We start from the raw sequence: 72,089 nt of genomic DNA, 5'->3' as shown, positions 1-72,089 counted from the left end.
CATTCACCATTATCATTTCATGCACAATTTAACATCAATCATGTAATTTGCAACTTCAAATGACCAAACAGAACTATCTCAATCAAATCCATATCAAAACAATTCAATTAATTCCACAAACATTCACACCTAAACAGGACACATTCAGTGTATAGCATGTCAATTTTCAGCTCAATTGGACAAAAGGAAGTAGGTCAATGAAAATAAAGAAGTCCAGACACATTTATACAAGCCAATTCAAGGCATCAACATAAGCATCCACTTCAATAAATCATAAAACAGTGACAACAATTAAGAAATGAATGGGATCAAAACCATGATGTCCTACAATGTGTCTAGAATGCACATATCAAATTTCATCTTCATCCAGTACAATATGAGAATTTCACAAACAAAATGCCAACATGTGTCACACAATGTCACAAAATAAGCACACAGAGAAGAAAATTATCAATCAATTAGAAAATGACATCAAAAATTCCAGCAAAAATCACATGTTATCTTGACATATCAATGATCATTCATGCAAAAAATTGGAGCAATTAAACATCTCTAGGCCAGGAAAATAAAATCATGAAGTTGACCTAGCTTGGTGTGACACAAATTGTCACACCTCTATTCAAAAAAACATATCTAATCAACCAAGTATCCAAAAATCACAAACTCTACATGAAAATCACCACCAACATGTCCAGAACAAGCACAAAAATTTTCATTCATTTCTTTAAAGGCATCATTATTTCATGAAGGTTTTGGTAAGACATGTACAAAATGCATACATTGAAATAAACCCTAGGCCAATTATTTTTCCATACGTGCAAAAAATCCACTAAAATAACCATTAAATTCTACACATCACCATGAGAATAATGCAAAAATTTTCACTCAATTTGGATGAATTTTGAAGTCTCTATGAATCTTTAAAGTCATGTAATCAAAATGAAACAAAACAAAAGAAAAAGAAATGAAATAAATATTTAATTAAATGAAGCAGTGGCAATGTTGTAAATTTTAAAGCGTCGGCCAAAACGGCGTCGTTTGGAAAAGACTGCATGGCGCGCGCTGATTGGCTCACTCTGGCGCCAAACACATTTTGAAACCAGGCAATGCATTTTGAAGATCAAACACGCGATTCATCACGTTCTTGAGCCAATAATTTCCAGAAAATGCAGAAAATCAAGAACAATGAAACTCAACCAAAATCAACAAGTGTATAGTCATTAGAACCGTCCTTCCATGTAGATTCAAGATATGTAACTCATTTTCCCTAATTCCTAACACAGCCGCGGGATCGAGCATTTTAAGATTGGAACACAAAACTTCAAATCGATATATCTTTCTCCACAGTGAACCAAATCATAAACTACAACTTGCATCATGTTCTACATTGAATGATCTTTCTAAACCCTAGCATAGTTTAAGCAATGATGAGATTCAAATTTATGTACCTTGGAGATGGCAGCAATGGATCTTGATGCTTTTTGCTCCAATTATCCAAAACAGATGATGATGAAGTTTGAGGAAGATGATTGGAGAAAGATCATTGGCTCGAGGTTGCTCCAAATGTGAGAATTCTCAAAATGCTATTGTTGAGCTCATGATGAACAGTCCACGAATCTGAAGCTTCTTCCACTAATTCACCAAAACAGTTGTAGAGCAATGTATGTGGAGCACGAATCAAGAAGAATCAGCAAAAATGATTGAGAATTGGTGAAGATTGATGAGAAAAAGTGATGAAGATTTTGAGAGAAATTGGGAGAAAATGGAGGGAAAGTTGGTTAGGATTCTTGAGAATTGTGATTATTTTTTCAATTCAGTTACAATTAGTAACTTATACTCCACCTTAATCCAATGCACTAATCTCAATTAGCAAAATTCAAGTAATTAGCATAATGTGAAACTTAAGTGAAAGTCCAAAAATGCCCTTGCCAAATATTGCACCATGACAGCTCATGACAGCTCAAACAACTCCTAATTTGCATTTGGAGAGTGTTGCAAAAATCCTCATTTCAAAATTCCATGTATTTCTCAAATTGGACCATTTTGCCCTTGGATTTTAATTGTTGCACTTGAAAATTGACCTTTTGTATTGACCATTTTTGATGAATTTTGATTATGCACCATGAAAGTACATGTGAAATGGAGTTTGCTCATAAAAAGATCATCCATTTTGGACATTCCATGTGAAAGTTATGTCACTTTGATTATAGGCATTTTTGGAAAATGAATGGACCATAACTTGCCAACCATGCATGGGAATTTCAAGTTCTTGGACTTTTTGGAAAGGTGAGAGCAAGATCTACAACTTTTATGTTGAACAAATTTTCATTTGAAGCTTTTTTGGACACGTAATTTTGTGGTGAAAAACTTTCCATTTTTGGAAACTTCCATTACAAGTCCTTTCCATTTTTGGCAATTTTTGTCCTGACTTTATTTTCTTCATTCTTGAGCTTTTACATGTCAAATGAATCTTGTTTCAACATGAATGGAGTGTATCCAACTCTCTCCCACCTCCAAATCCATAAAATCAAGCACAGTTGACTTTTCAACTGATAGATGAATCTGGCAATGCACTGATCCAGTTGAGCCCCAATCCTCTGATGAAATGGCTCAATGGTGAAACCCTGGCCTCAATAAGCTTAATATAATCACATGATGATCCCCATATCCATTATAGACCCCATCTCCTTGCCATGCCCTGATTGGCCCAATGCAGATGATTAGGGTTGACCAGTGGTCAAAACCCTAATCCCAAAGTATCTGATCAAACTCTTGAACTTCTTGGATGATAACAAGACCATGATGATAATGATGTATCACTTCAACCAAGATGTAGCCCAATCTCCTTGAGAATCAAGAAACCCTAATTTGGACCACCACCCTCAGACAGTTAATGATCCAGTCCAATGAAACCCTAGCTTGCATCATGAACTCTTCATCTTCTGACCAAGACTTAGGAGGATGATTGGCACAATGTAACCACATGATATGCAATATGCAATGACTAATGACCTAAAAATGCAATGCAAATATGTTATGCTAGTCCCAAGAGAGGAGGGCAAATTTTGAGGTGTTACAGCTGCCCCTATTCAATCCACTGTGAACCTGTCGATATGAACAGCCTCGGCTTTCAGATGACCAGGGTGAAGAGTGATTGAATACCAAGAACAGACGAACAATTTGCACTCTGATGAGAAAATAATTAACCATGCCTGTCAGAATCGGCGAAGAAGCAATCTTGAAAGAAAAATCCGTCTGGAACGGAGAAAGTCGGTCTGATCACCGAAACAGAAACGTCGACCTGGATACCAAAATAAATGGTAATACAGGGATAATCATGGCCTGAACACCACATCCACTGGGGATTTTTATTATCTCTTTTTTATGCTTTTCTTGAACCCCGAGATTTCTGATAATCGCTCTATTTTCATTTTCTTGAACCCCAAAATTTTCTTTCGCGCCAATGATCCCCGATCACTGCATTTGAACCCCGTTCTCCTATTTGCCAAAATAATGAACCCCATTCTCCGGTTTGAACCCCAGTCGCCTGACGATAACTTGCGATCGCCATTGTGAACCCCGATCTCCAGAAAATGTCGCAACATTTCCCTTTCTCCATTTGGACCCCGCTCTCCAGAAAATGCCTCAACATTTCCCTTTCTCCGTTTGAACCCCAATCTCCAGAAAATGTCTCAACATTTCCTTTTCTCCATTTGGACCCCATTCTCCCATCTCTCGTGATAATTCCGCTGGCAACGTCGGAAATAACACCAAACCACTCTGAGGGCGACATATCAGAGGGTACACCTTCACAAAAGGAAGGTAGCATGTGCATCTCTTCTTCAGAAGACACCCATAACGACTTCCACTGGCCTCAGCCAAAGTCTAAGGTGACACATGAACAGAAGACAATCCTACGGACCTCATCCTGGATATAATCTTCAACTCCAATCTCTATTTGGACCCCGATCTCCAGAAAATGTCTCAACATTTCCCTTTCTCCGTTTAGACCCCGATCTCCAGAAAATGTCTCAACATTTCCCTTTCTCCGTTTGAACCCCAAAATCGCGCTGATCGCGTAATATCCTTTGATTTCATTTCCATCTCCGTCCGACGGAAAAAAGTTTCATCCAGTATCGCACTACTGGAAAACATTGCTAATCTGACATACAGATGCTAAACTCCTCAGAATAACCCCTTCAACCAGACACTAACTAATGACTGGGAAGAAACTCGACGTTTACTGGACATCGAACAATGATGTTTACCTGACACCAAAGAAAGCTCGACCAGACACTTACTGATGACTGGGAGGAAACACGACGTTTACCGGACATCAAACAATGATGTTTACAGGCATCAAACAATGATGTTGACAGGACATCGAACAATGATGTTGACAGGCATCAAACAATGATGTTGACAGGCATCAAACAATGATGTTGACAGGCATCAAACAAGGATGTTGACAGGACATCAAACGATGATGTTGACAGGACATCAAACAATGATCGACCAGACATTAAACAATGACTGGGAAATAACTCGACGTTTACTGGACATCGAATGATGATGTTTACTGACACCAAAGAAAGCTCGACCAGACACTTACTGATGATTGGGAAATACTGTTGCTCCAAACTCACAATGCTGAACTCCTCGGAGTATCGTCTTCACTATCCGGCAAAACCAAATCTCAAGCGGTAACCACGGCTCGAGTCGCGCTGATCGCGTAACATTTCTATCTCTGTCCGACGGAAAAGTTTCCTCCAGCATCGCACTACTGGGGAATATTGCTGATCTGACGTCATGATGTTAAACCCATCAGAGTAGCATCTTCCAACTTCTGTCGAAACCATCTCTCAAATAATAACCACAGCTTGAGACTAGCCTATGCTTGCAATGATGCATGACTTTTTCTGCGTAATGCTCCATAATTATGGAAATGCTACGCGATTTATTTTTCTATGCAATATGCTATGCTTACTCTACATGATGAATGCATAAAAAGTATCCCCCTCAAGGGACTCTTCTGGGGAGCACGAGGCACTCTGCCGAAAGGAACTCGACAATACTCCGATTCCACCCTGTTGGGGAATAGCACTGCTGCTGCTGGAAAAGGTAACCCTTGCTGGGGAAGAACTTCCTTTGCACCCAATCCGCCTGGGAAATTGCTGGGGAAGACCCACCACTGCACTCCGTGGGGATACAACTGTCTTTGACTCACTGAGGATATACATCCCAACTCTGCTTGAGAAACCCTCACAGATACCTAGCGACTTCACTGGGGAAATGCTCACAGATAGCTCCACTGGGAAACAGCAACCTCCAGACCTGGCAATTGGAGAAGCATCGATCTGACACCTGCTGGGAATAACCATCCTAACCCTGCTAGGGAAACGAATGCTACTCCGCTGGGGACGACCCATCCAATCCATACGTAGGATACACTGCTGGAGATATATTTCATTGAAACCCGCTCCACTCGGGGATAGCAACCTTCGGGCCTGGCTGCTGAGGAAACACCATTTTCAACCTGCCGGGGATAACCATCCTGACTCGGCTATGGGAACCACAGATCTGGAATCTGCTGGGGATTTGGTCCTCATGATTCTGCTTGGGGATATAGCTGGGGAAATGAGAAAAGTTGGTACAGAACACCCGTCGACTCATCGAACCATGGTATCCACCTCCCAATCTCGTATCGGCTTTCCACTTTTGAGAACTCCCAGACTCGTCTGGACCTTTTCTGCTCCATCATCTTGAATTCCTAATCGCTTCGCGCTCGACGGAGAGCGAACTCCTGGGACTTATACAGAAATTTCAATTTTCCGACTTTGAAGAGTCTTCTTGATTAATTTCCAGGATCGTCGTACGTCTCTCGTCGTCTCTTCACCGTTCCTTCAACTCGCTTGCCCCTGATTGGACTCTGCGGGGAATTTCTACAGACTTTCCAGTCTTCCGACTTTGAAGAGTCTTCTTGATTATCATTCAAGGATCGACGTACGTCTCAACGTCTCTTCACCGCTTCTCTACCCATTCCTTCGTCCCTGATTGGACTCCAGGGGGATTTGCTTTTGTCAACAACTTCCACATCACAACCTGCAAGTGAGTGAAAATACCTAACAGCACCTGCAAAACGGACCGTCAGATAAAACCGTGCCCCAGGCGTGTCAAGATTTCAACACTTGGGTCACTCACCCTTCCGAATAAGATTTCAAGCTTTCAATCTTATAAACATGCATTGGAAGGGACCTGTATGTCTTAAAATGCAAGATTCTTTATCAAAAATATCTGGATGTTTTTGCAATCAAAGCGGTAATGAAAAACAAAAACAAAATTATTTGACTGAATATGCATTTTATTGATTGAAAAATGTGTGGCTCAAATTGAGCAATACAAAGGAAGCAATTCCTGAAAAGAGGTAATTGCACACAAAAGGAAAAATCTATCCTAATGGCAATGCGAAACCCGTGATCTCATCGAGTTCCAACTCGGTTACACCCCCTATGTCCTTAGACTCTCCGTGCTTTCTGCCTTCTGAACAAGACGATTCTGACTGATCCCTACCGGGTATTATCCACGATGCTTTAACCAAAGCGCAAACGATCATGCCAGACGCAGTTGTTCGTTTCAATCCCTCTTTTGCCTGGACCGCCCTTTCGGGTTTTCAGTCCACCGGGATACCCATTTTTGCCCAAGCCGCCTTTTCAGGTTTTCGACTTGCCGGGTGTATATTTTTTCATTTTATCCCTAATTTTTGCCCGAACCTTTTCATTCTGTTTTTGGTTCGCCGGGATGCCCATTTTTGCCTGGACTATTTTATTCTTTTCGTCCAGCGGGTCAATTTTTATACGAAGTATTTTTTTAACTGCGTCCGCATCTGCAAGGGATGGAAAATCCTCGCCATCCATGGTCGTTAGCAACAAGGCTCTGCCAGAGAAAACCTTCTTGACCACGAATGGACCTTCATAATTGGGTGTCCATTTGCCCCTTCGATCATTTTGAGGAGGAAGGATCCTTTTCAGCACCATATCACCCACGTGATATACCCGAGGTCCCACCTTTCTGTCAAAAGCACGCTTCATCCTTTGCTGGTACAACTGCCCCTGACAGATGGCTGCCAGCCTCTTCTTTTCAATCAGGCTCAACTCTTCGTACCGGGTTCTTACCCATTCCGCCTCTTGCAATTTCACGTCCATCAGGACTCTCAAAGAGGGAATCTGAACCTCAACAGGTAATACTGCTTCCATTCCATACACCAATGAGAAAGGAGTTGCCCCAGTAGATGTACGCACCGAAGTTCGATACCCAGGATACAAACTTCGTACTCAGCCACCATCGTTGGTGCATTCAACTGTCATCCTGGCCACAAAAGGAACATGGGATCCCTTTGGCTTAACCAAAGCACTAACTCGTCCACATTAACCCCATCAGACATCAGAACCCGTTCGGATTCAGGGTCCAGGCCCCTCCTCCGGGATCGGTTACTCTCAATCTTTCGATTAGAGCACCTCGAGATGTCCTCATCAGGGAACTCAAACCTCCTCGGTTGATAATCCTCAATGGGTTGCGGAGCGATGTAATCAGACAATACACCCTTTTATTGCTTTCTGAGAGTATCACAAATCAGTCAACATTCTTTTGCACTCTCGCAACCTGTCCGGCCGATGCTGGATTCTCAAACCCATACTTGATCGGATCCATCTTGAAATCCACAAAGTGGTATGAACCAGCATATACTGTCTCAGTCGGCGAGCAGCCTATGCCAAAGTACATCAAGTTTCCCGAGCAGTGAATGTATTATTTCACAGTCGGTAAACTTTTTGCTTAGGTAAATTGCATGCTCTTTTCGACAAGACTAGTCATGCTGCCCCAATACACCTCGTAGACCCCTCGAAGGTCGTCAAGTACAGAATTAACAATCGCTCCTTCTACAGGAGGTATCAGAATCAGAGGTTCCTGCAACTTATTCTTTTATTTTCAATGCCCCTTCGCAATCATTATTTCACCTGACCGTTTGATCTTTCCTTTCAACATCTTGAACATGGGTTCACACGTGGTTGTTAGATAAGATGTGAACCATGACATGTAGTTCCATCTGCCTAAGAGACCACGAACCTCTTTCTTTATTCTCGGTTCATGCGTTTTTTTTCTTTTTTTTTTAAAGCAGGATCAACCTTGATTCCTCTCTTACAATGAACCCCAGCAGCTTACCGGCTCGCACTCTGATAGTGCACTTATCTGCATTCAACCTCAGTTTGAATTGTCTCGACTGGTCAAACGACTTGGCCAGATCTACCAGATGCCCCTCTTCTGGTTTGGGACTTCGCTATCATGTCATCAACATAGCATTGGATTCCACGATGAATCATATCATGAAACAAAGTCACCATGGCTCTCTGATACAGGCACTGGCGTTCTGCTTCTCCAGAGGACAGTCTTCTCTCCATGGTAGCTCGCGCGCAACGACACCGATATTCGATCCTGGCGTATCCTGACACGACCAGGCGAAGATATCCACATGCTCTTTCCACAGGGCTACGGTTCTGCTTTCAACTCGCCTCTGAAGCGGCCCCAATTTTTTTTCCTTCCTGACCTCGGCGGTGCTTGGAATAACAACCTCAACCCGCTCTTCATGCGGCTGAATCACCTTCTCCTCTTGTTTAAACAACCTGGCTAATTCCAGCAGAACACAATCTTCTTCGCCTTCTTCTTTGGCATGATAGATCGGATTGTCGAAGCCATATGAGGTGTAACCAAATTGTTGTCAATGAGATCCGGCGAATTATTTTTCGAATTCGGAACGAGACAAATCAAAAGGGGAAAAATGAAAATAAACATTGCCATTTTTATTTATTTTTAAACTGCAAAAATAAATGAAAAACAGGGAACACCGCTTTTTGACTGAAAAACATCCATTTATTAATGATGCAGAAATGTTGCAAATTATGAACATGAGGTGACCCTTACAATGAACCATTACGTGTCGGGCAACACGTATGACTTTCATGCATATAAAACTGAAAACAGAAATATTACCCTTCCAGATGAGTGACAGTGCTGATCTTTTTAGGCCTTCCAGCTTCCTGGTACGCACGATTTTATCCACGACTCCAGCTCGCGGTCGCTGTCAATCTCTTCACCCACTGTATAGGCGTGATCTGAATCTAGCATTCCAGCACTGACAAAGGTGAACGACGGACGACGTCCTCTGTTCTGCTCAGACGAGTCTTGACCTGGATGATAACCAATCCCAAACATATCTGCCTTTACCACAATGCCTATGATCTGTCCCCAGCCTGGGATCCCTCCATTTCTCACCACTTCCACCGCCTGTTTGTAAGAAGAAATGGACGGCTTTTTCTCTTTCTCAACACCAACGGCATTTTTCACCTTGATGGTTTCAACTGCCAGACTGGGTGCTTTACACCTTACATCGTCCATTTCTACTTTCATCTTTCTCTGGACCGATTCCCCAATTACTACACACCCCTTTGTAGCGATGGCCGCACAACAATCATCAACACGAGGGAAAGCTCCATTTTTCGTCGGGCGTTTTGGGACCACAGACATGGGCATTCTTAACTGATCCTTCTCAGTCACCTCTATCCCTTTCTTGTCCTTCGACATCATCTCCACTTTTACAGGACCATGCCTTGTCACGGGGTTAGCACTATCATCTGTCGTCGGTGCGAAATTGATTGCCTTAGAATCCACCAAGTCTTGGACCACATGCTTATAAGCTTTGCAATCCTCAACATGATGTCTGGGTGCCCCAGCATGGAACTCACACCTGACATTCTCATCGTAACTGGCAGGCCTCTGATCAGGTTTCAATAGAGTCAACATCCTTGGCTGCACCAACCCGAGGTCCATCAACCTTTTAAACAGAGAGGCATAAGTCAAGGGCGGTTTATCGAAATGACGATCTGTCGTCCTCCTTCTCACTTGGCCCACTGCTCTTTGTGTCCTCTGTTGAGGTGGTGGTTACTGCTGTTGTGCAGATGAATCACCAACAGGAATGGTTACGGTGGCAGTATAAGGGTGGTAACGATCCTTACCGCATTCTCTTTTAGTCTGCGCACCACCTGATTCAACCTTCTTCTCAAGATGACCATTGCCAGAGGGCTTCTTTGCTACAGAGCCAGAGGGATTTGTTACTTCGGATGACGGAGCCTTTCCCTGAACTTTCTCCTTGATCATCCAGCCCTCAATCCTTTCCAATCTCTCGGCCATAGCTTTCTGCCCCAAGGCAAGCCCTTGCACAACACTGAACAAATCCCTCACCATCTCTTTCAGTTCGAGGATGTCGGCGTTGGGAGAATCCATCAGTTTGGATTTGTTGCCCCTAGCAGGATATCTGAGCAAACAAGCTATGTGCACCGGTTGACACCTACAAAACAGCAAATGGGTTAGTATGACTCACGCATGCACCATATATCCATATGAGGAAGACTCTGTCCTTTGATTCTGGCTTCATCGAGACAGATAATATTTTGACATCCACATTCTGAAATTCAAGATGTCTCTCAACCAGATTCTCAAACAATAATACTCCCCATATGGCTAGACATAGGCTTGATGCAGATGAGTGCAAAATGAGAATGATGCAGATGAATGAATGCAATGAGCCATCCTCCAAGTCATCTGATCATCAACCGTCGCTCTGAGTCACAACCCTGATTTCTGAACCGATCACAACCATCTGAGGTTTGACTAACCACAAATACAACTCAAGGGTTCCGAAATAAACGGAAGATACATCATCATCATCATCATTGAGATCCACTGAATAGATAACCCATAACCATCTCTGAATCGGCCCGGGGAATCCTGAAATAAACGGATCCCCACTGATAAATAACACGGACAGTACTCCGGCGTCTTGGCAATAAATGTCCATAAATCCGACTTATAAATAGGACTCCGATCAACGGAACCACTAGTCACCATCAAAGTCACCATCTGAACATGCATCTGACAGAATCAACCCTCCCCTCACAGGTAAATTCTAATCAGGTCATCCTAAGGCGGATAATGGTCTCGACAATCGGGCAGAGATACTCAATGGGTTTGCCCTTTCGGGTGTGCCATTGTAGCTCCCTTAAGATCGTCTAAACCAAAGATCCGGGAAATGATCGGTCACCGGAGTCAATAGTTCAAAAGAGATAACCCAACCAAAGTGGAAAACCCCACTGGAAGAGCACTTCTCAGATGAACCTCGTCCGGCTTGTGGTATGTCACGTCGCAACAATGTGCCCAACCGGAATGTAAGCGACGTGAGACCACGCTAATCCTAGGTGTATACTCGGGCCTGGGTTTTAGCCCCACTCAGAACACCCACCCCAAACAGAGGAACCACCTGCACAGAGGACGGCAACATGATAGTATGATGCATGCAAGTATTTATGCAAATATATACACTGTCAGAATAATAAATGCAATAAATAAAGCGGCACAAGCAACCTAAACTATCCTAGAACGCTAGGAAGAACTCGCTTAGGGAAGATGGACCAACACAGGTCAACATCTATGAATCCCCAGCAGAGTCGCCAGCTGTCGCATCCGCGAAAAACAACCGGCGGGCTAAAACAAAAACAAACACAGAGCCGCCACCGTGCGTTATTTATCCCAAAATATGGAAAGGAAACGCTCAGAGAAAACCTGGAAAAAGCATGGTCTCGCGACCAAAGAGAAAGGGTAAGGGAGTCGGTTACGCAAGGGGAAGGTATTAGCACCCCTCACGTCCGTCGTACTCGACGGGATCCACGTTCTAAAAGAAAGAAAAGGTTGCTAAACAAACAGACATCACACACACACGCACCGAAGACAACACAGGTGGGGTTAAGAGGAAGAGAGCTCGATAGGACATCGCATCCTATGCCTACGTATCTCGTCTGGAACGAGAATCAGAGCTGCCGTAGTTCGGCTCACGCACGCCAAACAACACACACACACACAGGCAAACCTGGAACCCGAATGCCAATCGCTGGGCTTACATCGGCTTCCGAACCAAACCAACACAATCAGGATACATACATCCAATTGCTGGGCGTACGTCCATATCCTGACACACAAGAAGATAACAAGTAAACACACACAAAAAGAAAAAAAGTGCCCGGAGAGACCTCGCACGGTCTCCTGCCTACATACCTCGTCTGGAACGAGGATCAGGGCGATGTAGTTCCCCTGAAAGGGAAAGAAATTCTAGCCAGAAACCAAGGGGAGACACACTACCAGGGAGCTGTACTCGAGCCTAGTGTTATCATGCATCATTGCCCTATGTTATGGTTTCTACCTAATTGCACAACAGCAAGCTAATCCTATCCAGGAAAAAACAAGCATGCAAGCATCAATCAAAATAAAACAAACATTTCAAACAAATATTCACAAAGCACACACTATATCCAGTCAGAAGTGAGGCTCAAACAAAGGGTTCGACTGCCGAAGCAAGTCATCTGTACAGAGGTAGTATTAGCTCTTAACCTTGCCATTGAGGGGCTAAGGTGAAGCTGATGAAAGGTGAGTGAAGATTAGACTTCACAGCTCTTATCCCTGGCCAGGGAGAGCTTCAGACAAAGGAGCGTGGGTCCAGAATGGAGGGACCCTTCTATGCTCAAGACTCTGACACAACTGTACAAAGTACAAGATCTTGGGTTTGTGTCCCAATGCATCAACACAGTGGTGTGAGCAGAGGGACGACTCAACAGAATAGCGGGGGATAGATTGCATATCCCTTGGGTTCCGCCAATTGCCTCATAGAGGTCTTCACCTGCTTGGCACAAAAGTAAACAATCACAAACATCGCCTCTTAAGGAGGACTTCAGACAGTTGCCTGGCCAAGTAACAGGCCAGGTCTTCCAGACTACATGGAGACAAGAGAGTCTACCTCAACTGGTTTATACAACCAAGCAGCAGCAAGCAAGTTCTTAAAGAACTGTAAGCGACTAAATGTACCTGAAATCAATCAAGTATCATCAGTACTCAGACAAACCAACAATAAACAGCAAATGGTTAATCAGTTAATCTGTACAAGCAACACAAGTTAATGCACATAAGTGCAAGCCATGAGCTCAAGCTCAAGCATCAAACCCTACAACACAAAGCCAATGTTAGTCAAAAACAATTCAATAAGTCAACTCAAATTGACTTGAAGCAATCTCCTTAAGCATTGTGCATTTCATCCTGAAAATCCACACCAAATGTGAGAAACTAGACCACTAGGCCAAGCCTAGGGTCCAAAGGGGATAAAAAAATCTAAACAGCAAGTGCAATTCAATCAAAATCACATTCAAACAAATAAAAAGCAATTGCAATTGGTCCCATGCTCATACCATTCACCATTATCATTTCATGCACAATTTAACATCAATCATGTAATTTGCAACTTCAAATGACCAAACAGAACTATCTCAATCAAATCCATATCAAAACAATTCAATTAATTCCACAAACATTCACACCTAAACAGGACACATTCAGTGTATAGCATGTCAATTTTCAGCTCAATTGGACAAAAGGAAGTAGGTCAATGAAAATCAAGAAGTCCAGACACATTTATACAAGCCAATTCAAGGCATCAACATAAGCATCCACTTCAATAAATCATAAAACAGTGACAACAATTAAGAAATGAATGGGATCAAAACCATGATGTCCTACAATGTGTCTAGAATGCACATATCAAATTTCATCTTCATCCAGTACAATATGAGAATTTCACAAACAAAATGCCAACATGTGTCACACAATGTCACAAAATGAGCACACAGAGTAGAAAATTATCAATCAATTAGAAAATGACATCAAAAGTTCCAGCAAAAATCACATGTTATCTTGACATATCAATGATCATTCATGCAAAAAATTGGAGCAATTAAACATCTCTAGGCCAGGAAAATAAAATCATGAAGTTGACCTAGCTTGGTGTGACACAAATTGTCACACCTCTATTCAAAAAAACATATCTAATCAACCAAGTATCCAAAAATCACAAACTCTACATGAAAATCACCACCAACATGTCCAGAACAAGCACAAAAAATTTCATCCATTTCTTTAAAGGCATCATTATTTCATGAAGGTTTTGGTAAGACATGTACAAAATGCATACATTGAAACAAACCCTAGGCCAATTATTTTTCCATACGTGCAAAAAATCCACTAAAATAACCATTAAATTCTACACATCATCATGAGAATAATGCAAAAATTTTCACTCAATTTGGATGAATTTTGAAGTCTCTATGAATCTTTAAAGTCATGTAATCAAAATGAAACAAAACAAAAGAAAAAGAAATGAAATAAATATTTAATTAAATGAAGCAGTGGCAATGTTGTAAATTTTAAAGCGTCGGCCAAAACGGCGTCGTTTGGAAAAGACTGCATGGCGCGCGCTGATTGGCTCACTCTGGCGCCAAACACATTTTGAAACCAGGCAATGCATTTTGAAGATCAAACACGCGATTCATCACGTTCTTGAGCCAATAATTTCCAGAAAATGCAGAAAATCAAGAACAATGAAACTCAACCAAAATCAACAAGTGTATAGTCATTAGAACCGTCCTTCCATGTAGATTCAAGATATGTAACTCATTTTCCCTAATTCCTAACACAGCCGCGGGATCGAGCATTTTAAGATTGGAACACAAAACTTCAAATCGATATATCTTTCTCCACAGTGAACCAAATCATAAACTACAACTTGCATCATGTTCTACATTGAATGATCTTTCTAAACCCTAGCATAGTTTAAGCAATGATGAGATTCAAATTTATGTACCTTGGAGATGGCAGCAATGGATCTTGATGCTTTTTGCTCCAATTATCCAAAACAGATGATGATGAAGTTTGAGGAAGATGATTGGAGAAAGATCCTTGGCTCGAGGTTGCTCCAAATGTGAGAATTCTCAAAATGCCATTGTTGAGCTCATGATGAACAGTCCAAGAATCTGAAGCTTCTTCCACTAATTCACCAAAACAGTTGTAGAGCAATGTATGTGGAGCACGAATCAAGAAGAATCAACAAAAATGATTGAGAATTGGTGAAGATTGATGAGAAAAAGTGATGAAGATTTTGAGAGAAATCGGGAGAAAATGGAGGGAAAGTTGGTTAGGATTCTTGAGAATTGTGATTATTTTTTCAATTCAGTTACAATTAGTAACTTATACTCCACCTTAATCCAATGCACTAATCTCAATTAGCAAAATTCAAGTAATTAGCATAATGTGAAACTTAAGTGAAAGTCCAAAAATGCCCTTGCCAAATATTGCACCATGACAGCTCATGACAGCTCAAACAACTCCTAATTTGCATTTGGAGAGTGTTGCAAAAATCCTCATTTCAAAATTCCATGTATTTCTCAAATTTGACCATTTTGCCCTTGGATTTTAATTGTTGCACTTGAAAATTGACCTTTTGTATTGACCATTTTTGATGAATTTTGATTATGCACCATGAAAGTACATGTGAAATGGAGTTTGCTCATAAAAAGATCATCCATTTTGGACATTCCATGTGAAAGTTATGCCACTTTGATTATAGGCATTTTTGGAAAATGAATGGACCATAACTTGCCAACCATGCATGAGACCATATCTATCTATCTATCTATCTATCTATCTATCTATCTATCTATCTATCTATCTATCTATCTATCTATCTATCTATCTATCTATTTATCTATCTATCTATCTATCTATCTATCTATCTATCTCCATCCATCCAGATCGATATATATATATATCTATCCATCTATATATATATCGATAATATATATATATATATATATATATATATATATATATATCGAGATATATATATATATATATATATATTATATATATATATATATATATATTATAGATATATATATTATTAGATATAGAATATATATATATAGATATATATATAATATATATATATAGATATATATATAGATATAGATATATAGATGGAGATATATATATATATATATATATTATATATATATATATATATATATATATATATATATATATATATATAGAATATTATATATTATATATATATATATATATATAGATATATATATATTAGATTATATATATATAGATGGATATATATATCCATCTATATATATATATATATATATATGATGGATAGATATATCCATCTATATATTATAGATATATATATATATATATATAATATATATATATATATAGATGGATATATATATCCATCTATATATATATATATATTATAGATGGATATATATATCATCTATATATATATATAGATATATATATATATATATATATATATATATATATATATAGATAATATATATATATATATATATATATATATATATATATATATATATATATATAGATGGATATATATATATATATATATATATATATATATATATATAGATATATATATATATATATATATATATATATATATATATATAATCTATATATATATAGAGGATATATATATAGATATATATATATATATATATATATATATATATATAGAGGATATATATATATAATATATATATATATTATATATATATATATATATATATATATCTATAATATATATATATTATATATATATAGATATATATATATATATATATATATATATATATATATAATATAATATATATATATATATATATATAACTTTCACCCCTAAAAAGTTTATTAGAGTACATTAACCATTACAAAAAAATGCAATATTATTTTTAATACTTAACGTTTATTCCTACTTCAAATTTTAACAATTATTGATAAATTTCAATTTAATTTTACTTATCATAAATATTATATTTTAATTGTTTTTCTTTTTTAACAATTAAATTATATAACATAAATTAATAATAAAATTTAAAATGATTATTTAAATAAAATAATGTAAGTAAGATCGAGTATTTTATGAAAACGTAAGTAAGAATAACATAACACTACTTTACTACTAAATAAATACATTGGTTTAAATATTGTTTCTAGTTAAATATATTTTTTAATAGTGTAATGATTCAATCTATTAATTTAGAAATAATATGTTTACAGCTATCCAAAAATAATATACGATTATTAGTATTAGTATAATTTAACTATTAGTATTATTATTGTGTGAAATAATTACTATTGAATAAAAAAGATCAGTTTTTAAATTAAAAATCATTTTAGGTAATTTTTCAAAATTAATAAATATAATTCTTTCTATATAAAAAAAGTATGTATCATTTTATAAAACGTGAAAACAATAATGCAAAAGAATTAAAAGTCACAATAGTAATAAATAGTAATAAAAGTTAACTATTATTTTAATAAATTTATTAAAAAAAACTTAAAATTTCAGTTTTTTAGAAGGGCTTATAATTTGGAATTTAAATGATCATAATTAAGAATTGTGTATATTATTTTTTATAAAGAGTTAGGGATAGTTATGATGTTGTCTGCCACCAAATATACATGTGTCTTTCCGGTAAGAAACAAATTACAAAGGTTGAGGAAGTAAAATTGAACAAAAAAAAAGATATTTAAAGACTACCAACACTCTTCGGGGTAAAGGTTGAGGAAGCAATAAAGGTAAAAATATATTTAAAGACATCTAACCAATGTCAAGACAACAAGGTTGATACAATACCAATCAAAACTTGCAGGATCATAACAACAACCAGTGATAAATGAACCCCAAACTAAAATTGATCCTGAGTTAGAAATGCTTGTTGCAAATCTTGCAGCAGCATTTGAGGCAACTCAGACTCAACCAAACATTGCATAAAATGTTACAACACCTCAACATGTACTTGTTACATCAACTCAAAGTGCACATGTTACATCAGATCATAGTGCATCTGTTACATTTTCATAGATTGCCTCTGATATAACATTTTATGCACAAGACTATATATTGTTTGCACCTGTTTCAACTATTGATGAAGTACTTGCTACACCTGTTTCTACTACTCTTAGAGTTCTAAAATCAATTGAGTTTATTAAACTATTTGATAATGACTTGAACCTATGGATGTGTTGTACATGTTGCATCTCTAATATACTATTTTTTTTGTAGAAGAAGAAGTCAATCAAAGCAAAAGTTTCAAAAAAAATGGAGTTAAGGAGAAGTGATAGGACAAAGATCCTTAAATGCAAAAAAACTCAAAGGAGAAGGAAGTGGTCCATCACAACCTATGGATGTGTAAAAATTAAGCATTTTGTTATGGTACTGTCATGATGTATTTTGTTATGGTTATGTCATGGTGTATTTTGTTGTAGTTTGATACTTTATTATGTGTGTATTTTTGTATTTTGAGATATTTGTATGCCTATTAACTTTATGTTATTTTAAGACATGAACCACCAGTGTGTTACCTACATGCATAAATGTACTATAGTATTATGCAAACAAATCACAAACATATAGGAATGACATGCAAACAAATCATTATGAAACAGGGATGAAATATAAACAAATCATTATGAAACATGGATGAAAACCTAAATGCCACAAACATAGAGGAACATACATTATTAATTTCAAAGGTTCTTATCCAATCAATATTAAACATTACATAAACAAAATTAGACAATTATCCATCTTCTAGGGACTAAAAGAAAAAACAAAATACAAACGCCATGAATATTATTCTCGCTACTATGACTGGTAAGCAAAGAACAGACACCAAGATACAATCAACAAAAGCTTAAACAAATTGGCATTCTTCCTTTAGTTTTCCAACTTCAATTTCATCTTATCTATTTTCTTAGCTTCAAGGTCTTTAATAATGCAACCTAATTCATACACTACCTCTGTACAAGTGCAACCAGTTGAATTTTTGGATTCATTTGATATGTTGCATTCTAGTTCGTCATCCCATATGAATAGCTTGCAACTTGACACACCCAAATTTTAACATTTTCATAATCGTCGTTAAGGGTTTTCAATTGAATTTTACATGAACATCCTCATTGCTCTATTGCGACCCCAAACTGAATTTTGAGACTCCGAGGAAAGCTACTGATGATGTTGCCATGGATGAATGTGCAACAACCTTAACACTAATGCAGTCTGAAGTGGAAGAATTTGCAAAATATGATTTGAAGAGATGAAGAAGATGAAGAAATTTCAAAATACATTTTTTTTAATTTAGTCCTCCCTTTTAACCCCCTCCACTAAGTATTCCACGTTTGTAATTTATTAAACAAAAGAACATATAAATTCATTTCCACGCCAACACCGTTAGACATCTCAATATTTTTTAACAGACTTCTAACATTAGGGACTAACTCAATCAAGAAAGTAAGATATAGGGACTCTGACAAAAAAAAAATTAGGAACTAAATTCAAAAACACGCTAACTTACTGAGATCAATAGGCCATTTAAATCTAAATTTAAAAATATGGACTGTGTCCATTTGTGATGATTTGAATCTTTTAAATTGGTACACTGAAATTTACGGAACAGTTTTACTAAATCGGTTAAAATGTACACCCTACCTTAATTGTAGTATATACTTACAAGCCTTTATATATAGAAAAATGAGTTAGAAAAGGGAAAGATGGAAAGTAAAAAAAATACATTATTAGGAAATGAATCAGACTATTATTGTTAGATTGTTAGATAATCACAAAAAGAAAATATATCAATTAACTAATTTTCTTACATTAAAATTATCTAACTTTTCTTTTTACAAAGAAAAAGAAAAGAAAAGAAAAACATGAGACCCAATACAGGTAATTGTTGAAAGTTGAAAATAAGGTGATACTTAGGTACCATCTTCTTCTATAACTCACCAACCCAACAACCTCAACATTTTCATTTACCTTGTTTTTTTTTCATTTAATAGTAAAAAAATAAATAAAAAATTTCAACTATTAATATAGCCATCACACAAACCCAGATCTTCGTTCATCTGTTCGTTAGATCCAACGACCCATCCCTTCCGCCTTATCCTCTTTCGGTAATTCCTAGATCTTCACTTTCTTTCATGTTTCAATTTACTCTTTTCAGTTTGCTGAATCTTAAAGCTTCTATTTTGATCTTAATTTTGAAGTCCCTTGAAGCTAATTTGAAATGTTTTTTTTTTAATAAATAAATTATACTGGGTTGAATTTCTGAGTGAGATTTTATGTTTGAGTTTATTGCATGTTTTGTAGTTGTAAGGATGAATAAGCTCTTAAATTGAAAGAATTATTTGATAATTGAGTTTGTTGGTTGGTGAAATAGATTAAGAAGAAATGGCACGCAAGAAGATCAGAGAGTATGATTCCAAGAGATTGTTGAAGGAGCATGTTATGGTTCAACTTACAACACATAAAAAATAAGCAATGAAAAGGATACTTTGCACTGATATTTCAATGTAGCGGTACAAATAAGAAAATTGAATCATAAAGCTCCTATGGAATTTAAGGTTTCAAGTATAATGAAAACGAGAAAGCTGACTAGCTCAGAGGGAGGAAAGATTCTGATTTCTCTCAACCAATTCCCCCACTCACTGTCAATCATTTCCTTATTTAACGTATCCTTCAGAATATTTTCTGTTAGGACACCTGACTCCCAATCCTCGCCTTAGCTCCTTGATGTGTGGATCATTAGCCACGTGTCCTTGCTCCACATGTGATTCTGTTACTCCAATATTCTCCTGGCCCCCTTTCATAACAATACTCCCTCCATTAAAATTAACCTTGTCCTCAAGGTTAAAGTTGGGATAGCTCGCAGCGAACTCCTACCGTCCTTCCCACGTTGCTGCCGATGCTGGAAGATCCTGCCATTTAATTAGAATTTGTTGTCTTTCTTGTCCGTGGTCACGTTCATCTATGATGTCCTCTGGAATCAGCACTGGTCCTGTTTCAGTAGTGAGGAATGGTAAGGGAAAATACTGAGTATTGTGGTCTGCTTTGCAAGGCTTCAGGTTAGCTACATGAAATACTGGATGAATTTTGGCAGTAGGTGGCAATAGAACCTTGTAAACCACAGTACCTATCTTATCAATGATAGGAAAAGGTCCAAAGTAGCGGAGACCCAGTTTTTGATTGTGATGCAGAGCCACCAAATTCTGGCTGTAGCTTGATCAGGACCATATCTCCCAATTTGAACTCCACATCTCTGCGTTTTTTATCAGCATTCTTCTTCATAACCTGTTGGGCCCGATTCAAATTCTCCCGAAGCAATTGGAGAGTAGCGTCGCGCTCTGCTAACAGCGTTTGCAATGATGGTGGACTATCAGCTGCCGTGTCGTACTTCAGTAATATAGGGGGTTCTCTGCCATACACCGCCTTGAAGGGTGTCATACCAATACTGCAGTGAAAAGAAGAATTGTACCAGTACTCCGCCCAATCCAGTAGCTTGGACCATTTGTGTGGAACTTGCCCTGCAAAACAACGTAAATATAGTTCCAGGCACTTGTTAACAGCTTCGGGTTGTCCGTCGGACTGAGGGTGATAGGCGGAGCTCATAGCCAACGTAGTCCCGCTGAGTTTGAATAGATGTTTCCAGAAAGAGCTTGTGAAAACTTTATCACGATCCGACACAAGGCTTCTCGGAAATCCGTGCAAACGCACAATATTATGCAAAAACGCTTCAGCCACTTTAAAGCTATTGAAGTCAGCCTTCAAGGGTGCAAAATGACTATATTTGGATAATCTATCCACCACGACCATGATGACAGTGAATCCGTTAGAAGACTTACCTATCAAGTCTGCACAAGTAAGTTTTCTTCATCAACTTAATTAAGTGCTTATTCGATAATTGCTTATCGTAAAAGAATTTACGCCTTTTTGGATTGACTTGTTCGAGTTTATTTACTGATTTAGTACTTGTGATAATAGAAGTTGAAATTAAGAGTAGTGTATATTATATTTTATAAAGAATTTAGAATAGTTTTGATGTTGACTACCAACACTCTTCCGGGCAAAGGTTGAGGAAGCAATGGAAGTAGTGAGCCCAATCAAATAAGGGATATTTTTTGGGCGGATCATTTTTTGGTCCAGCAAGCAAGTAGTGAGCCCAATCAAAATTTAGTAAGAGACTTTCCTAATATTGTAATCAAAACAGTTAGTTACTCTAACTGATTCAGTTTATAACTGAAACACTTATGCCATACAACTACATTATAGAGTTAACCATTTGAATCACAAAATCCTCATTGAGAATCATCATTTCACCAGTATCCGATGTTTCAACCAAATGACAACTTTCATTGAAAATGCTCCCATCGGAAATCCCCCTAACTCTTCCCCATGCTGCCAATACCGAACGACGGAAGACTATCACCATTTATGCTATTCAGTACCTTTTAGTATTGGGTATGGTAGTTGGAGTTCAATTTCAACCATCCATACACGACACAATTGAGAGCAACAACAGCTACAAGACATTTTATTCCGAGTCTGTTGCAGTTTTACACGGGTTTTTTCAGTGTTAATTTTAATTGCCGCTCTTGCAGAACCGGCGAATAACCACAAAATAGAAACTAACATAATTCTTCTGTCGATCTTGGGATTCACATACTTCTCAAATTTTCTTTCAAAAAATCAAGGTTTGATATCTTTGTTTATCTGGTTATGTGCGTTGGTTTTGGTTAGAAAAGCCCGAGAGCTATTTCATCATCGAAAGAATAATCCCACTGCAAATCCTATCTCAAACGACAACCTTGGCACTGAAGTCAACAACTCTGACACAACCAACCATAACTTCAACGTATCTCCTGAACATGTAACTGACGCAGCCGCGACCAGTTTAGAGGTTGAATCCAGCCGCTTAAACGCAGATGTGTCTGGTCGGAGCTCTTATGCATCTGCCAAAGATTGACAACTAAGCTTTTATGTATATCTTAGAATTTAACATCTTGTTCACTTGTATACTCTTTGTTTTGTGTATAATTGATCTAAAATCCTTACAAGATGATACTTTGATGTATGCCCCAATCTTCACCTCTTTGCTTTCTTTTGTGTGCTTGTTTTTGTTTGTTTCAGTTATTTTATTTTTAATCTTTCATTCTTGATATTTTTAATCTTTACGTCTATTACTATACATGTATCGCGTGATAGTAATATAAATTATAACATGTCCTGAAATTAATCTTGCTATGTTCTCTTATGATGCTTGGGTAGTCCTAACCTTTATGAAGTGTGGGCAATCCTAACCTTACAAGTTACAAGCCGGTTTTATAGTCATAATCCCTACTAGAGTAATAACCCCTACTAGACTCATAACCTTACTAATTATATATAACCCCTACTAGACTCATAACCTTACTAATTATATATAACCCCTACTAGACTCATAACCTTACTAATTATATATAACCCCTACTAGTTATATATAACCCCTACTATTATATATAAACCCTACTAGGGTCATAACCCCTACTAGTATATATAACTCCAACTAATTTTATAGAACCCGATAAGAACACTAGCCACAGGGACTACAGTCAACAAGAGGGAAGTGAAGCTACTGCAAGCCAGACCAACAAGAAGTCCAAGACACCACAAAAACCCTACTATTGTTTTAATAAATTTATTAAAAAAACTTATAATTTCAATTTTTTAGAAGGGCTTATAATTTGGAACTAAAATAATCGTAATTAAGAGTAGTGTATATTATTTTTTATAAAGAAATTAGGATAGTTATGATGTTGTCTACCACCAAAGATACATGTCTCTTTCCAGTAAGAGACAAATTACAAAGGTGAGGAAGTAAAATTGAACAAAAAAAAAAGATATTTAAAGACTACCAACAGTCTTCGGGGCAAAGGTTGAGGAAGCAATGGAGGTAAAAATATATTTAAAGACATCTAACCAATGTCAAGACAACAAGACTGATACAATACAAATAAGAACATACAGGATCATAACAACAACCAGTGATAAATGAACCCCAAAGTAAAATTGACCTGAGTTAGAAATGTTTGTTGCAAATCTTACAACAGCATTTGAGGCAACTCAGACTCAACCAAACCTTGCATAAACTGTTACAACAGCTCAACGTATACTTGATACATCAACTCAGAGTATACATGTTACATCAGCTCATAGTGCATTGGTTACATCTTCACAGACTAACTTTGATATAACATTTTATGCACAAGACTGTATATTGCTTGCACCTGTTCCAACAATTGATGAAGTACCTATTACACCTGTTTCTACTACTCTTAGAGTTGTAAAATCAATTGAGTTTATTAAACCATTTGATAATGACTTAAACCTATGGATGTGTTGTTCCTGTTGCATCTCTAATATTCTTTTTTTTTTTTGTAGAAGAAGAAGCCAATCAAACCAAAAGTTCCAAGAAAAATGGAGTTAAGGAAAAGTGATAGGACAAAGGTCCTTAAATGCAAAAATCTCAAAGGAGAAGGAAGTGGTTCATCACAACCTATGGATGTGTAGAAATTAAGCATTTTGTTATGGTCCTGTCATGATGTACTTTATTATGGTTATGTCATGGTGTATTTTGTTATAGTTTGATACTTTATTATGGTGTGTATTTTTGTATTTTGAGACATTTGTATGCCTATTAACTTTATGTTATTTTAAGACATGAACCATCATTGTGTTATCTATATTGCCTATATATACTATAGTATTATGCAAACTAATCACAAATATATGGGGATGACATCAAAACAAATCATTATGAAACAGTGATGAAATATAAACAAATCATTATGAAACATGGATGAAAACCAAAATGCCACAAACATAAAGGGACATATATTATTAATTTCAAATGTTCTTATTCAATCAATATTAAACATTACAGAAACAACATTAGACAATTATGCATCTTCTAGGGACTAAAACAGAAAACAAAATACAAACACCATGAATATCATTCTCGCTACTATGACTGGTAAGCAAAGAACAGACACCAAGATACAATCAACAAAAGCTTAAACAAATTGGCATTCTTCCTTTAGTTTTCCAACTTCAATTTCATCTTATCTTTTTTCTTAGCTTCAAGGTCTTTAATAATGCAACCTAATTCATACACTACCTCTGCACAAGTGCAACCGACTGAATTTTTGGATTCATTTCATATGTTGCATTCTAGTTCATCATCCCATATGAATCGCTTGCAACTTGACACACCCGAATTTGAACATTTCCATAATCGTCGTTTAGGATTTTTAATTGAATTTGACATAAACATCCTCATTGCTCTATTGCAACCACAAATTGGGTTTTGAGACTCCGAGTAAAGCTACTGATGATGTTGCCATGGATGAATGTGCAACAACCTTAACACTAATGCAGTCTGATGAGGAAGAATTTTCAAAATATGATTTGAAGAGATGAAGAAGATGAAGAATTTGGAAAATACATTTTTGAATTTAGTCCTCCCTTTTAACCTCCACCACTAAGGATTCCACGTTTGTAATTTATTAAACAAAAGAACATATAAATTCATTTCCACGTCAGCACCGGTAAACATCTCAATAATTTTTAACAGACTTCTAATATTAGGGACTAACTCAATCAAAAAAGTGAGATATAGGAACTCTGACAAAAAAAAAGATTTAGGAACAAGCAGGGACACCAGGTATACTTAGGTCACACTATTAAGAGGGATTTGGATTGAAATGGTTTGTAATTAGGCACAATTTATTTATGATATGACATTATGATATGATGATGTTGCTTATTCCATGTATACGACTCAGCGAGAGAAGAGTCTGGTGGTGATGGTGGTTGTTATCAATTACACTTCTTCTTGTGGGTATTAGGGTATAAAGAATGTTATGATAGGAGTAAAACTGTTAGGTAGAAAATCAGGGCAACACTGTTGTGGAAAAGATGGTGGAGTTGTATATTGGTTGGTTTATTTGGGTATGTGGGGAGAAGACTCGTAGAAACATTAGTGTGGAGAGTAAATTAGATGAAGGATCATACAAAAATTAGATGAAGTTGCATATTGGTTGATTCTAAATGGTTAGTCTTTGAACACAGTTCATTATATGACATTATGATCATGATGCTGCTTAGCCCGACTATGTGCAAAAAGATTGTGGTGGCGGTGGTTATTGATGTCAAAAAACTTCTCCTCGTGACTTTCTCAACATTGAATTGTTCTAACATTGTTATATATGATAGATTGATAGTAATATAATTTCTTTGAAAATTTCTATTGATGCAGATTGAGTATCCTGAGATTGAAGACCTTGCAAAGCCTAGGCATCGATTTATGTCCTCCTATGAGCAGGTAAACTGTTAAGGCAAAGTTGTCAAATTATTTGTTGCATGTAGGCCATCTTTTAACATTTCCGTTTTTGTGTGATAGAGGGTGCAACCATTTGATAAAAGATATCAGTATCTCTTGTTTGCAGCTGAACCATATGAAACAATTTCTTTCAAGGTAAATAATTTCTCTAGTTTATTATTTATCGTGTCTAAGTCCTCGAATACGTTTGTTGAGCTGTGGAAGTTTATTTGTTTGTACTTATTAATCTACATTTTCAGGTCCCTAGCACAGAGATTGACAAGTCCACGCCAAAGTTTTTCTCGCATTGGGACCCAGATTCCAAGATGTTTACGGTCGGTACATTTAATCCTCTTAAATATCCATGATGTAAAAGTTTGTCCATCCAAGTGTACATATGTTGTGTGATTGTGAAAGTTAATAATTCATGCATATGTATCATCCAAGCAAAACCAAAAACTTTTCAAAAGAAAAAGAATGCTCACTGTGTTCTTGAAGAACTTTTTTGTAGATAAAACATCTTTTGATGAATTTTTTTTCTTGATATCAAAATATGCTAACTAAAACGCACTTAATCTCTAGACATCATAGTTTGGCCGGTTATATCAAAATCTTTGCATTTTAATTGTTTTCCCTTGTGCAAACTAATGATTCAAGCTAGCAGTTAATTGTGGAATTCCATCCTTTCATGAATTCTCTTTGTTCCTTTTGGTTGTGACATGCATGCATTGTTGATATTTTATTTCCACTAGCAGCTACTGACTCCAGAACTGTTGCTATGTGTGCAGCTGCAGCTGTATTTTAAAATCAAACCACCAGAGGTAACCAAACCACAACCACCTGCATCTACTCCCAATGGCACCACATCACCCGGTGTTCCTCCAAGGCCAATGCCCCCAGCATCACAAGCTCCATTACCACCACCACCTCCTCCCCAAGGGCTGCCTCCTGGCGCACCTTTGGGAAATCCTCCTCGAGCCCCTCCACCTCCAATGTCAGGATCAATGCCTCCACCACCTCCTATGTCTGCAAATGGTCCCAGACCTGTACCCGGTGCAATGCCACCTCTTACACCTCCAGCTCCCCTTGGCGCTCGACCTCCATCAATGCCACCTCCGCAAGGTTTTCCAGGCCAAGAAATGCAGAGCTAGGGCATCTGTTTGCCAATTGCACATGACCTACCCAGTCCGCATGGCAGTATGCTGATTAGTATCGTGTGTTAAATAGTTGTAGTTGGACGCGCCTTATCCACTGGGTCTCAGTATATTTGTTATGTCAGATGCTAGTTTTCATAAACAATACCCCAAATTGGCAATACATTGTTTATTGCATCTCATTTTTGCAACTTACAAATTTATACATTTGATTTGCAGTATCAAGTTGTTTGGTATTTAATGTTTATGTTGACCATCTTTCACTAAATGTGGTTCTCCAATCCCAAGGTATAGATGGAAATGTTTTGGTTTGTACCGTAGCACAAGAACATCCATAGGCATCCGTGATAATTAATGTAATAACATTGTTGCTTTATCATTATTTGCTTACTTAAATATTTTGTGCATCATCTTCATCAACCAAAGTTGTTTAGAACTTCAATTGTATTAGTATGTCGATTTGAAGGAAAGGATAAAACTGTGAATCAAATATTGTCAATATGATCACAGCTCAGTTCTAGACTTCGTCTTCAAAAGATTTAAATTATAAAAGCACCAAAGTTACATGAATAGATGTTCATGTTTTTTACCTCTAACATGTGTACACATGAAAAAACATAAATTGTTACGTGTAAAAGAAAATATCCAGATAAATCACACTAGCATATAGTAAAACATTGAAAAGTAGGAATAATTTAATTTAGATTGATCCAATCTAAAAATTGTTTAAATGACAATGTACAAAAGCAAGCAATTGCTTTTATTCTTATGCATAACTCTAATACATTACACAACTCAATGCATTATGCACCATTAGGAACACAATATCATCATATGCTCATACATATATGAAAATGGTGTCTGCAAAGGTGGTACAAAGATAGCTAATTTTCTATAAAAGTTCAGAACAAAAACTGATAAGATAAGAAAACATAGAAAAAGCAGATGCTTCTTATTCGCGAGCAACAACAAGCACTTGTTTACCAACATTGCGACCACTAAAAAGGCCAACCAAAGTTGCAGGACCATTCTCAAGACCCTCAGCTATATCTTCCATATACACAATTTTCTCCTCTCTAATATGAGGGAGGACAAACTCCAAGAATTTCGGATATAGGTGAAAGAAATCAGCACTGTTAAAACCTTCCATTCGAATCCGCTTATATATGATATGTGCCAAATTCGTTACACCTTCAGGTTGAGTAAGATTATACTGTGAAATCATTCCACATGCAGGTATGCGGTCATGAACTCTCATATTCAATAGTACAGCATCAAGTGTCTTTCCTCCAACATTCTCAAAGTAAATACCAATGCCTTCAGGAAAGTACCTGATTTGTATATTGCCATACATTAGTCAATAATCACTACTCAAAGCACAACAAGTAACACCTAAAACTTTCTATTACCAAACTCCTAAATACTGAATACAAACCTTTTCAAAACTGCATTGAGGTCAGGCTCTTCCTTGTAATTGAAACCTTCATCAAATCCAAATTTGTTCTTCAACATATCCACCTGATTGTAAGACATGCATTCAATCAAATTGACTAAAAGAAACTCCTCGTAGCAAGGAATAAGTGATCGTGATTTTACATTCATTTTTGTAGATAGAAAAAATTGTTCGCATATTAGATGTTATGTTAATACTTTCTTTTTCGTCAAACTAGTTCAACTACCTAACTCGCGTATGTGATGGTGATTCATGAAATAACATAAAACTCAAACTATTACAATAGTACCTTCTCCTTACTTCCAGCACTTCCAACGACATAACAACCATGCAATTTAGCGAATTGTCCGACAAGTTGTTCAACTGCACCAGATGCAGCCGAAACAAAGACATTCTCTCCTTTCTTAGGAGTGCCTAATTCAAAGAAACCTCCATAAGCAGTTATTCCTGGCATACCTGCTCTCAGAGAAAAACACAACATATGTCAAAAAAGAACAACAGAATGACAGAAAACTACGCGACCAACATCAATATAAATTGAAATTGTTGAATACATATCGAGAATTCCGGTGTAGTAGGATAGTGGAACATCAGTGTGCTCAATTTTGAAAAGTATTTGAGTTGAAGGGACTAAACTGTTCTCTTCCCATTTAGAGAATCCCCACACTAAATCACCTTCCTTGTAATCAGGATTTCCAGATTCAAGGACTTTAGACACCCCAAAACCTGCTATTACCTGTAATTACTCAATAGATCATCACAAACTATCAAACAAGTTGATCCATGAAGATTATAATTTACACATAAAAAACCTACTTTTATGATCAAATTTGACATATACTCAAAAGGGTTATCCGCAAAAGCATTAACTTTACCGACTGAGGGGTGTAGGAAAAAGGACTAGGAGTTCCTTGTGTTTTGTTCATGAGATTCCGCATGTATGGATCACAAGACAAGTAGAGATTTTTGAGAAGAACATCGCTGGAACCTTCTGGAAGCTTGAGAGTAATGGTACTGTCAACTATGTTCATGTCTTATTCTTTAGGAAAACCAGACACATAGTCCTTCAGAATCACTTGCTTGTTCCTCACTTGTGCCATGTTTGGAATTATTTCAGTTCATTCAGTTTACAATAGAAAAGTGATGAATATGGAGGGTAAGTTAAGCATAACTAAAAAAGTGAGATCATCATGTTGAAAAGTTCAAGGAATGAATGAATGGTAGAAAGTAGTAACATGATAATATTATTAGTAATAATTCATTTCAATTTACATTTAAGTTTAATTTAGTTTGTATTTGAATTTGCATTTTGCTCTGACTAGTATATAAATCAAACGTGGTTTTAGTTTGTAATAGAATTTGATTCATAACAAAATTTCAAAAAATTTGTTAGAAACTTTTTTCTCTCTTTTATCTCTCTTCCATCTTCATCATCTTTCCCTTCTTTCTCTTGTGCACCAACAATTGGTATCAGAGCATGGTTCAGATCCACAGGAAACTCCCAGGGAAACACGAGTGAACGTGAGATGCGTGTGATTGATTTCGTTTCTTGAATTCGCGTTGAACTTACGATCGGAATCGTAATAGAATCACATTTCTTGATTCTAAGGAATTGAGAAACACAAGTGTTTGGTGAGGTCTGAGTGATTTCTTGCACAAGAATGACGATGAACGGTGGAAACAGTAGCTTAAATACGAAACTTCCAGTATTTGATGGAAAAACTGAAATTGGTGGACGATTCAGATGCGGGTGTTGTTTGGCACTCAAGATGTTCTTGATCTCGTCAATCACAGTTATGCGTGATTGTAGCGGATGTAATTGAGGCAAAAAGGAACACATATAGAGAGTTGAGGAAGAAAGATCAGAAAGCTCTGTTATACATCCATCGGTGTGTGGATGTGAATGTGTTTGAGAAGATCGTTGATTCGACAGCGACGAAGGCTGCGTGGGACACACTGGTAGCGTGCTACGACGATGATGTATTAGTGAAGAAGATGAAATTCCAGCCTCTATGTAAGAAGTATGAGAATCTCAACATTGAGAACAATGATAAGGTACCAGATTATATCTCTAGAGTAATTCTGATCACAAATGAGATGAAATCTTGTGGAAAGACTCTTTCTGAACAAGTAATAATTGAAAAGATACCGAGATCACTTACTCATCAGTTTGATTATATTATTATAGCAATTGAACATTCTAAGGATCTGAGCATCATGAGAATTGAAGAGCTGCAAAGCAGTCTAGAGGCACAAGACTTGCGTATGACAAAGAGAATCTCCGAAAGAGAAATAGAGCAGACTCCGAAGGCATCTTCTAGTAAGAAGAATCAGAAGCAATCTTGGTAGACCAAGAAGAGACATGGTGGTGGTTATCAGAAGTCAGAAGTCTCTAACTCTGATGAGAAGAAACATCAAAAGGGAAATGAGAAGTTTGACAAGAAGAAGGTTCAATGTTACTGCTGTAATAAGTTTGGTCACTTTGCTGCTGACTGTTGGTCAAACAAGGAAAGGAAATCAGAAAAAGAAAACATAGCCAGATGAGAGTCTGATGATGAACCTATGCTATTGATGACATTTGAGTATGATGGTGGATATTTGATAGACTGATGGTATATTGACATTGACTGCGAAAATGATCTAACTGTAAACAAATAATGAATGATTAATTTTGACTCTAGAAAGAGGACAAAAATCAGGCATATTGATGATAAGTATCTGAATGCTGAAGGAATGAGAAATGTCAAGGTCAAAGTGAAAAATGACAAAACTGTTCTGATCAAGAATGTTTGGAATGTTTCTGGCATGAAGAGAAATCTGATGAGTGTAGGTCAGCTAATTGAGAAATATTTCTCAATTATTAGGAAGAAGAATCTCTTGAAGTTGTATGATTCTGATCAGAAGCTGATTATGCAGTCTGAACAGGGAAGCAACAAAACATTTAAGATGAATATGGAAATAGCTGAAACTAAGTGCCTTAGTGCAGAAGATACTGAAGGTGATAGTGAGTCGTGGCACAAGAGATTAAGGCATCTGAACTTCAGAAGCTTATGACATTTGAGTTGTAAGAAGCTGGTACATGGTATTCCTAAAATTGTGAAGCCTAAGAAGTCATGTGAGATATTCATGAAGGGTAAACAACCTAGATTGTCATTTGCATCAGAAGTAGCTCAAAGAGAAACATATGCTTTGAGAGTAGTGCATTCTGATGTATGTGGACAATTTGAAGTACCTTCACTTGGAGGAAACAGGTACTTTGTGTCATTTGTAGATGATTTCAAAAGAATGTGTAACACAGATCAAGTTTAAGCATGAGGTGTTTGGTGAGTTTCAGAAGTTCAAGGTGAAGACTGAAAAACAAAGTGGTCATAAGTTGAAAATTATCAGAAATGATGTGGAGGTGAGTATAACTCTACAGAGTTCATAAGGTTCTGTGAGGAGAATGGAATTGAGCACTAGGTTACTGCTCCATACACTCCTCAGCATAATGGTCTTGATGAACGAAGAAATATAACTTTACTTGATATGACTAGGAGTATGATGAAGGAGAAAAATCTCCCTCACACCTTGTGGGGAGAAGTTGTTGCCACTGCAACATATGTGCTAAACATGTGTCTAACTAAGAAGCTGAAGGAAATTGTTCCTTTGGAGAAGTGGACTGGAAGGTGTTCGGTTCTGTTTATTATAAACATGTCCCAGATGCTAAAAGAGGAAGTTGGATGACATAAGTAGAGTCATGGTGCTTGTAGGTTGCTATAGTACATTTGCTTATAAGCTTTACTGTCATGTCACTAAAAAAGTTGAATTCAGTGAAGATGTCAATGTGAAAGAATCAGGAGCATAGGATTGGAACAAGTCTTAATTCAATTATGGTGTAGTGTCAACGCCTGAGTTAATTTATGAAGACCTTTAAGATTTTGAAGGAGAATCTTCCTCTGAAGGAAATTTTGAGTTTGAAGATGAGTCAGAGTCTGAAGTGACTCTGATGTTGAAGAAGAGTCTGACAGAGAATCTGACTCTGAAGGTGAATTTGATTAAGATCTAGATTCTGATGACGATCCAAACTCTTGTGGTAATCATGCCTCTAATGATGGTCCAACCTCTGAAGATGGTTCAGGCTCTGAAGCTAGTCCAATATCTGATATTGTTCCAGCATCTTAAAAAGATTATGAACAAGTTCAGAGACCACAAAGAATCAGACAAATACCAAGAAGATTTGCAGAGTTTGACATGTTACTGGATACTGAGGTAGACTTTGAAGGGAAAGTGATTCAGTATGCCATGTTGGTAGACTCTGAACCAATAAGTACAAAAGAATCTCTCAAGAAGAAAGTATGGATGAAGGCCATGTAAGAAGAAGTTGAGTCTATAGAAAGAAATGAGACTTGGGAGTTGATTGAGCTTCCAAAGAATAAGAAACCCATCAACGTCAGATGGGTTTGCAAGGTGAAACTAAATCCAAATGGATCAATTGGAAAACACAAAGCAAGGTTAGTAGCTAGAGGATTTCTACAGAAATCTGGACTAAATTTCTTTTAGGTGTTTTCTCATGTGGCTAGACATGAAACGACCAAATTGGTGATTGACATAACTGCTAATAGAAATTGTCCTCTGATACATCTGGATGTGAAATATGCATTTCTGAATGGTCCATTACAAGAAGTGGAATACATGTCACAACCTTCTAAATTTGTGAAAAAGAATCAGAAATGGATGGTGTACAATTTACATAAAGCCTTATATGGGCTTAAACAAGCTCATAGAGCTTGGTATATGAAAATTGATTCATTTTTTTAAGCTTCAAGGAGTCAAAAAATGTGAGATGGAGTATGGTGTTTATGTTCAACATACATCTGATAGAAATATGATAATGGTGTGTCTCTATGTTGATGATATATTGCTAACAAGGAGCTGTTTAGACGAGATAGCTAAGTTCAAGAAGGTACTCTAATAAGGGTATCTCTTACATCAGCTAAAGATTATGTACTCTAATAAGGGTATCATCTTGCATAAAGGTATCTCATCTAAACAACTCCCTGTTAGCAATATGTCAATGCACTTAAGTCACTTAATTATTTTTTGACTCATAATCAACACTAAAAAAAAGGTACTCTAACAAGGGTATCTCTTGCATCAGATAAAAGATTATGTACTCTAATAAGGGTATCTCATCTAAACAACTTCCTGTTAGTAATATATCAATGAACTTAAGTCACTTAATCTTCATCCCTTCTTGAACTTAGCTATCTCATCTAAATAATATGAGAGTACATATACTTGCAATTCATTAGCTCAAATCTCTTCAAAAGCTCAAGTTTATACTTTAGATGATGCAAATTGATACCCTTATTAGAGTACATGACCTTCCTCCCTAAAAAATATGTCATATTTCTTAGATCAATCAACAATATGTTATCTAATGGCTTAAGTGCATTGACATAAGTGCTGATTATGGGTATCTCTTGACATAAGACGATACCCTTATTAGAGTACATAATCTTCATCCCTAAAAAATAAGTCACTTAATTCTTTTTAGAGTATATAATCTTCTTCCTCCTGTGCACCAACAAATATCTCAATGCACTTAAGTCACTTAATTCTTTTTTGACTCACTAGAATTAAAATAAATCTTATGGCTTAGACTTAATTCAAATATGAGTGAGTAATTTTATATTAATTATTAATGTACTAAATATTAAATATATAAGAGATGTAACTTATTAATTGAATGACATAAAAACACAAGAAAATGAGTTTGAATTCTGTTCATACTTTAAAAAAAATCCTTATATTTTTAAAAGAAACCATAAGTCAAACATGAATGTCAAATGCTAAGATATAAGAGGGGAGAAATTGATAGAGAGAATTTATTCTAGTTTACCTCAAAACTCAGAGTTACATTAATCCTCTCACATAGAGATATTTTCACTATAATCTAACTGATTACAATATCATTTAGATATTTTTTGATTTATCTCAAATTTATCTTAGATTCTTCAAATACAAAGAAGTTACCCTAGTGGACCTCTTTGTCGTCTCAAAGAATTTGGTTAACACTTAACCATTTGAGAATATACAATCATATAAACAAATAAATTTTAGTGTGTTACAAATATCATTCAAAAGAGAATGTATGAAAATATAAATACAAATACAAATGTTTGAATCTTTCAATAGAAAGCATATACAATAAAATCGTTTACTTGTTTCTTCATTCATTATATCTTTCCTATATTTTAACTCTTTAAGAAATGAAAAATCACAGATAGTCAAGATAGTCAAGCCAACAGACTCTCCATGAGACAATTGAAGTAAAAAAAAACGCCATGTGACAATGATTTTTTCCAAATTAGCATCAAATGCAATCTCTTAAATTACATTAGAGTAACATATAAATATATTTTAAAGTTTTAAATAATTAACCAAAGAAAATTATTTCCAATTTACATTAAATACTATTCTTTCTTTTTCCCCATATGGGAAATGTATTTGAGAAAGTGATTAAATATTTTATCTAACTAAAGTGCCATAAAAATATATAACAAAATCAAGGATAACTCAGATGATAAATTTTTTTGGTTGAATAAAGATAAATGACACAAGTCGATTGAAGACATTGAGAATATTAAATCAATATAACAACAAAAAATTAAAACAATGTCTATCCTATAAGATTAAAAAAAAATTCTAGGACGAGGTGACCGATGTTACAAAAAATTAAAACATTATTAAAAAGTTTATTTAGGACGAGGTGACTGATGTGTTTCATGTAAGCTAAAACATTATACTTGTCAAAAGATATATAATATATGACACTCCTATGCTGATAGGGATGACTAGATGCTTTAGTTTTTTTTATGTGGTTTAGAGTTTATTCATAACGATGACAAATCCTATTCAATGGTATTTTTGGCTATGAAAAAAGCAAACTTTTGTGAGGTGAAAAACTCTATATTATTGCTGATATTTCGCATGTATCTGAATTATTCTTTCTCATGCTAGGGATGATGTATTTATAGAGCCTCGTGGGCCTCGAATTAGGGTTTTTCGGAAATGATAACCGTCCATTTAGTCACAGTAGTGAACCGCTGAATCCTTATTTTCTAGGAAGACACAATTTAGTATGTTGACTATGAACTCTCTCTGATCGATACACGCCTTTTTCCATATTTCCCACAATAGGGCAAGCAGGGGGAGTTTAAGGTAAGATTGCCCCCAATTGCGGGTGGTAGAATGGTTTCACCCCTTACTGGCAACCATAATTTCTTTGCCTTTGGCAGGTCTTTATAAATATATCACTACACGCCCCTTAAGCATATATGCTTGATAAAATGTGAAGTGCTTTAATTGCTCATCAGTCCCTCAAGTGAGATCTTAGGTTGGATCCTTCTTGAGGAGAATTTAAGTCCATAAGGAGAGATTATATGTTGAGTCTGTCTGATGAGATTCTAAGCCCCTCAAACAAGGCATTTAGATGAGCCTATTTGATGGAAATTTAAGTCCTTTAAGTGAGATAATACATTGACCCTATATGATGGAACACTAAGTCCCTCAGGCGAGGCGTCGAGTCTCTTGGGAAGGACTTCGGTCGAGATCCTCGGGCAAGACTTTCAAGTTAATTCTTTCGGGCCGAACTTTGGTTAAGTCCCTTAAGAGAGGCCCTAGGTTGAACCTCATTCGAGGAGATTCTAAGTCCCTCAAAAAAGGAGTTTAGACGAGCCTATGTGATGTGACTCTGAGTCCTTCAGGCAAGATTATGCATTGAGTCTGTTTGATGGGAACCAAGTCACTCAGGCAAGGAATTTAGATGAGCCTGATATTCTCTGTCCTTCAGGCGAGATGTTGGGTCTCTCAGAAAAGATTTTGGTCCAAACCCTCAGGCAAGACTCTTAGGCTAAGTCTCTTAGGCCAGACTTTGGTCTTCTTGAGGAGACTTCAAGTCCCTTAGGTGAGATTATATGTTGATCATGTCTAATGAGACTCTAAGTCTCTCAAGAGAGGTGTTTAGATGAGCTAGTTTGATAAGATTCTAAGTCCATCAAGCGAGATTATATGCTCAGCCTGTCTGATGGGGAATTAAGTCCCTGAAGTAAGGCGTTTAGATAAGCCCTGGATTCTAAGTTCTTTAGGAGAGGTGTTGAGTTTCTCGGGGAAGACTTCAGTCCAAACCCTAATGCAAGGATTTTAGGTTAAGTTTCTCGGTCCAGACTTTGGTCGAGTCCATCAAGCGAGTGTTGGAGAATAGCCATCCAAGGCGCAACGGAATTTAAAAATTTCTCCATTTAGTGATCCTTACGAATGGGCATGATCAGTGATAGAATCGTTACCTCTTGTGGCGATTCAAACCTTTGGTGCAGATCTCTGATAATGATCAAAACCTTTGATACAGATCCACGGGGCGATCACGAACGTTGAACGATGACAACGTCTCTACTCAGTCCACACGAACGGATTCCTTCAATCGCAGTGCTAGCTGTTATGAATGAAGGCTTTGAGTGAGAGAAAGAGGGAAACAAAATTCCAAGTCTCTACTTGAATTTCTGTCTGAGTGGAGTGGAGTGACAATGCTTCTACCCAAGGGGTTCTATTTATAGAACCACTTGTGTGGGCTTCAAGCCAAAAAGCCCACTTAAGTGTATTTTGCCCATATCTCATAATATGCCAAAATCACTTAAGTATTTGGTACCTTACCATATTTCGTTTCCACTTAAGTGCACCGTACCTTACGATGTTCCTTAATTATTCTATCTCTCATCAATCCGTCCTTTGTGTGTGACCCTATAGGTTTTCGCGACGTTGGCAATTATACTAAATCACACATTTAACATAATAAACAGTGAGCGGTATCTAGCAACACATCACTGCTACCCAAGTCACGAAAATGTCATGTGATCTGACAAAACCTCCTGTGATAATAATTATGTGTATAATTACCCCTTTGCCCTTATGTCTATATTGAACACAAGGTATAGACCGTGTCACCCTTGTCCAGTTCAATATTGGGCCCATAGACATTTATCCTGTTACGCAGGATTGGCAAATTCCATCTAGGACACTCATGTCCCTCAGCATGCTTCGTGGAGTACTCATTAACTGTCTTTATGGTCATCCAGTTACGGATAACGTTGGATCAGTAATAAGGCACTCAACTCTACATCTAGGATCCATAGTGGTTTCAGGTCGAAGAGTGGTATACACTATTATCACCATGATAATAACTTATGACACTTTGCATAACTTTCTATATAGTATTCTCATAGCGGGTCAATCCGGTATAAATATTACTCCTAATATTCATACCTATGTTTAAGACTTGATAACTCTTTATCCATGACCCATGAGATGTGATCATCAGTCTACAAACATAATAGTCTTAATGCTTTAATGTTATCCCACTTCACATTAAAGCTCGACTACGGATACTTTAAGAACAATGTCCTTATGTTTAATGTGTTCTCATGATTAAGTCACACTTAATACATTAAACGGACTATCTGTTCCAGGGACTTTATTAATCAACCATAATAAAGAAAATGCCTTTTATTATTAATAAATAATTTGATACAAGTACCAAAAGTATTGGCCTCTAGGGCTTACACCAACAGCGAGACCTTAGGCTGGATCCTTCTTGAGTAGAGTTCAAGTCTCTCAAGTATGATTATATGTTGAACCTGTCCCATTAGACTCTAAGTCCCTCAGGCGAGGCGTTTAAATTAGTCAATTTGATGGGACTCTAAGTTCTTCAGGCGAAACTTTTAGATATTTTTGAGATTCTAAGTCCTTCATGTAAGATGTTGAGTCTCTCAGGTAAGACTTTGGTTCAAACCCTCAAGCAAGACTTTTAGGTTAAATCTCTTAGGCCATATTTTGGTTGAGTCCCTCAGGCGAGACCTTAGGATGGATACTCCCTGAGGAGACTTCAAGTTCCTCAAGCGATATTATATGTTAAGTCTGTCTGATGAGACTCTAAGTCTCTTATGTGAGGAGTTTAGATGAACCTGTTTGATGGGACTCTAAGTCCTTTAGGAGAAATTATACGATGAGTTTATATGATAGGAAGCTAAGTCTCTTAAGCAAGGTGTTTATATGAGGTATCCCCTAGTGTGTAGCCCATTAGTATTACCCTAAAGGCGACACAGATCTTCTTGTGGAAATCCAACATGTTTTTATTGCCTTGAGAGGCGGTAAGGATCTTACTGTAGAATTCCAATGTATTGTATTTCCTTGAGAGGCGCTAAGTAAGGGTAGATAAATGGGCCCGACCTGTCGGACATAACCATTTTCCCGCACTTTTTCGCAAGACGGATCAAGTTTTTAAGCCTACACCCTTTAATGTGCCCGCCCCGCCCCATTTTTTACGGGCATTTATGGGCACAAACGTTTACATAAAATTTTGTAATTTTTAGGCCTAAAAAGTTCAAAGCCCGCGGACCCACCCCACCCTCAATTTTATGCGGGGCATTTTAGGCCCACACCACGCCGCCCCATTTTTTATGGGCTTTTGAGGGGCGAGCCTTAACGGGGATGTCATGCCCGTTTTCCATATTTAGCGGCAAGGATATTCATGTGGAAGTCCACCATATTCGTATTTCCTTAAGTGGTAGCAAGAATATTCCCGTGGAAGTCAAGCATGTATGGTAGTGGAAACTGAAACATTCTCATTGGTCATAAACATTCAAAAGTTTGTTAATAGGTGGGTGGCATGCCTCCTATGAAAATTCATAAATAAATAACTTAATTATAATAATATTTTAAAAAAATAGAGTTTCAATTCTTGGGTATGAGTCACCCATCCAATTCTTGTAGCTTATATACTCCATGGGGCAGCTTCTAGAATACACAATATGGTTCTTCCGAGTTGGGCTACAATTTTCCCTGTTGCGTAGGAAGAACCACTTGTCACAGTACCAAGTCGCCTTATGGATTTCCCTTGGAATTAATTTAGAATTATATCTTCTAAGCACTCTTTGTTTGGTGGTGAACTCCCGAATATGGGTGACACCTCTTGCTTCATCGACCAAATCAGCAATGCACATTGTCTATGTGTCGTTCACTTCATGGTCAAACTGAGAACAACATCATGAGGGCATGCCGATCTCTATTAGAAATATAACATCACCCTGTATACCATGGTGAAGGGAGTCTCCATGGTGTGGTAGGACCATAAAATTTCTTGGAGTAGTTCAACCCACAACCCTTTGGCATCGTCCAACTTCTTCTTGATCCCTTTCAAGATCACCTTGTTTGCCGAGTCTACTTTCCCATTGGCTTGGGAATGGATTAAATAGACAAACTTCATTTGTACACCCAATTCGTGGCAAAAGTCAGTGATTATGGTGCTGGGGAATAATGTGTCATTGACGGAGACGATGACGTCAAGCAGTCTGAATTTACACATGATTTTATGCCAATAGAAACGATAAACTATTTCTACTGTAATCTTGGCGAAGGCATATGCCTTTTATCCACTTTTTAAAGTAGTCGACCCCCACGATCAAGAATTTTAGCTGCCCGGGGCCAGGGGGAATCAACTTAGGATGTTCACTCCCCACTGGTTAAAAGGCCTAGGCGATATCATAGAATGAAAGAGCTCAGTTAGGGAGGGATGCAGGTTTGCATGGTCATATTTCTTGATAAACACCAAACTATCTTTTAACAAGGTGGGCCAATAATAGTCTACTATAAGCAATTTTTTGGCGAGAGCCTTGCTGCCAATGTGCTACCACATGCTCCTTGATAAAATTCAACGAGGACTAAGAAGGCTTCATGCTCCTCTAGACACTGTAGCATTAGAGATACTATTCCCATCTTATAGAGTTTTCTCACCCAAAGATTATATTTAGTGGCTTGATTCTGGACCTTCTTCACCTCCCTTTCAACTTGAGGGAGTTTGTCCCCTAGTAGATATCACTGTATGAGCGACATACAACTTAACTTGGGAGGCGACTTATAGGGTGCAAATCTCGTCCACCTCGATACTGGCTGAGGCTAGGGCCTCTTGTATTACTATCCAACTGTACCTTGATATCTTCGAGCTAGCGATTTTGGACAGAAGGTCTGCTATGAAGTTTTGCTCACTGGGCATGTGTTTTACTTTACAAGATTTAAAGCATGTTGGTAAGTTTCGTACCTTATGGAGATATTTTAGGAGTTATGGTTATTTTTCCTGGTACTCCCCGACGACATTGGCGATTAGATGGGAATAACTTTTTCCATTCAACCTAAAGGCACCCATTTTCAGGGAAAGAATTATACCAGCGATGAAAGCTTCTTATTCGGCCTGATTATTGCTAGCTTTGAATTCAAACTTTAATTCCTTTTTGATTAGCATGTCTCCTGGACCTTCTAACACTACCCCAACACCTATCCATTTCAAATTTGAGGCATTATCGAATGAAAACATCCATTATTAGGGCACCTCTTCATCTACTAGCAAGGTGAACTTCGCCAAAAAATTCTTCCTGACCTTGGGACTCGATGCTTCCCCTTGGGACATTTTATGGCCTTGAAAATAGGACAAAAGCTTCCTCGCCATGATGACGACAAACATAGATAAATTCTTAATCTTCTGATAACGTTTATGGGCGCCTTTTAATACTTTTCTTCCAAAATACATGGGATGCTCTACCTTATCTATCTCTCGGATGAGTACTAAACTCATCACCTAATCTGGGAGTGAAAGGTATAGGAGCAAATGTGACCACTCTTTTGGGTGAGTTAGGATAAGCAACGATGTGAGGAAGGCATTTACTCTTGAGATTTCCTTATCATATTCCCCTATCCAATCGAGATTGTTCATCTTTTTTTGGGCGACGAAGAACATAAAATCCTTGTTGCCCGCACAAGAGAGGAAGTGAGATAAAGCTGAAAGGCGACTCATTATATGCTGCACCTCTCTAATGTTAGTGGGGCTTCTCAAGCCAATAACGTCCGGACACTTATTTGGGTTTGCCTTAATGCCCTATTTGTTAGCTGATAAATGGTTTTCGCACTGTCTTTACTAGTTGTTTTACCTTAGTATTTTATTGTTTTTGTCCGATTGGTTTCTGAGTATCATATTTTATGCGTTTGGTAGTATATTTTCTGTTTTCAAGGTTTAATAAGTACTTGAGGTGAAAAAGGACAAAAAAAGAGCAAAGCACAGGAAAATGTCAAAAGTCAGAAAATCCTCATACAAAATCCAAAGAGCTGCTACGGCCACCTGTAGCAGCCAAGCCATAAAAGCCCATCCCTTTTGATTCTCTAGTAGAAGATTAGAGGTCTGCTATGTTAGAACAAGATTTGGTTATGCATATATACCTTGAGTTTGGATGATAACAATATTGTATTTGTGTGAGAAAATTTCCGGTACCGTAATTGTTTGTTATTGTCTAGCTCTAACAATCGGTTCTGATTCTGGATATATGATGTGCAACATCATCAGTTTCTGAACTATGTGTTCCAAATCCGCTTCTGCGCCTACTGTTAGATGTTTTGAAAGATGTTAATATTGTTGCTACAATGTTCTTTCTGCTTCTATGTTATTTCACTCATTAGAAACTTCTGAGAAGACATTATGTTGCTGTTGCAATGTTCTCTCAGTTCATGCTTCTGGATGTGACTCTGATAACCTAACTTCTGAAGAACAACAAGCTTATGAAGTTGTATTATGTAGTTTAAGGTTTTGAAGATCTCAAGACAGACGATTGAAGTTATCAAGGTTCTGACTGAGGATTCTGAAGACTCTGAAGACCTTAAGCCAGACTACTGACGCCGTCTAGGTTCTGACCCAAGGTTCTGAAGTTTCTTAATCCAAATCTCTATTTCTTTATTTCATGCTTCAATCAACTTTCATCAAACACCAATGAACTTCAAGATAAGATCAAAATGGAAACATGATCAAATAATACATGGTACAAAACGAACAACCTTTCCACTACCTGATTTCGCGGGCAAGAACAATATTATACATCACACCTCTCACTGAATTTATGGGCGAAATGATAGTAAGCAGTATCATTCCTTTCCCATCCAATAATGGAAATCCGCTCAAGGAGCTTTCCCTATTTTTTCCTCCAACGGTCACATGCTTATGATATATAAGCATGCATTGGAGACTTGAAGAAAACGTTGGTTGCACAAGTATTACAATGCATATGGTTAAAATTTCTTTCATCGTTGAATCAAGATTACAATGTAACGAGCATAGCATAATTATACTATTTTTCTTGGGACATATACCAATATCCACGATAAAAACATCCAGAATAATTAATAATGTGTATACAATTGATTTATAAAAGAAAATAAAAATCCAAATATACTTACGAATTGAAAAATTGTGATAAGTAACATTCTATTTTCTCTTGAATTAATTTATTTTATATGTATGTCTGGACACTGATTGGTCCATGTTGTTGAAGTTGAATATTGAATGAGTCTAAAAAACAATACTTTATTAAGTCTCTTTATGCACACATCTGATGCATGTGCCTAAATATTAACACAAAAGTCAAATCTTGATGCAAGTCTTGACATTAAAAGTATTTGAGAGGAATGAATATAAACTGAAGTCAGCATAAAAAATGTATTTACGTGCACCATAATTGTAGTATGGTTATATCCAGCCAATTAGTACACTGCAAAATATCCAAAATACACCTATTTCCAACTATATAAAATATTAACTTGATTCATGTTTTAATGTTATCTTGAAGGTGTCTCCTATCTCCTCTACCACCCATGACAATCTTAACATGTTATCTAGTTGAGATATTGTGGTGTCAATGTTGTGCTATGGGACTGAACATCCACCTTTCATGCTTGCACCACCAAAAACAACTTTATTAGCTTAACTGCATATACCCATTTCACATCAATTGCCTTATTCCCTTTTGAAAATTTGACTAGTGACTAAGTATCATTGTCTTATATGGATTTTATCTCATCCACCTTGACTATTTCTATGCTTTAACTGCATCAACTGGCTTTGTATATGCATAGAAGGTATAATATAATAACCCAACTTCATCATCGACCACATCATCTGATGTGATTACACATTCCTGCAGTCTTTCAGATATGTTTCTGGTTCTCTGAGGTCTGTTTATGCTAACTTGACCTTCGACGGCTTCTTGCTGAACTTCTCTAACAACTTCACTATATGGTTCATCACACATGATTTTTACTGAATCATTCTTGATGTTGTTAGTCCAATCCCACTCCTTAAACTCATCTACGATCGCATCCCTGTTGTTCACGAGTTGCTTGTGCACTGAGTCGAACAGTTTGTATCCATCATTCGAATAATATCCCACTAGGATCATCTGACTCGATTTATCATCCAACTTTCTTGTTAGTTGATCTAAAACATGCATATGTGTTATGGATCTAAACACCTTCAAGTGGCTTAAACTAGGTTTGACACCAGATCAACATTCTTTTGGTGTAACACCTTTAAGCCTCTTTATTAGGCATCTATTTAGTACGTACGTTGCAGTCGACACAGCTTCACCCCATAGCTCATTTGGGAGATGCTTTCCTTTTATCATATTTCTAACCATATTCTTAATGGTTCCGTTCTTTCTTTCAGTAGTACCCATTTGTTAAGGAGTGTATGGTGGCACCACCTCATATTCATAATTCCTTATTTTGTACATAGTGTATCAAAATCTTTCGACACATACTCTCCACCTCCATCTATCCTCAGAACCTTAATCTTGTGACCACTTTGTCTTTCCACCATTGTTTTGAACTTGGTGAAAACATCGATCACATCACTTTTCGTCTTAATTAAGTAGGTCAGCATCTTTATATTGTAATCATCAATAAATATAACAAAGTACTTATTACCTCCAAGTGAATCTACCTGGAGAGGACCACACACGTCTGAGTAGATTATGTCGAGAGTGGCTTTCGACTTGCTTCTTGCATCCTTGATGAAGTTATTCTTATGTTGCTTTTCTTGAACGCATTCTTCACATACTTCTTTTGGATATGGATTTATGGTAGGTCTGAAACCATGTTCTTTCTCTTCAGATTACTGATGTCATTAAAGTTCAAGTGACCAAGTCTATAATGCCATAATCATTCATTTATACTAACTGCAGTCGCTAGGCACTTGTGTTCCAACACATCAAGTTCAATCCTGAAAGTTCCATTCTGAGACACAAGAGCCTTCAAGATTAACTTGTTACTTTAGTCGATCACTCTCATCATTCTATCTTCAATAAATACTTTGTAATTCCTCTCAATCAACTAACTTATACTTAGCAAATTACTCTCCATGCCAGGTATGTACAACACATTAGAAATTACTCATTGTTTACCATCCTTTCTCCTAATCAGAACATCATCAATACCTTCAGCATATAAGGTATTATCATTTTGAAAAATTTACCTTGTTCTTCAACGAGGGACTGATGTTAATAAACTAATCTTTTCTTCCATTCATGTGTGACGAACAACCTGAGTTGAGATACCATTGATCTTGGAATTTTTATTCTTCTTTTGTTGTGACCATTAGCATCAATTCGTCTTCTGCAAGCTTTCAATCACTTTCTTGATATTTCTTGCCTCCTCGACATTGGCCTCCATAATGGCCACACTTTTAACAATTGTAGCACTAAATATGAGTTTTATCAATCACCTATTCCTCTACCCACACCACCACATATGTGATTTACTTGGTTAGAAGATTGTATCTGATTTGGTGAACTACCTTCTTGATGATTTCCTCTGCCTTTGCCTACATTTCATTTCATTTGCCTTTCTTTTCTTTAGTCGACTGAGCCTGCGAAGCCATATCAGTCTTCGACTTGCTAGCAGTTGTTTCAGCCATTCTTTGTTCGTGAGATTCAAACATCCTTTGAAGCTCTTCTTTTCTCTTACTTGACAAAACCTTCGATTCTTATATGCCTACTACCACATGATCTAACTTTTGATGTAACGAACTCAAAATCTTTGACACTATAGATTTTGATGTCAACACTTCTCCACATTGATTCACCAGTCTTGTTACTTTGGTGAAGAAATCAGTCACATTTTCATTGTCTTCCATCTTAAGCAATTCATACATTCTTTTCTGAGTTTGTAACCTCACCTCCTTCACTTTCTCAGCGCCTCTAAGTGATTTTTCCAGGATGTTTTGTGATTCCTTTGTTGAATCAAAATCACCAACTCTCTCAAAGTTGTCTGAATCAATACGTTGATGGATTAAAAAGAGAGCCTTATAATCCTTCTTATTCAAATCTTTGTGTGCAACCTTTTGTCCATCAATGAAATTCTCTCTAATTGGTGTTACTCCATTCTTATCATTCAAGATTTAAAGATATGTTGGAGAATGCTTGTTCGGATGATTCATCTTGATTTAATGTGTCCCAAAGATCACATAACCAACCAATACGTTATATACCAGATGTTAGAAAAACTCCAATCTTGAAGTTAACCGAATCAATCTTGATTAACAAGAATCAATCCTTCTGATTGATCACGCATCTTGTTCTTCACCCTTTACTCAGGTTTTTACTCAAGTGAAAGAATCACTCCTTAGTTGCAAGATGATTCTACACCACACAAAGAATTGAAAGAAGAAAACAAGACAATTGAAAGTAAGCGAAAAGAGAAATTCTGGAGAAAGAAGAATAATGTATTTTTGTGCAAACTGCACTCTAAATATTTGTTACAATGTGTGTTGATCACAAATGTGATTTCTAAAACTACACAGTACTATTACAAAACTTGTTGTTCTCCCTTTCAAATGAAATAAAGCTCCTTTCTATTTATAGATGAGATTACTTGTACTCTAAATAATTACAAAGTAACTACTCAACTAAAACTAAATTAAGTCAGTCTTCTTCGACTTTATCGACTCCTTCGAAAGTTACATGCTCCGGTTAGTTGTATTTGACTTTCTGTCAAATATAGATAATACAGACTCTGTTCAACGCATGCTATTTCGACACACACTAAAACACCTTATGACAGTCATCGAATACAAACACACTATTTCGACTTCGACATACATATTTAACCGATGTCGGTGACCGTGAATCTAAAGAATTTTTTGCAATAAACCCAAATAGTGTAATTTTTCAAAGTTCAGCCTTATTTTGTACTTTCAGACCTATATGATAATGGTTGGTAGGTTCTTTGAGTGAGACTTATCACCTCAGATCTTAATCATCCCTTTTGAGCTCAAAGGGAATTACTGGAATTAGTAGTTCAGTCCATTAGTCATGAAAGTCATTTTGAGGAGTCTTTCGAATTCAACATAATCTAGTTTTGGCCTAAATAGGCATCCTGAAAAATGAAGTGTCTTGCAATCTAAAGTCCCATCTAATAACACATTTGTGGTTGGCAGCAGATAGGAATACTTGGGCATACCTTGTTCAGGTTTGTGCTGTGTGTGCAACCTTTGGATTGATGCCTGCCGAGCATGTCAGTTGGACTCCATGGAAGCAGGCCAGTGTTGTCATATGAGTTTTTGGATCAAAGAGATAATGGGTGGAAATCTTGGTGACTTTGACATTCCCTTAGATTTCAACCTCTTTCGTCTTATCCATAGGCCGTATGTTCGTTTTCTTCCCTTAAGTGTACTATAAAACTTTATTAAATTATACACAATTAGAGGTAACAGAGAAGCATATAACAGGCTTTATTAATCACAAGATATCACATAAGCAAGCAATTACAATCAACACTAGAGAAGAGAAATACTATTGCAAAAGGCCATCATACAAAGAGAGCTTGTTATTCAACACACACAAAAATCAAATGAAAGCATCAGAGTTCACTCACGAGCAACAACAAGCACTTGTTTACCAACATTCTGACCACTAAATATTCCCACCAATGCTGCAGGTCCTTTCTCAAGTCCTTCAGCTATGTCTTCAACATACACAGCCTTCCCTTCTCTTACATGAGGCAGGATAAACTCCAAGAATTTGGGATACAGGTGATGGAAATCAGCTACAATAAAACCCTGGATACGAATCCGCTTATATATGATATGTGCCAAATTGGTTATGCCTTCATGTTGCGTAAGATTGTACTGTGAGATCATTCCGCACACAGGTATGCGACCATGGATTCTCATATTCAAGAGCACAGCATCGAGTGTCTTTCCTCCAACATTCTCAAAGTAAATGTCAATGCCTTCGGGAAAGTATCTAATTTACATAAGTTGATATCAGCTAGTTATTAATGTCTCATGTTACAAAATCTATGAAGCACTAACATAAAACTGATGTATAGACAAGTGATTGAATGTAAATGCAAGTGACAGTGATGTGTCGGATGACACACCTTTAATATAATATCAATGTCGCGTAAATAACTATACTATTAAGTCGAAAAAACAAAGTGAATTATAAATCTATCACAAAGCCTTTAAAACATACCTTTTCAAAGCTGCATTGAGGTCTGGTTCTTCTTTGTAGTTAAAGGCTTCATCGTATCCAAATTTATTCTTCAACAGATCCACCTTTTCTTTAGTTCCGGCACTTCCAACGACATAGCAACCGTGCAATTTAGCAAATTGGCCAACAAGTTGACCAACAGCACCAGAGGCAGCTGAAACAAAAACATTCTCTCCTTTCTTGGGAGTTCCCACTTCAAAGAAACCTGCATACGCAGTAAGCCCTGGCGTACCTGTGCTCAGCGGAAAACACAATATATGTTAATAAGGCACAACTGAGTAGCAGAAAACTTATACTGTGGATGTTATAAATATACAAAAGCTGTGAACTATCAATTCCAAATAAGTACAGGGTTCATTCAATATTGGTTCTCCTCCAAACCAAAGCAGGTCAAACAAATAATTTAGTGAAAAAAGAGTTAACTGCATCCATAATAACCTGCATTGAACAAAAGAAGAAAACAGAAAAACAATGTCGGATCAAAAAGCCAGACAACCCTCTTCCAAACTATGTAGCACCAACACCACGGATTGTACACATGCTCATTAAATTGCTTCCAAATTTGTAAATCAATAACTGTGTCAACATATCAATGTCGTGTGCGGTGTCTCTGTCGTTGCTTCATAAGTTTTGAATGAAACTAAACACCGAAAGTAGTCTATCACATGAAAACATCATAACTTGAGTCTTGCATATCATCCAAAAATCAAATGAATTCTTCACTAAAAATCAACATAAAAAAAAATGAAATTGTTGAAATACATACCAAGAATTCCAGTATAGTAGGAAAGAGGAACATCTGTATGCTCAATCTTGAAAATTATTTGAGCTGCAGGGATCAAGCTGTACTCTTCCCAATTAGTAACACCATAGACCAAATCACCTTCCTTATAATCTTTGTGTCCAGATTCCAGAACTTTAGACACACCATAACCAGCTAACGGCTGCAATTACTAAAAACTTATCAGTAGCAGCACAACACAATTTCAATTTTGCAACTTTGCAACACAAATATCAATTTAGAGATTAAAAAAACACACTTTAAGGCTCAATTCTGCATATAATGAAAAGGGTTTTACCCAGAAAAGGATATTGACTTACAGACTGAGGAGTAAAGGCACGAGAAGAGAGAGAGTCTTTTGGGTTGTTCATGAGATTCCGCATGTAAGGATCACACGACAAGTAGAGATTTTTTAGCAGAACAACATCGTTGGAACCTTCTGGAATCTTTAGAGTTATGGTACTGCTGATGATGTTCAGGTCTGATTCTTTAGGAAAGCCAGAAACATAATCCTTCAGAATGACTTGCTTGTTCTTAACTTCCGACATGTTAGGTTCTTAACAAAAATCAATTCCCTATTCTGATAGATTTATATTGATTATTAGGTAGTGATCTAAAATATAATAATCCGATGGCTTTATGGATGCATGCATAATGCGTATAGATCACAAGATAAGTGGAGATTTTTTTGGAAGCATGCCATTGGAATCTTTTAGAAGCTTTAAGAGAGTAATGGAGTCCAATTTTGCTTTGTTTATCTTTCTTACTTTTTTTTAGAAGCTTTAAGAGTAATGGATCCAATTTGCTTTGTTTATCTTTCTTAATGTGATGTAGGAGCATCTTTGTTATACATTTTTAAAAAATGATTCTTTTTATATTTTTTTATTGATTTTAAAAAAATTGTTATTAGAATTGTAGAACTTATTTTAATATTTTTTATAAATTAAAAAAGTAATTATGACATTTAATAACTTTAATATTAAGTATGTAATATATATAGAGCAAATGAGCTTAGATCTGTTGATGTTTAATGGGCTCGAGCCATTATAGACATACTCGTCTATATTTCTTCAAATATAAGATACGTAGGAGTGGAGCGATTAAATAAGATATATGATAGTGTATATTCCTCAAACACAAATCATGTAGGAGCGAAGTGATTAAGTAATATGTTTAACAATTCATAGCCCCTCAAGTACGGGGCTTATAAGGGCGAAGTGATGTGAAAGACGAGTTTGCAAAACCAGACAAATTGATTTTCTAAGTGAAAGGATTTGAAAAACCCTTTGAACTTCGTTTTCAAAGCTGTGATGATTAAGTTTATCTCAGGAATGACCATTCAATATGAGTCATACATTAACTTCCATGTTTGGGAGTAATGTCTTTGATAATTTGTCATGCAAATGCTAGATATTAGGCTAGAGATGTGTACTTGTGATTTATAAATATTAGAACATTTTCCTCCCTTTCGCATCATTCACTTGTCTAATATTCGCTTCTTCTTACAACTACTATCTCTTGCTACTTAGTCCTTTGTGAAACTTAGTTCCCTTCTTATGATCACGAAATTTATGATCACGAAGCTTAACTAAATGTATATCCGTATTCCCTTTTTATGTTTTCCATTTCATATTTATATAGGATGGTATTCATTAGGGATTGTGACGCAAGCGGTAATGTAATTGAGTCAAATACTCACGAAGATATATGAGAGTTATGGTGTCGTTGTGTTGAGAGCTCAAGTCGAGTATGCGATATACAAAATTGGAACTTCGTTGAAACAAAGGTTTTTGGGAGTTACGAAAATAGTTCTAGCAATTTTGATAGCGACGAAAGTATAGATAATGACATTATTTTGGTATCTTCTTTCCAAGGATCAACAAGATCTCTTATGGGACTTCAAATAGAAGAACAATCACCTTTTGTAAAGAGGTGGTAAGTATCAATTTCTTGTATAACAATGATGCTCTGATAAAGTCTTTTTGCAAGGTCATATACATATCAAATTCTAGAAACGAAGATGATGCCTTGTTGGCACTTTGCAAGGAATGTGGGAATGTAACACCTCAACTTTAGAATATTTCTTTTAATTGATTTTATATGAATTTATATTATTTATTTGAGTATTATAATTTATTTATTTAATTATTGAGGAGGGGTAGAGATTCGATTAGAATTATTATTAATTTAATTAATTTAAATAATATTGGAAATAAAAGAAAATTTGAGAATAATTATTTTGGGGAGAAAATAGAATTTATTTAAAATTAAGGAAAACAATGGAATTAGTAAGAGGTGGGGGTATTGTGAGATTTATTAAAATGATGAGGATTGGGGTTATTTTTGTTTAAATCGAGAAGTTAGAAGGAAAATTGGTGGGTACGTGTTTTGTTGGAAAGGTGGTAGAAAGAAACCTAGGAAAGCGTTGGAAGAACATAAGTAATCCCAAAAGACGAAGCTTCATCGCTGTATAATTTTTGAGGTAAGGGGGGATTATTAATATATAAGTGGCTAAATAGATGGATAGTGAGGGTTTATTACCCTCTTGTCTTCTCCCTTTTCCTTTATTTATAATTGAAGTTTGTGGCCAAAGAGGGTTTGGACAAAACCCTTTGAGGCGATCGATTGATAATGTTTCCTTTCATTCTTGAGTATTATGATATGAATTCCTATTTGATCATTGTTTATCTTGTTTTGATAACCTTGTTAATGTCTTTTGATAAGGCATACATATATGAATCTGTATGTTTTTCTTTTGAGTCATATTAACCTTGGTTAACTTGTATTGAAACGATTGGTAGTCAAATAGGCGATGAGAGTTTGAATTTGTTCAAAAGGGGAGAAAAATTAGAGAGTCGAAAAGTTGGAAAAATCAAAAATCAAGTAGTCGAAAAGTTGGAAAAGGTCGTAGTGGTTTCGTGCGCGTTCGCACGGGGATGGAGCATAGCCTGCGGCAGTGCGGTGCACGATCGTGCAGGGTCATAGCCGCGGTCAGCGGTGTAGGTCGTGTTGGCGGTTGTTGCAGACCGCGGAGCGAGCGCGAAGCGGGAACGCATCGGGCGACGCATCGGGCGGGGGGCCATGGCAATTTTTGCAGTCCAATTCAACATGTTTTTAGTAGTTTTGTAATTTCTATATTGTTCTTTTCTCTTGATGAGCTTATTGTCCTTTTAACAATGTTAGAGTTCAAGATAAATAATAATGTTATATTGAGTTGTCTGAAGGGTTGTGAGTTGACCATCTTGAATGAGAGGATTGTAGAATATTATTGTTACTCTGTTGATGAGTAATGTTGAGCATGTATGATAATTTTTTACCCTGTTGGTGAGCATATTTGAGTAATAATATGTTACTCTATTGATGTGTATTATTGAGCACATATGTAAATATTTTTTCCTGTTGGTGAGTAATGTTGAATAATTATATATATATATATATATATATATATATATATATATATATATATATATATATATATATATATTGAGATGAGTGGTTCAGACGAGGAACTACAGTGGTGGCATGATATTGACGTAGTTGTGGGTTCAGATGAGGAATCGTTGTTGAGTAGTATGTTGATGTTGTTCGCTACATTTTATGTGTCATGTATATCGGAGATAGGTAGGACTCCAGTCCAACAAGGTGGTCTCAGATTCATTGGTGAATCGTTGGTTCATATGAGGAATTAGAGACGGGTCTCAAATTTATTGGTGGAATCGTTGGTTCATATGAGGAATCAATAACATAACTCTGAAATTCAAAAACCTGGTCCCATATGCATGCAGTAGTAGAGTTGAGTCGCATTGCATTACATAAAGTTTCATTTGTGATTGTTCTATGTCTGTGAACTAATTTATGTGGTTGCTGATTGTTGTTGAAACTCTCCTAACTGTTGTATACACCATTAACATTATAAACGTGTTTCTCACCCCTTTTTGTTTGCTTGTGTGGCTCGTTATATCGATGGTACAAATACCTAGGTATGAGAGCATTAGTTGCTACAATGTGGAAGGATTGGCGTAGATGCCTACTTCGTTTTATTTATCGTTTTTTAGTTTACATAGTATTTCCATATTTTGCTCAGATAGTGTAACATCAGGATGGATTTTCAGTTGTTTGATGTTTTCTTGAGAATTTGTTGGGTTTATTTCCTTATGTTGGAACTAAATTGTTTTTATAAAAGTATGAGATATTTATGTTGAGTTGATGATATTTTAATTTTCGTTGCTTAATTTTAAATTGAGAAGGATGTTTTATGAAGAAGGTGTGACACCCTATGCTGAGTTAAAAAAAAATCCTGACCTTTTTAAATATGCGTTTTAGGGTTAGGGTATTACAGAGAAAGCCTGTATGATGATGCATCAAGGACCGAAGAATGAGTTTTTATATTTTTATACAAGTACCATAGCCAATTTTGGGCTAGGTATTCCTTTACAATGTTTGAAGCTTAGGTCCTGAAGGATATCAATGTTAACCCTTCTCAACTACATCCAAATAATTGGCCTTTTGTGAAGAGATTCATATCCTCTGCAGGGCTTTGGAAATCAAGCCCACTATATGCATATTATTTTTTCTTTTTATGGGACAAAGGGTGTCAACAAAGGTGGTTAGGTTCTGGTAAGTCACTTCATCAATTGAGGCTTTTTACTCCCTACAGTTCTAATTACAAAAACTAGAAGGAAAATTTTGTTCAAGTTTAAGGTAATAGTGATTGCCCCTATAATATTTTTTTAAAGAATGAGAAACATCAATTTAGGTTCTATTTTTATGAGTGAGCATGTGTTAATTTCGGGTTATGAGTTTGACAAACTTAGAAAGGCGGAGATAGATAGTGTCCATTTTATGGAGTAATTATGCATCCTAGGTGTTAGTGAATTGATGGATTATGATAAAGATAAACCAACACTTGATAATTATTTGCATAAGTGTTTCTTATTTACTTGTTTTTTCCACTATTTATTTGTTTTATTCTAATTACTTTGATGTTACGCTTTATAGAAAAAGTTGGGTATGTTGTTGGTATCTCAAAGGAAGGCGATGCTAGAGAAGGTGGAAGTCATATGAGGTGAAGTGCATGCTCCAGACTAGTTTTGGAAAAATAACTCAAAAAATAAGAGAGAGAGAGCGAGGTGAATTGCATGAATTTTAAAAATGGTGTTAAAATAAAAATCTTTCATGTAGTCAGAGTTTAAAATATGTTTGTAAAATAAACAAGGTAAAAGCAGTGGAATGACGAAAATTAGATAGGAAAGAAAGTAATGCAACAAAAATAAATAAATGATTAAAATGTAAAGAGATGAGGGAAGTGAAAAAATCCTTAGAGATTTTTAGTGGTTCGATCTATTAACATGACCTACTTCTCTCCCCAAGAATTCCTTTTTAATAGTATCCATTATGATCTTATGTGAAATTTTGATTGTTTTGTCCACAAACATTCTTACAAAAGGACTAGAGTTTTACACTTGCTATCCTCCCAACCAAACACAAAGTTTTAACCATATAGACCTCATAATCAACAAGAGATTTTACCACTAGGGCAATCTTGAACCAAGAGAGAGCTTTTACCACCAGACTAAACTCACGAACCAAACATGAGCTTTAATTATGGAGACCTCCCTACAAAACATAGATTTTACAAGGTTCACCTCAATAACCAAATAAGAGCTTTTCAATTAATTCATATTACAACCAAAATAAAATTCTCATGAGAGAGATATTACAACAATGTCGCACACTAGAACCAAACACATCACAATGTAAAATATTTACTCCCAAAAGAACTAAGAAGAGAGAGAGAGAGAGAGAGAGAGAGAGAGAGAGAGAGAGAGAGAGAGAGAGAGAGAGAGAGAGAGAGAGAGAGAGAGAGAGAGAGAGAGAGAGAGAGAGAGAGAGAGAGAGAGAGAGAGAGAGAGAGAGAGAGAGAGAGAGAGAGAGAGAGAGAGAGAGAGAGAGAGAGATTTCAAAATATGTTTTTTGGTGTAAATTGAAATTAGGAAAAACCCTCTACTTATAGGAGAAGGCGTGCCTAAAAAATGGAGATAATCCATGAGATTTTCAATAATCCTAATAGATGATACAAATCACATAATTGATTATTAAGTACAATAGAAGGTTTTTAAATGACATATCACTTATTAACTATAAGCTCTAATAATTGACTATGAGTTGTTGCAAAAGAGATAATCGATTATGCCTAAACTGTTAATCAATTATCTAGTGTAAATTACACCTATAAAGGATTATTTGAGCTAGTTATCAACTAGTTACTTGTGTAAAACATTTTCTAGTGATTTTACAAAAGTAGGGAGGCTTTTCAATCATTCAAAAGTGTGTCTGATTTGTCTTAGTAATTAAAGAGCTGATCTTTATACCTTTACAGATGTCGATAACTCGACACAAATACGACGAGCTTTACACACTTCCTATCTTTCACAACTTTGAAGATCCAAGAATCCTTGCTTGATACACCAATGGTTCAAAACTTCACCTAAAAAACTATGTTCATTTAAAAATCAGAATGCTACAAAACATGATACAGAAATTCAAATGTCGGGCGCTACACACACTACATGCGAGTTTATCCAAAAAAATGATAGATAATGTTGTATTTTATAAGCTATATCCTTGGTCAATAAAATTTGAATTATAAATACTTATTGTAAATATCATTTTGAACACACATCATCAATCAAACTATCTTCTACTCGTATTTATATTTTATCTTTTTCCTTGATTTTTACTTATATTTTCATTAGTTTTTAAGTTTTTTTTTAAAACTTATGACATGTTTGTTTTCGCGGTAGAAAACTAAGAGACGTGCATCTGACCCATAAGCTACACTTTTTCATGGCAAAACACTGTCTAAACGTGCGATGATTGTGAAAAAAAATAAACCAAGAATGTTATTAATAGTGCATACTTAACAATTTATTTAATGGAATCCATAACCGCAGAAAAAAATTCTTCTTCAACATAATTTTTTAAGCAAAAATTGAATTTCTGGTTGAATTTTGTTGAGTTTGTCTCATAGGTTATGTCAAGTGGCAAAGGGTCAAGTTGCAGAGGGGTTTAGGGGTATTATTAAAATCTGGATCATTAACATCCCTATATGTGTTAAATTCAGAACAAATCAATCAGACGAAACTATAGTTGCTATATAGTCACGAACGTAGGCAATTTGGTCAAACTGCGTGAACAAAGCCTTTGTGTGTTTCTCTCTAATTTAATTTGTATTTGTGTGACTGTTCCAACAAATGGTATCAGATGTAGCTTAATCTTGGAAGTGCGAAATTCAAAGTGACACAGTTTGGCAGAACATGCAATTTTGATTTATGAAAAATGAGGGTTAATGATCTATTGGCTCAACAAGGTTTATAAAAGGCGCTTCATGGTGAGAAACTGGCGGACATCACAACCATTTATTGGTACAGGATGAAGGAGAAGGTCGTAAGTTTGATAAGACATTGTATTTTTGATGACGTGATGAATCGTATCCTGGACCTCACAACTCCGAAGGATTTCTGGGATAAATTGGAAAATCAGTATATGTTCAAGACGCTCATGAACAAATTATTCACGAAGTAGTGTCTCTATAGCCTGAAGATGCAAGAAGGAAGTGATATCCAGGCTCATATTAACACTTTCAACAACATCCTCGTTGATTTGACATGTCTTGGTGTGAAGTTTGATGATGAGGATAAAGCCATTATTTTGTTATGCTTTTTACCAAGCCCTTATGAGAACTTGGTGACCACTCTTACATACAGGAAGAAATCAATCACGTTGGACTATATTTATTCTACCCTTTTGCAACACGTACAACGTCGCTAAAATGTAGAGGAAGTTCAGGTGAAGGTTTGTTTATGAAGGGAGGTAAGACCAGGGGAAGAGGCAAGGTTAAGGCAGCGGGTTCTGGAAAGAAAAATAGGTTCTAGTCCAAGGACAAAAAAACATTAGAATGTTATGGTTTCAAGGAAATTGGCCATTGGAAGAGGGGTTGTTCTAAAAAGTCGGGCAACAATAGTTCAGAAAATGTAGTTCAAACTGACATTCCTGCAGTGAAGAGGATTTTCTTTGTGTTTCATCAGGAAAGTGAATTGATGCATGTATCCTTGATTCTGAGCGCTCCTACCATATGACGCTACAACAGGAGAGATTCAACTTTTTTAAATCGGGTGATTTTGGTTTTGTCTATTCATGTGATGATAAAACTTGTACCATCACTAGAAAGGGGGAAATTAAAACTACTTTGGATGATGGTGGCATGCGCATGTTGAGTGAGGTGCGTTATGTTACAGAATTAAGGAAGAATTTGATTTCTTTGGGTACACTTCAAGCGAATATTTGTTCTTTCTAATCATTTGGAGATAGAGACATCATGAGGTTTAGCAAGGGTGCAAAGACATTGATGAGGCCAAGGAGGAAGGTAGGTAACATTTATAAGTTATTGGGAGCACAATTATGGGTGATGTAGCATTTGTTGAAACTGATAATGATTTAACCAAAATGTGGAACATGCGCTTGGGTTAGCTCAATGAACGTAGGATGATAGAACTACATAAGAGGAATTTGTTGAAGGGTTTTTGCAGTTGTATAATTGGATTGTGAAAGTATTGTGTTCTTGGGAAATAATGTAGAGTTCGTTTCAAGACCGGGAAACACAAGATAAAGGGAATCTTACACTATGTCCATTATGATGTATGAGGGCCTACACAAGAGCCATTCGTTGAAGGTTTCAGTTACTTTGTGACATTCACTAATGATTTTTTTCGTAAGGTCTAGATTTATTTTATGAAATATAAATTTGAGGTCTTCCCCATGTTCAAAATATGGAAGGAATAGGTTGAGAACCAAACTAAGGGAGAAATAAAGTATTTGTGGTATGATAATGGAATTGGATACACTGACCAGAAGTTCATGCATTTCTGTGAGGAGAATGGAATCCAGAGAAACTTTTTTGTGAAAAAGACACCACAACATAATGGTGTTGCAGATAAGATGAACATAACTCTAATAGAGAAAGCAAGGTGCCTTTGGTTGAATGTCGGTCTTTCAATAGGTTTATGGGCAGCAACAATTAATATGGCATGCTATCAAGTCAACACATCACCACAAGATTCATTGGATAGAAAATTTGTAGATGAGGTATGGACATGTAACTCTATTGATCTAAAATATTTGAGGATTTTTTTGTGTCCATCATATATGTACATTTCCAGTGAAGATCGGTCTAAACTTGACCTCAAGTCAAAGTAGTGCATCTTTATTGGTTACAATAAAGGTGTCAAGGGGAACAAGTTTTGGGATCCAGTTAAGACGAAGGTGGTTGTCAGTAGAGATGTTGTATTTTATGAGTAGTCGATGTTGAAACAGTAAAATGTGATAGTTGTGCCAAATACTGAGGTAGAAAATTCCAGTCAGGACAAGATTCAGGTGGACATCGAGGAGTCACCAGTGAGTCCAAGGTAGGTTGGAGCCCAACAACAGGATGAACAAGGCTCAAATTCAGGCGGAGTTCAAGATTCAGGTGGAGTACAAGACTATACACTTGTGTGTGATAGGGAGCCTCGTCGTATTACACCTCTAGTGAGATATGGGTTTGAAGACTGATCAACATATGTTTTTTTACCAATTCAGATACCCTTCTACTTTTTGATAGGTTATGGCTATCCAGGAGAAAGATAAGTGGATGGGTGTTATGCTGGAGGAGATGGAGTCCTTGAAAAAGAGTGAGACATGTGATCTTGTCCGGATACTATAGGGAAAGAGAGTTATTGGTTGCAAGTGGGTGTACAATAAAAAGCTAGCAGTAATAGAAAAGAAAGTGGAAAAGTTCAAAGCTTGCCTAGTTTCAAATGGGTATTCACAGCACAAGGGGATTATTATGATGAGATTTTCAGTCCAGTGGTTAGACACACTTCTATTAGGAAAGTATTGGCCCTAGTAGCCAGTATGGATATGTATTTAAAGCATATGGATATGGAAACATCTTTTCTTCATGGTAATCAAGATGAGCAAATTTATATGCAGTAGCCAGAGAGTTTCAGTGACATTGGACATGGCAGGCTTGTTTGTAAATTGAAGAGGTCTTTGTATGGCTTGAAGAAGTCTCCAAGGAAATGATACAAAAACTTTGATTCGTACATGTCCCAGTTGGTTGTAGAAGGTGTGATTATGATTGTTGTGTTTATGTGAGGAATCTTGACAACGACTCTTTTATTTTCCTGTTACTTTATATTGATGATATGGTGATTGCTGCCAAACATTTGTGTGATATAAATGAGTTGAAGACCATGTTGGGTAAGGATTTTGATATGAAGGATCCAGGTGTTGCAAAGAATATTATTGGGATGGAAAAACTCTGAGATTGATTTGAAGACACACTTAAAGATTGAAGATATGTTTAAGATTCCTTATGTCAGTGCAGTTGATTGTTTGATGTATGTTATGGTTTGCACTAGACCTGATTTGGCACAAGCAGTTAGTCAAGTGTGCAAGTTATGTCCAAGTCAGGGAAGCAGTATTGAGAAGCATTCAAGTGGATCCTAAGGTACTTGAAAGGTACAACGGATCGTGGTATCATGTTCAGCACGGAGCAGGGTATTCCATCAGTTATGGGATATGTGGATTTTGACTATGTAGGTGATTTGGATGATAAGTGGTCTACAAAATGGTATGTCTTTATTCTTGCGGTGGAAAACTAAGAGACGCGTGTCTAGCCCAGAGGCTACTTTATCCAGCTTCACTTTTTCACGGTGAAGCGATGTTTGACATAAGCTAAACCAAACATGTTATTAATAGTGTACACTGAATTTAATGGAATCCATAACCGTCGAAAAAAGTTTCTTCTATAAAATAATTTTTAAGCAAAAATTGAATTATGGTTGAGTTCTATTGAGTTTGACTCATAGGTAATGTTAATTGGTTAAGGGGCGGGGTTGCGGAGCGGTTTAGGGATATTATTGTAATCTGGATCATTAGTATCCCTATATATGTTCGTAACACTGAAACCCTAATGTGTGAAATTCATAACAAATCAATAAGATAAAACTATAGATGCTCTTTAATCGCAGATGTAGGTAATTTGAGTGAACTGCGTGAACAATGTCTTTGTGTGTTTCTTTCTACTCTAATCTATATTTGCGTAAATGCTCCAACAAGTTTCTTTCAACATCACATATTAAAGTTGTATCACTCTGAGCACATATTATTTTGAGTTATGAAGTACTGATTCAAACACTGATGTGACTCAGACACACATAGACACCATTAATAACTTTAAAAAAAATAGAATTGCTTTAATTTAATCACGTTTTTGTTTCTGTGTCTTGTTAGTGTCAAATACCAACACAAGTCGGACCACCAACACACATTCAATTTTATTGGTATATCAAGTGTGCGTATGAGTCTCACATCGGGTGAAAAAGTGAATGTTAAACACTTTATAAATGAAAAAACCCATAAACCCAATGCTTTAAGATTTTAGATTAATACGTGATGTTTATCTCATTTATATGGTTGTTCCTAAAGCCCGATGTAATGATTCCTGAACCCTTTCATGACCAACAAACTCAAAATGCAAAATTAAAGTTAATAACAATGACCGCAAATAAAACTTAATAAAATTAGTAAATATACTATTAGAAGTAACAAAGAAGAATATATCAGAGGTTTTATCTATCCTAAGATGTCACAGAAGCAAGCAATTACAATCAATACTATAGTTTAGAAAGAATATTGCACAAAGCCATACAGAGAGATCTTATTATTCAACATAAATAAAATGAAAGCACCAGAATTCATTCACGAGCAACAACAAGCACTTGTTTCCCAACATTCTGACCACTAAATAATCCCACCAATGCTGCAGGGCCTTTCTCAAGTCCCTCAGCTATGTCTTCCACATACACAACCTTCCCTTCTCTGATATAAGGCAGAACATACTCCAAGAATTTGGCATACAGATGATAGAAATCACCTACAACAAAACCTTGCATACGAATCCGTTTATACACAAGATGTGCCAAATTCGTTACGCCTTCATGTTGCGTAAGATTATACTGTGAGATCATTCCACACACAGGTATGCGACCATTGAGTTTCATATTCAAGAGTACAGCATCAAGTGTCTTTCCTCCAACATTCTCATAGTAAATGTCAATGCCTTCCGGAAAATACCTGATTTACATATGTCTCGTGTTACTATACAGAATGTTCTGCCTTATATCCGCGAAACGATTATAGACTGACTGACCTTTTTAATGCTGCATTGAGGTCTGGTTCTTCTTTGTAGTTAAAGGCTTCATCATATCCAAATTTATTCTTCAACAGATCCACCTTTTCTTTAGTTCCAGCACTTCCAACCACATAGCAACCGTGCAATTTAGCGAATTGTCCAACAAGTTGTCCAACAGCACCAGATGCAGCCGAAACGAAAACATTCTCTCCTTTCTTAGGACTTCCTACTTCAAAGAAACCTGCATAAGCAGTCATTCCCGGCATACCTGTACTCGAACAAAAACACAACATATGTCAAAAGACACAACACAGTGACAAAATAACATGATATAAATTGAAATTGTTGAATACATACCGAGAATTCCGGTATAGTAAGAAAGTGGAACATCAGTATGCTCAATTTTGAAAAGTATTTGAGCTGCAGGGATCAAGCTGTACTCTTCCCATTTCGTAAACCCCCACACCAAATCACCTTCCTTATAACCTTTGTGTCCAGATTCCAGAACTTTCAACACGCCACAACCAGCTATCGCCTGCAATTACACATAAAAAAAGCTACTTTATGGCTTAATTTTGCATATACCGAAATGGGTTTTGCTCAGAAAAGTATATTGACTTACAGATTGAGGGGAGTAGGCAAGAGGACTGGCGGTTCCTTGTGGTTTGTTCATGAGACCCCGCATGTAAGGATCACAAGACAAGTAGAGGTTTTTTACCAGAACAAGATCGTTGGAACCTTCTGGAATCTTTAGAGTTATGGTACTGTCAACTATGTTCATGTCTGATTCTTTAGGGAAACCAGTAACATAATCTTTCAGAATCACTTGCTTGTTCTTAACTTGCGCCATCTTAGTTAATTGCTATGTTTTTTGATTGTTGAACCTGATTTCTGTTTATTTATAACATAAAACTCAGAAATGTTTAACAAAAGTTGGAATGTGAAAGAGAAACTAAAAACATAAATGTCAACTTTCGTGTGTGGATTCATTATGAAAGAATTTTAAAATAAATTGTTTAGGATGAAAAAGTCTCCTAGTCAAAATAAATGATGAAATTCTAAACTTTTATATTACATTATTGTGTGTAAACGACATATTTGGTATGCTCAACTTTAAAAATTAGCATCTGAGAGTTTTCTATCCATATTTAAAATTAAAATTCCATACTGCTCTTTTGAAAAGAAAAAAAATCTCAAACCATTCCTTTTCAAGAAAAGTTCATTCCTGCGAATTGTAGATTTTATAAAACAGAGATTTAACACAACCAATTGCACCGAATATGCACTCGGTTGCAATTCTAAAAATAAAAATTCTCATTAGTTGGTTAACTATATTGTTTTATATGATTGTATAAATACCCATGTTGGATCATTAATTTTAAAATGCCATATTTTCACCTTAACATCAAGAGTCTGGTTCTTTAATTGTATACTTAGTGTGCGGAAATATTTTTCCATCTCCAATGAATGTGAATGTATCCCTGCGAATCTCCAAATTCTCGATGTGAATAATTATGACAAATGGTGCAAATAAATGAAGGTATTGTTTGGTTATCAAGATGTTCTTAAAGTAATCAAGAATGGTGTTAATCCACTTGTAGAAGGTGTAACGACTGCATAAAGAACTACGCACAAGGAGGAGAAGACGAAAGATTTTAAAGCTCATATCTCATTCATCAATGCGTTAATGCTAATAACTTTAAGAAGGTTGGTGACTGCACATCCTCAAAGCACGTTTGGAAAATCTTGGAGAAAATTTAAGCAAGAGCTGATAAGGCAAAGGTGGTGAGGTTACAAACTCACAAGAGGCAATTGGAGTTAATTCAAATAGAGGAGAAATAATCCATTAATGAATTTACTACAAGAATCACAAGATTGATGAATAAAGTGAAAGCTTGTAGAGAGACAATCACCGAGCGGTATGTGGTTGATAAAATCTTGAGATCGTTGACGCTAATATTCAATAATGTAGTGGTTTCCATTGAAGAATCTAAGGATCTTTAAACTATGAGTAAAGAAGAGTTGCAAAATTATCTTGAGACTCATTAGCACAAAATTGAGGAAAGGAATATTGACAAAGCAAAGGTTGAAGTTGCTTTGCAAGCTCGTTTCGCTGGAAAGGACAAGAAACTGAAGGAAAAATGGCCCATGAGTAGAGGTAGAGGAAACTACCGCAACAATGGTGGAAGAGACTCCTAAAATTTCAAAAATTCAACATTCCAAAAGAGTGAAAGCAGCGGCAACAAATGTGGTGGATCAAGCAATTACAAAGGTGGCAAAAATAGATAAAGAGGAGGAAGATAGAAGAATGACAAGAGCAATGTTCAATATTACAACTTCCAAAAGCTTGAATATTTTGCTTGCGAATATCATGCCAACAAGGATGATCCACATGAAGGTGAAACATGATAATCAGGAAATAATCTTTATATTTATTGTGAATAATATACTTTCATAGAATATGAAATTAGTCATTACGAGTTGTAATTAGTCATTATAAATTGTAATTACCTGTAATTACTGACACTATTATATATAGTATCAAATGCAATGAGATAGGGGGAAGTCAATTTTACTGACTGGTATCAGAAGGTTCGATCAAACCAAACCTTTGAAATCGTGTTATCTTGGGCTTGTCCGGCGACACCCACTTTGTCGTTCTCGAAATTGTCTCTTCCATTCCGGTTCATTGTCGGATTCGTTCTGTTGTTTGCGGTTTCGTGTCGTATCTTGATTTTGTCTCGGTGATTCTCGATTTGAAGGATTGAGATCGTGATTCTCGACATTATTCTGGATTATCGTTGCTTGTGTGTGATTCTGAGTTCTGTTGTCGTCTCTTGATTCTCGGTGTTGTTCAGGATTGTCGTTGTTTATGTTCAAGATTGACGGTCTTGCTTTGACATCGTTATTTAGTATTTGCGATCGATTTTGATCGGTGACTTCTCTTAATGGTGATTGTTTAAGCAAAAAATAGTGCAGAAAATGCAGCTAAAGCTGGGTACATTCGCTTGAAAACGTGATGGTGACTACGCGAAAAGACGCAGAATGCAATGATCAATGATACCTTTGTAAGAATAAGATTTGGTTATGCATCTAGACTTATGTTTTAATGATAACAGTTCATAGACTCTTAGAGAACAATTTTGTACCCTAATCAATTTTTTTAGTGTGCAGATACTAGATTCAAGTTCTGACTCTGAATGAATGACATGTGATGTCATCAGATTCTGAACCTAATGCACTCTAGCTATGAGATAAGTGGTTTACAAGATAATCAAGCTTTGGATCTTGTATCTCAACACTTCTGACTTTATGCTCATCCAAAGTTTTGCTACTCTGATGCTTCTGACGCTGCTATGCTCTGAAGCCACGTGCTCTCAAAAACTCTAAACTATGTCACCAAACTCTAAAGACCGGGTTTTAATGACTGGATCAAGACTCTGAAGACTAAGTTAATGAAGTTTCTTTTAACCATATTCTTACTATTCTCTTCTGAATGCTTCACCACCTAACTATCAAAAGCCTATGAGTATTGAAGATAAGATCAAAAGGTTTTACGTAAGAAAAATAGTACACAGTACAAGATCAAATATTATTTCCACTACACTTATTTTGTGGGCTAAGGACTGTACCATTGTACCATTTTGTCTCCCATTTTGAGAAGCCGTTATGCAAGGATACAACTGCATTTTCATATTCCAAATTTACCCTCCAACAGATCTTTTCATTGCCTATATAAAGGATACTTTGAAGAATGAAACAATGCTACATATTCTATAAGATTATCATATACGTGAACCGTGCACTTTGTGAAATATTTGAGAGAAAAAGAACACACACACTAGAATTTTTGTTCATACTCTTCATAGAATATATTTGTATGATAAACTTGTTATTTATTTGTATATTCTTCTTTCTTAGAAGCATTTTGTAAACACCCTTTGTATCTCAATCTAATTGATTATATTTTCCTTGAGTGATTAGGGTTTAGTCAGAATACTCAATAAGATATTGATTATAGGTCTTTGTGTTGTAATTAGTTTGGTTATAGTGAATTAATTCCTTATTGATAAGGAGAAATCACCTTGACGGATGGACTGGAGGTAACTTAGTTAACAGCCAACCAGGATAAAAATGATTGTTACATTATTTTTGTGCTTTGTTTTCTACTTGTTGGGTTGGGTTGAAATTTTTTTTCCTTTTTAGAAATTTAATTCAAACCCCCAATTTCTTGTGTTTATCATCACCTTCAACCTTGACTCCGGGTGTTAAATGTACACGACGAGAAGGAAGAATTGGTTTGTTAAAATCAATCAATCGTTGAAGAACAAGTTAAAATTTGTGGATGATAGTACACTTGTAGCAAAAGGTATTTGTGACATATCAATCAAGAGGAAGAATGGTGAGCATTCCTTGATTAAAGATGTGTTGTATATTTTGGGAATCAAATGTAATCTTTTAAGAACTGGCCAATTGAATGAAAAGAATTACAAGATTCACATGGAAAACAAAGTGTTGAAAGTTATGGATGCAAATGAGAGTTTGATCCTAAAGGCCCTTATGGCTCAAAATAGAACATTCAAAGTTAAATTGAAAGTAATAAAGCATAAGTGTCTGGCAACGACTGCTAGTAGAGAAGAATGGATATGACACTATAGGCATAGACATTTGAACTTCAAGGACCTCAATGTTACATAGAAAAATAACATGGTTACCGGACTGCCATTGGTTGATATGTCAATTGAAGTATGTGAAGAGTGTGTGTGCAAACCATGCAACACCGAGGCAGATTTATCAAAGATGTAGGATGTAGTTAAAAGTGTCATCTTGAGGTGGTTTATTCAGACGTTTATGGACTGATGCAAGTTGACTCAATTAGGAGGAAATACGTACTTTGTCACTCTTATTGATGATTTTAGTAGAAAGTTGTGGACTTACTTGATTAAAAGGAAATATGAGGTGCTGGAAGTATTCAAGAAGTTCAAATCTATGGTGGAAAGACAAAGTGATCATAAAAGCAAAACTCTAAAAACAGATGGTGGAGTGAATATGTCTCAAATGATTTTGGGAAATTTTGTGATCAAGAGGGCATTATACATGAGGTAGTGTCACCCTATACGCCTCAATAAAATGGAGTCGCCGGGAGGAAGAATCAATCGATTATGAGCATGGTGAGAAGCATGTTGAGAGGGAAGAACTTCCCAAAAGAGCTACGGGGAGAAGCGGTGTCCACGTCTGCATATTTGTTGAATAGGTGTCCAATAAAGAAGCGGAAAATATTAGACCCGAAGAATCTTGGTCTGGATTCAAGCTAAATTTAAAGGTATTTGATTATGTAGTGTATATACATGTTCTGGATCAGGTTATAAAAAACCTAGAAGACAAGGGATAGTAAAATATACTTTTTTAGTATCACTCTACTAGTGGCTACAAACTCTATGACACAGTAAACAAAATAATTATAATCAGTAGGGATGTGATTTTTGATAAATTGAAGAATTGGCAACATGCAAAATTTTACTCAAATGGTGTTGGAATTGTTTTTGCAGTGTTTGAAAATGCATAAAATGCAGTCGGTGAAGTTCAAGTTGAAGAAAATATGAGAAGATCGACAAGGCAAAGAGGCATGCCCACAAGACTACAAGATTATGAGTTGCTCTCGGATAATGAAGTCAATGATAATGGTGATTTAATGAAGTAGTTTGAAATGAACGATCTTGGTCTTATGACATATTTTCTTAGCATTGGGTTTCATAAGTCCGAAAAGGGACTGCTCATGCATCAAAAGAGGTATGCTTTTGAAATATTGAAGAAGTTCGAAATGGAGCATTGTAATGTGAAAATTACCCCTGCAGAGCCAAGATAGCAGCTGTCAAAGAATGAAGACGAGCAAGATATTAATACAATGCAATATAGGAGGTTGATTGGATTGTTGGTACTTGTGTAATACGAGATCGGACTTGGCATTTAGTGTTGGCATGGTGAGTAGATCTATAGAAAAGTTAAAGGCATCATAATTGACAACAGTCAAGAGAATTCTGAGATACGTCAAAGGTTCAATTGACTGCAAAATTTTATTTTCTGCAAAGAATAGAAGTTGCAAATTGCTCGGTTATACCGACTCAAACTGGTGTGGAGATAAAGATGAGAGAAAATTTAATGTTGGATACAAATTTATGTATGGAGAAACATTAATCTCTTGGTGTTCTAAGAAGGAACCAGTCGTGACACTCTTTTCTTACAAGACCGAGTACATTGCAGCGCCTGTGTGTGCATGTCAAGCTGTATGACTGATGAATTTGATGAAGGAGTTGTGCAGTGAAAAGTATGAAGTTATGACTTTGATGATAGACAACGTTTTTGCTATAAACCTTGGTAAGAATCCCATTGCGCATGGGAGAAACAAACATATAAAGATGAGATTTCACTACTTGAGAGAACTTGTAAGTGAAGGAAAATTGAAATTGTGGTATTGCAAAAGTGAAGACCAAATGGTCTATTTCCTAAACAAAGGAGTAACAATTAAAATGCTCAAGAGGTTGAAGGAACACATGAGTATGGAAGATTTGGAGGACTTGAATGAAAGTGGTGTGTTAAGAAACTAGTGTAATTCAAATCAATGCAACAAGTTGCAGCGGGTGTGCAACAAGTTGCAGCAGCAATGTAATTACCAGGGAGAATTTGGAGCAACCGATTGCTCCAAATGTGCAACAGATTGCACCCCTTATAGTTTGTGTAATTTTTGAAACAGAGATTTAGCGCAACAGATTGTATCAAATGTGCAACCGGTTGCATGTATGGAAAGTTTGTTTTTCTCATTAGTTGGTTAACTCTATTGTTTTGTATGATGGTTTAAATACTCATGTTGAGTCATTAAAATTAGAATATCATATTTTCATCATAATTCTTTCTAATTATCTCATTTTCTCCATCTCTCCATATAGTGTTTGTGATGATTTTTAAGTAATTGCAGGTAATAGCAAGTTTTGGGTATCTAAGTTCCTTGAATCTGGACACCCTGATTACAGAGAAGGTGATTCTCTAAATAGGAAGAATACAGTTTAGTCCCTTCAACTCAACTTTTTCATCCTTTGTTTTGATTCAGAGACTTTTTAATCCTAAAAAATATTTTAAAATCACTTCACCTTGTAACATCACAATCATCACATTTTCTTTGATGTTTGTGTTATAAGTAAAACAGAAATGAGATTCAACAATAAAAAACCTACCAAGTAAATAGTATGGCACAAGTTAAGAACAACATGTTATTCTTAAGGTTTATGTTTCTGGTCTTCCTAGAGAATCAGACATGAACATCAACGACAGTACCATAACTCTTCCAACGATCTTGTTTTGCTAAAAAATCTCTACCTGTCTTGTGATCCTTACATGCAGAATCTCATGAACGACCCACAAGAAACTCCCAATTCTCGTGCCTACACCTCTCAATCGGTAAGTCAACATACTTTACTAGGTAAATCCCTTTTCAGTAATGCTTTGTTGTAGCATTGTGCTGTTTTTTCTCTTCTTTCACTTGGATAGCATTATACTTATATTAAATAAAACTGAACTAAATTATCTATATACTATTGCAAGTAACAAAGAAGCATATAATAGAGGTTTAACTTATTAGAAAATGTCACTTAAGTAAACAACTACAATCAGGGTGAGTGGATAAAATTTATTGCAAAAGGCCATATAAAGGGGGCTTGATATTCAGCGCGAAAACTCATTCACGAGAAACGACAAGCACTTGTTTGCCAACATTGTGACCCTTAAAGATGCCAACCAAGGCTTCAGGACCTTTCTCAAGACCCTCAGCTATGTCTTCCACATACACAACCTTCCCTTCTCTGATATGAGGCAGGACAAACTCCAAGAATTTAGGATATAGATGATAGAAATCAGCTACAATAAAACCTTGCAAAAGAACCCGCTTATATATGATATGTGCCAAATTTGTGACGCCTTCAGGTTCTGTAAGATTATACTGTGAGATCATTCCGCACACAGGTATGCGACCATTGAGTCGCATATTCAAGAGTACAGCATCAAGTGTCTTGCCCCCAACATTCTCAAAGTAAATGTCAATGCCTTCAGGAAAGTGCCTGAGTTACATAAATCGATATCCACCGGTTACTAGTGTGTCTTGTGTTACTAAACGTTACTTTTCTACGTCAATAACATATGGAACTAAAAAATTCCATAACTTTTCTGAACTGACCTTTTCAATACTGCATTGAGGTCTTGCTCTTCTTTGTAGTTAATGGCTTCATCGTATCCAAATTTATTCTTCAACAGATCCACCTGGTCGAAATAGACATACATTTAAGCAGAACCTTTAACAGATGAATTCTAATCATTTATGCAGGTCCATAACAACAATAATAATCAGCCGTATACCTTTTCTTTAGTTCCAGCACTTCCAACGACATAGCAACCATGCAATTTAGCAAATTGGCCGACAAGTTGACCGACTGCACCAGAGGCAGCTGAAACAAAAACATTCTCTCCTTTCTTGGGAGAGCCTACTTCAAAGAAACCAGTATAAGCAGTCATCCCTGGCATCCCTGTACTCAAACAAAAACAGAACATAAATAAAAAAAAGGAACAATACAAAGAAAGGAAACACTTATCACATGAAAACATCATAACTTGAGGCTTGCATATCATCCAAAAATCATGTGAATTATTCACTAAAATTCAACACAACAAAAAAGTGAAATTGTTGAAATACATACCAAGAATTCCAGTATAGTAGGAAAGAGGAACATCCTTGTTCTCAATTTTGAAATGTATCTGAGCTGCAGGGATCAAGCTGTACTCTTCCCAATTAGTTATTCCCCACACCAAATCACCTTCCTTATAATCTTTGTGCCCAGATTCCAGAACTTTCGACACACCATAACCAGCTATTGCCTGCAATTACTCAAATTTTATCAGTAGCTGCACAACACAATTTCAATGTTGCAACTACTCTTTCATCAAATTCAATTTCAATTTATATACAAAACAGAAATTCCAATCACACAAACTACACTCAAACTATGAAGCACAGACACAGACAGACACTCGACAGAAACAGGTCACCACTAGTAATAGTTTGAAAAAATGAATAAATTCAAACATGAACACAAGTGTGGTGTCGTGTCTGTATCCGACACTGACACTGACACGGCACACCTTATTTCAGAGGTGTCGGTATTTCAGAGACTTCTAGGAACTTTTAGCACAAATCACATAACCTATTCACAATCTCACCAAAATTCCCTCAAATTCTCAACAAAAATAAAAATTCAACAACCAAACAATATAGAAAATATATAAAAGTACAATAGTTTGTTAAGAAATGGATAATATCAATATCAAAATCGTAAACAAACTAACAAGCTAACCCATGTAATGCAGAGACTAATTAACACATAAAAAACCCAACTTTAAGCCTTAATTTAACCAGAAAAGTATAACGACACTTACAGATTGAGGAGTATATGCACGAGGATTGATAGAGCCTTGTGGGTTGCTCATAAGAGTACGCATGTATGGATCACAAGACAAGTAGAGATTCTTTACCAGAACAACATTGTCGGAACCTTGTGGAAGCTTGAGGGTTATTGTACTGTCAACAATGTTCATGTCTGATTCTTTAGGAAAACCAGTAACATAATCCTTAAGAATCACTCGCTTGTTCTTAACTTCCGCCATGTTAGGTTTTTGATTATTGAATCTCAATTGATTCTGAGTTCAGCTTATAACACAAAACTCAGAAAATTTATAAGAAAAAAAAAAGGTGAGAAAATGTGATGTTAAAGGGAAAAATCCAAAAATCATCATTTTTTTCATTTATGTGATTTTGTTATTCCTTATTACAAGTTTTAATCTGTCCACATTTCGGGAAGTATTCAGTAGTATAAATTTTAAACCTTCTTTAACAAACAAAAAATATGAACATGAAATAATTGTGTGGTGTTAGATGGATATTTTTATTTACTTTAATAAGTTTAGTGATATTTAATTAGGATAATAAAAAGTTTAAAACTTAGTATAGTAATTTCGAAGTATTTAAGGAAGAGTTTTTATAATTTATACAGAATCTTATATGGTATTAAAAAAAGTTCTAGATTGTTTGATAACATTGATTTTAACGGTCTTTGTTGGATTTTCCTATAATGAGTTTTCAGCACGTCATAAAAGTTCAACGGTTGTTTTTAAGAAAAGTATAATTTAAGTTTGAAATTTATTTTATATTGGTCATTTAAGCTTAATGTTTTGGATGGTTAATGACTCAATAATGAGGAAGCTTTATCATCGATTCAAAGTTATAAAGTGACGAAGGTACGATACATCCAAAATATTGAGACTTGTAATTGATCACCACCATGTGTGAATATTTACTCTTTAGATATTATCTAATGTTCTAAGGATAATTTATTATACACTTTTGTTGCGCATTTATTAACATGAGCGTTACAATCTTAACTTTGCAGATTGACCTCCTCTCTAATGCAGCTAATACTTATTCCTCCGCACCAAGACTATATTTCATCACTTCACCATACATTTTTGGTTCCCTAATGGAACAGTGACACTATTTGTGGGAACTAACTTCTGGTTCCTACGAATTCTACAATCAGATTTGTCTGATTCAAAAACCATGAACTGCTATAGCGAGCTTACTTGAATAAAATGATGACGACATATTTAACCGCCAAAGACACAACGGGTTTACCAGTTTCAAAATCTTCCCATTCCTCTTCGTTGATTCAGTCGACAGGGAATCTTCCATTGAGAAAGAACCTCCATCATGAAGCTCCCCCAACTCGATGATGGCGAATGAGAGATGATGCAAGTCACAA

At 36.2% G+C, this 72,089-nt stretch overlaps 5 protein-coding genes and 1 long non-coding RNA gene across 9 annotated transcripts; 2 read left to right on the top strand and 4 right to left on the bottom strand.

The window, feature by feature from the left end:
- The first annotated feature begins 19,749 nt into the window (after positions 1-19,749).
- LOC127076625 (uncharacterized) lies at positions 19,750-24,572 on the top strand. Its single transcript, XR_007786846.1, has 2 exons — positions 19,750-19,971; positions 24,275-24,572. It is a non-coding gene; the product is annotated as an uncharacterized LOC127076625 (long non-coding RNA).
- A 1,506-nt stretch (positions 24,573-26,078) lies between these two features.
- On the top strand, positions 26,079-27,777 carry LOC127076622 (uncharacterized). The gene is made up of 4 exons (XM_051018328.1): positions 26,079-26,216; positions 26,295-26,369; positions 26,474-26,548; positions 27,002-27,777. Exons 1-4 carry the CDS (start codon positions 26,145-26,147, stop codon positions 27,362-27,364), a joined length of 585 nt encoding a protein of 194 aa, XP_050874285.1. The 5' UTR covers positions 26,079-26,144; the 3' UTR covers positions 27,365-27,777.
- Positions 27,778-28,052: 275 nt separating this feature from the next.
- LOC127076619 (2-alkenal reductase (NADP(+)-dependent)) lies at positions 28,053-30,048 on the bottom strand. Of its 4 annotated transcripts, none has more exons than XM_051018323.1 (5): positions 29,696-30,048; positions 29,457-29,556; positions 29,110-29,276; positions 28,803-28,885; positions 28,053-28,698 (listed from the first exon to the last, which is right to left on the bottom strand). In XM_051018323.1, the coding sequence occupies exons 1-5, from the start codon at positions 29,849-29,851 to the stop codon at positions 28,320-28,322; spliced, it is 885 nt and encodes a 294-aa protein (XP_050874280.1). In that variant the 5' UTR covers positions 29,852-30,048; the 3' UTR covers positions 28,053-28,319. The 4 variants fall into 4 exon arrangements, with proteins under 4 accessions (XP_050874280.1, XP_050874281.1, XP_050874282.1 ...); XM_051018324.1 differs by having other exon boundaries at positions 29,637-29,782; XM_051018325.1 differs by having other exon boundaries at positions 29,375-29,556; positions 29,696-29,745.
- A 17,382-nt stretch (positions 30,049-47,430) lies between these two features.
- On the bottom strand, positions 47,431-49,806 carry LOC127076614 (NADP-dependent alkenal double bond reductase P2). The gene is made up of 4 exons (XM_051018319.1): positions 49,319-49,806; positions 48,984-49,161; positions 48,200-48,449; positions 47,431-47,968 (listed from the first exon to the last, which is right to left on the bottom strand). The coding sequence occupies exons 1-4, from the start codon at positions 49,544-49,546 to the stop codon at positions 47,590-47,592; spliced, it is 1,035 nt and encodes a 344-aa protein (XP_050874276.1). The 5' UTR covers positions 49,547-49,806; the 3' UTR covers positions 47,431-47,589.
- Positions 49,807-60,597: 10,791 nt separating this feature from the next.
- LOC127076616 (2-alkenal reductase (NADP(+)-dependent)) lies at positions 60,598-62,264 on the bottom strand. Its single transcript, XM_051018321.1, has 4 exons — positions 61,856-62,264; positions 61,591-61,768; positions 61,252-61,501; positions 60,598-61,175 (listed from the first exon to the last, which is right to left on the bottom strand). The coding sequence occupies exons 1-4, from the start codon at positions 62,081-62,083 to the stop codon at positions 60,797-60,799; spliced, it is 1,035 nt and encodes a 344-aa protein (XP_050874278.1). The 5' UTR covers positions 62,084-62,264; the 3' UTR covers positions 60,598-60,796.
- Positions 62,265-68,836: 6,572 nt separating this feature from the next.
- Positions 68,837-71,048, bottom strand: LOC127076615 (NADP-dependent alkenal double bond reductase P2). Its single transcript, XM_051018320.1, has 5 exons — positions 70,711-71,048; positions 69,975-70,152; positions 69,637-69,803; positions 69,458-69,540; positions 68,837-69,341 (listed from the first exon to the last, which is right to left on the bottom strand). The coding sequence occupies exons 1-5, from the start codon at positions 70,936-70,938 to the stop codon at positions 68,963-68,965; spliced, it is 1,035 nt and encodes a 344-aa protein (XP_050874277.1). The 5' UTR covers positions 70,939-71,048; the 3' UTR covers positions 68,837-68,962.
- Positions 71,049-72,089: the final 1,041 nt, after the last annotated feature.

The sequence above is a fragment of the Lathyrus oleraceus genome, chromosome 4 (assembly GCF_024323335.1).
Source record: "Lathyrus oleraceus cultivar Zhongwan6 chromosome 4, CAAS_Psat_ZW6_1.0, whole genome shotgun sequence".
Lineage (NCBI taxonomy): Eukaryota > Viridiplantae > Streptophyta > Magnoliopsida > Fabales > Fabaceae > Lathyrus > Lathyrus oleraceus.
Note: the sequence above shows the minus strand (reverse complement) of the source record. Positions and strands in the feature narration are given on the sequence as shown.

Coding starts and splice junctions, on each gene's coding strand:
- LOC127076622 (XM_051018328.1), top strand. CDS start 26,145: ATGCAGATTGAGTATCCTGAGATTGAAGACCTTGCAAAGCCTAGGCAT. Junction 26,217..26,294: donor TTATGTCCTCCTATGAGCAG/GTAAACTGTTAA, acceptor TTTGTGTGATAG/AGGGTGCAACCATTTGATAA. Junction 26,370..26,473: donor ATGAAACAATTTCTTTCAAG/GTAAATAATTTC, acceptor CTACATTTTCAG/GTCCCTAGCACAGAGATTGA.
- LOC127076615 (XM_051018320.1), bottom strand. CDS start 70,938: ATGGCGGAAGTTAAGAACAAGCGAGTGATTCTTAAGGATTATGTTACT. Junction 70,153..70,710: donor GTGCATATACTCCTCAATCT/GTAAGTGTCGTT, acceptor GAGTAATTGCAG/GCAATAGCTGGTTATGGTGT. Junction 69,342..69,457: donor CTCAATGCAGTATTGAAAAG/GTCAGTTCAGAA, acceptor TATGTAACTCAG/GCACTTTCCTGAAGGCATTG.
- LOC127076614 (XM_051018319.1), bottom strand. CDS start 49,546: ATGTCGGAAGTTAAGAACAAGCAAGTCATTCTGAAGGATTATGTTTCT. Junction 49,162..49,318: donor GTGCCTTTACTCCTCAGTCT/GTAAGTCAATAT, acceptor TAGTAATTGCAG/CCGTTAGCTGGTTATGGTGT. Junction 48,450..48,983: donor CTACTATACTGGAATTCTTG/GTATGTATTTCA, acceptor CGCTGAGCACAG/GTACGCCAGGGCTTACTGCG.
- LOC127076619 (XM_051018323.1), bottom strand. CDS start 29,851: ATGAACATAGTTGACAGTACCATTACTCTCAAGCTTCCAGAAGGTTCC. Junction 29,277..29,456: donor CTCTAAATGGGAAGAGAACA/GTTTAGTCCCTT, acceptor CTCTGAGAGCAG/GTATGCCAGGAATAACTGCT. Junction 28,886..29,109: donor GTGCTGGAAGTAAGGAGAAG/GTACTATTGTAA, acceptor TCTTACAATCAG/GTGGATATGTTGAAGAACAA.
- LOC127076616 (XM_051018321.1), bottom strand. CDS start 62,083: ATGGCGCAAGTTAAGAACAAGCAAGTGATTCTGAAAGATTATGTTACT. Junction 61,769..61,855: donor TTGCCTACTCCCCTCAATCT/GTAAGTCAATAT, acceptor GTGTAATTGCAG/GCGATAGCTGGTTGTGGCGT. Junction 61,176..61,251: donor CTCAATGCAGCATTAAAAAG/GTCAGTCAGTCT, acceptor TATGTAAATCAG/GTATTTTCCGGAAGGCATTG.